The sequence below is a fragment of the Pseudonaja textilis genome, chromosome 13 (assembly GCF_049901715.1).
Source record: "Pseudonaja textilis isolate UNSWEBS1 chromosome 13, rPseTex1.2, whole genome shotgun sequence".
NCBI lineage: Eukaryota > Metazoa > Chordata > Lepidosauria > Squamata > Elapidae > Pseudonaja > Pseudonaja textilis.
Genome location: NC_142002.1, coordinates 6,544,612 through 6,616,700, shown reverse-complemented (window position 1 = coordinate 6,616,700; position 72,089 = coordinate 6,544,612). Strand labels below are relative to the sequence as shown.

The 72,089-nt window shown below is 41.2% G+C and overlaps 1 protein-coding gene across 2 annotated transcripts; it reads right to left on the bottom strand.

Annotated features, from left to right (window-relative positions):
- Positions 1 to 18,553: 18,553 nt before the first annotated feature.
- Positions 18,554 to 60,361, bottom strand: LRRC28 (leucine rich repeat containing 28). Of its 2 annotated transcripts, none has more exons than XM_026709350.2 (10): positions 60,231 to 60,361; positions 57,270 to 57,496; positions 54,097 to 54,137; positions 50,124 to 50,161; positions 48,580 to 48,717; positions 32,485 to 32,691; positions 28,417 to 28,519; positions 24,397 to 24,572; positions 23,580 to 23,739; positions 18,554 to 21,326 (listed from the first exon to the last, which is right to left on the bottom strand). In XM_026709350.2, the coding sequence occupies exons 2-10, from the start codon at positions 57,435 to 57,437 to the stop codon at positions 21,254 to 21,256; spliced, it is 1,104 nt and encodes a 367-aa protein (XP_026565135.1). In that variant the 5' UTR covers positions 57,438 to 57,496; positions 60,231 to 60,361; the 3' UTR covers positions 18,554 to 21,253. The 2 variants fall into 2 exon arrangements, with proteins under 2 accessions (XP_026565135.1, XP_026565137.1); XM_026709352.2 differs by having other exon boundaries at positions 60,158 to 60,318.
- Between the last annotated feature and the right edge of the window lie 11,728 nt (positions 60,362 to 72,089).

The window sequence follows — 72,089 nt, the reverse complement described above, 5'->3', positions numbered from 1 at the left end:
TTTTTTTGTCTGTAGCACCACAGAAAAACAACAACAACAACAAAAACAGCTCAGTCCCAAACTGGGAATGTTTTACTTAATACAATGCTAGGCTAATTGCAACGGTGGGAATACTGTGAAACTGATGCATAGGAGAAGAGTGCTCTCCCCATAGAGGCATTGAATACAAAGTGTACTGCATTGCCATTTTCCACTGGAAATGCATTTGGTTCTGTGCCTTTGGAGTGATTGCTATTGACGGCTCACTCACCACCCCCACCCAAATTGTACTCAATGCAGGATAATAAATAAATGAAGATTTTAAAAAAACCAGGATTGATATAGAACAGAGTAAAACTGCAAGATTAGGAAATAGGTAGACCTCAACGTACGACTATTAACTCTGGAGCTGGAGAAGACTCCTGATGGTCATTTACATTTTTTCTGTGAGACATTGAGGCCACTTGGAGGTTTATCTATGTCCTCAGGGTCACTGAGTGGTGCTCCTGGTTCCTGTAGACTACAGTTTTTTTTCCCTCTCTGGAAATCCTTTCCCACCCCATTCGAAGAGTGTCCATCCCAAATTGTATGGCTAAAAGTCTGTAGAGATTCTCAGTCATCCAGGTCATGGTTGCCCCCAAAAGTGCTTTTTCAGGAAGCAATTGGATGTTTTTGTTTTTCTTTGAAGACGTTTCGCTTCTAATCCAAGAAGCTTCTTCAGCATAGTGAAGAATGGAAGGATTTACGTTCCTTCCAGACAGCTGGTCATTTGCATCCTTTTAGAGGGTCATTGAAGATTTGGAGGTTTATGTGTGTCCTCGGGGTCACCTGAGTAGTGCAAATGGTTCTTGTAGTCTGCAAGAGACTTTTCCAGAAACTGGGCAGGTTCCATTACGGTCATAACTTGAGGATTACCTATAATACATTGGCCAGCTGTGCCTGGAGATGCTCCTTATGGGGAACCTGTCCCATATGGGCTTTATTTCTCATCGCTACTTTTTTCATGACTAAAAGGAGCTTTTGCCCAGCCACTTCTAACCCTATCCCAGAGCTAAGAATGGTTTAGGCCAGGGGTCCCCAAACTTGGCAACTTTAAGACTTGTGGACTTCAGCTCCCAGAATGAGAATTCTGGGAGTTGAAGTCCACAAGTCTTAAAGTTGCTAAGTTTGGAGACCTCTGGTTTAGGGTCTCCTGCTTGAGCAGGGAGTGGACTAGAAGACCTCCAAGGTCCCTTCCAACTCTGTTATTCTGGTAATGCAGCAATGCAGGTGACGTTCTCAGCAAGGTTTCTTAAGGTTTTACATTTATAGGTTTAACATCGAGGATTTGCTCTTCGATTTTAAACCTATAAACCCTCAGCCTTCAACTCTCTCCTGACTAGGAGAAAATGACAGAAAAGTCCTGTTTTATGCCTGTCAAGGCGAGTGGCAGAAGAAAAGAGGAAGGGCAGACAAAACTTGACCAAAAGGAGCGGCAGACGGGCTCTCTGCCATCCACCTCTCCGAAGGAAAACAAACAGCATAGCTAGATCAGGCTGAGGACGAGATTAAAAAGAGCCGGAATGTAGGTCACCCGCACGAACTATTGCAACACAGTCTGAGTTCTTTTTCTGGAAGCGCCATTCCCAGGGACTGCTCTCCGCTCCCCCTTTATTTCCAAGCAGGATGTAATCCTTTATCAGGGGCGAAAAAGAAAGGACAATTTATCTATATCCTGGGAAGAATTACGTTGGAAAAAGCGCCTGATTTTTTTTTTTGCAAGGCACTTTGTTTGTCAATCCCTCCCCCAAGTTGTTCTCCTCCTCCTCCTCCTCTTCTCCCTCTGCTAATCCTTCTCCTTTTCTTCTTATTCTCCTTTTCCCTTGCCTTCTTCTTCCTCCTCTTCCTCCTCTCCCTCCTCCTCCTTTTCCCCTTCCTTCTCCTTCACCCTCTTTTTCTTCTTCTTCTTTTTCTTCCTCCTCCTCCTCCTATTCTCCTTCTCCGTCCCCTTCCTCCTCCTCTCCTCCTTCTCATCTTCCCCTTTTTCCTCCTTTCCTCCTCCTTCTCCTTTTCCCCTTCCTTCTCTTCCTTTTTCTTCCTCCTCCTCCTTTTCTTCTTCTTTTCCTCCTCCTCCTCCTTCTCATCTCCCCTCCTTTCCTCCTCTCCTTTTCCCTTCCTTCTCCTCACCCTCTTTTCTTCTTCTTTTCTTCCTCCTCCTCTATTCTCCTTCTCACCTTCTCCTCCCTCCTCCTTCTCATCTTCCCCTTTTCCTCCTTTCCTCCTCCTCCTCCTTTTCCCCTTCCTTCTCCTTCGCCCTCTCCTTTTTCTTCTTCTTTTTCTCTCCTCCTCCTCCTCCTCCTATTCTCCTTCTCGGTCAACTTCCTCCTCCTCTCCTCCTTCTCATCTTCCCCTTCCCCTTTTTCCTCCTTTCCTCCGCCTCCTCCTGCCACCTCTCCTCCCCCCTTGGCATTTTAAAAATATATCCAAGCAAGTTGCATTGCACAAGGGTGGAGAGGTTTAAAGTGCCTCCTTTGATAGAGACAGCTGAGAGGAAAGTCCCACTTGTGTGCTTAAATGTTTGAACACTCTGTGAAAATAGCTGGAGCTGCTGGCACTTTCCATCCGTCATTCTTTTCATTAAAAGAGCCGGAGAATACACTGGGGAGCAGGGAGAGAAAGAGAGGAGCGGGAGTGCGGGAAAGAAAACTGGGCCATTGTACTGGAAAGGCAATTCCTCCTCTCTCTCTCCTGGTGTCAAGCCGCTTTCCGGTTGCATTCCATCTCAATGGTTTGCTTCCTGATCCAAGAAAGGCATGCGGGAAAAGACAAGGCAGAAGGGGAAAGGCGGCTGCCAGATGCAAAACAAAGCAAAATATGCTGCCAAACATCCACTGGCAGAGACCAACGTGGTTTTTTTTAAGAAGACAGTCCTCAGCTTACGACCCCCAAATGAGCCCACAAAATTCTGTCGCTAAGCTAGACATTGGCTAAGTGGATTTTGCCCCGTTGTACAACCTTCCTTGCCACAGTTGTTAAGTGGATCACTGCAGTTGTTAAATGTGTGGTATGGTTGTTAAGTGAATTACGGCAATGGTTAAGTTAGTGACCTGGTGGTTAAATGAACCCGGCTTCCCCATTGACTTGGCTTGTCGGAAGGTCGCAAAAAGGATCACGTGATGTTGTTAAGAGCCTCGGTGGCACAGTAGTTGGAGTACAGTACTGCAGGCTACTTCTGCTGCCTGCCAGCTGACTGCAATTTGGCAGTTTGAATCTCACCAGGCTCAAGGTTGACTAAGCTTTCCATCCTTCCGAGGTGGGTAAAATGAGGACCCAGATGGTTGGGGGCAATGGGCTGACTCTGTAAACCTCTTACAGAGGGCTGGAAAGCAAAGTGGTATGAAGTCAGCATACTAAGTCTGAGTGCTATTTTCCTTCCTTCCTTCCTTCCTTCCTTCCTTCCTTCCTTCCTTCCTTCCTTCCTTCCTTCCTTCCTTCCTTCCTTCCTTCCTCCCTCCCTCCTTCCTTCCTTCCTTCCTTCCACCTGCCCACCCATCCACAGTGGCACAGTGGTTAGAGTGCAGTACTGCAAGCTACTTCTGCTGATTGCCGGCTGTCAGCAATTTGCAATTCAAATCTCACCAGGCTCAGGATTGACTCAACCTCCCAACCTTCTGAGGTGGGTAAAATGAGGACCCAGATGGTTGGGGGCAGAGGCTGACTCTGTAAACCGCTTAGAGAGGGCTGGAAAGCACCATGAAGCAGCATATAAAAGTCTGAGTGCTATTTTCCTTCCTTCCTTCCTTCCTTCCTTCCTTCCTTCTTCCTTCCTTCCTTCCTTCCTTCCTTCCTGATCTTGATTGCTTCCTTCCAGATGGTTGCGAGGCTGACTTTCCTTCCTTCCTTCCTTCCTTCCTTCCTTCCTTCCTTCCTTCCTTCCTTCCTTCCTTTTTCCTTCCTTCCTGTTTCAACACAGAATTGCAAGCAAACTCTGCCCATAGTCAGGAATTCAATCGTGATTGGCTCAAGGTTGACTAAGCTTTCCATCCTTCCAAGATGGGTAAAATGAAGACCCAGATGGTTGGGGGCAATGGGCTGACTCTGTAAACCGCTTAGAGGGCGGTAAAAGCACTGGGAAGCGGTGTATAAATCTAAGCGTTATTGCTATTATTCTAGTACTATTAAGGTTAGAGACAGTTTGGGATAGTGGTTAGGGCATCAGGCTAGAATGTGGGAGAGTGTCAGATCTATTCCCACCCTTGACACAAAACCAGCTGGGTGACTTTGGGCCAATCTCTTTCTCTCTCTCTCTCAGCTCTACAAAGCAGGCAAGAGACGGCCACTCCTGAAAATGCTGCCTAGAAAGCTTCAGAGACTTGACGTATTGACAGCCAGTTTGGCCTAAGGGTGAAGGTGTTGGAGTTCGATTCCTGTGTTAGGGATAAAGCCAACTGAATGACCTTGAGCCAGTCATTCTCTCTCTCAGCCAAAGAAAGGAGGCAAGGATAAATCATTTCCTAAAATCTTGCCAAGAAAAGTGAAGGGACTAGTTCAGGCAGTGCCAGAAATCAAGACTGACAGGAGGAGGGAGGAGGAGGAGGAGGAGGAGGAGGAGGAGGAGGAGGAGGAGGAGGAGGAGGAGGAGGAGGAGGAGGAGGAGGAAGGAGAAGGAGGAGGAGAAGGAGAAGAAGAAGAAGAAGAAGAAGAAGAAGAAGAAGAAGAAGAAGAAGAAGAAGAAGAAGAAGAAGAAGAAGAAGAAGAAGAAGAAGAAGAAGAAGAAGAAGAAGAAGAAGAAGAAGATTATTTTCATATAATAAATAACTTTATGAAGGGATTGATAAGCAGAAAATAATTCAGGGCACCACTTTCAAATTCCCCAGTGTCTTGCCTGACCTCAGATTTGGTCCTGTTCTTTTCAGTTTTCAGAGAATTCTGCTGATGGGGAGGGAAGGAGAGAATCACAGCTCTTGTTACATATTTTTCTTCCAAAATTCCTTTGAGCTGGAAAGGTTAAAAACCTGAATGGTGAATGAATAAACAGATTATATCCTCCTTAAAGAAGAAATGACTTAACAGCTAAGAATCCTTTAATTAGAGATCATTTGACTAATTTATATCCACAATATCTGCCATATATGTAATATTAAAGAAACACGGGGCATCATAAGAAATAGGGTTTAATTCAGTGGCCTTTTAACTACAAAGATTCTTGCACAATTTCAATTTGTTTGCAGAATCAGTCTAAATATGAGTATTTTCAATGTGATTCAGCTGTTCTTTTCTGCCATGTTTTATATACCTAGCTATACTCAAATAACACTCAAAGTTTCTGCCCAAAAATGGCATTTAATCTAAATTCATAATAATACATTGGAAATAGAGAGAGAAAAAAGCTGCAACTGTTTTTCCATTACAAGTGACAAACTCCAAAATAGGTATGCTTGTGTTTGGAAACAGTAATTCTCTCTATAAACAGAAATGAAAGAGCCAGCGTTCATTTTAATACTCATGTACATATTTATAAATAAATAAAAAGTTTCCACAATTAATTTTAACAGCTTTATGCTGGGTGGCTTCTTTTGCACTGAAGAAACAGGCTAAAACATTATGTACAGTTGACAAAAAGGTCACCGTGATGAAGAAAGCAGAAAGAGAGAAAATGAAAAAAAAATAGAAACTTCTATTTAATTTACATAGCAATCAGACAATGAATAAAGTGGAGAACTTTTGTTCTATGTAAGAAATTTCCTAGCTACTAAAATGCTGAAAATGTCGTAACAATACATTGACGTGGAAGGTATGGGATCTGTTCTATCATTGGTTAAATAAGAGAAACAGAAATTCGAAGATTACAAGAGAAAGATTAATCTCATGATCGGGGTTGTTTATTGAAACTTATTCATCGTGATTAATTTTGATTAGTTTTACTAATTAATATGTATCAATGTTATGAGGGGAAAGCACTGTTATCATGAAATTATCATTAGAGAAGACTATTACTATGATTATGACGAATATTACTCTGAGAAATGTAACCAGGCAACACACTGTATGTATGGATTTTGAACACGTTGCTCTTTCTTTTTATTTATATATTAATTAAAAAAACTGAAAAAAACAATAAATTGAAGTGGAAAAGTCAGGTCGAAAGTAACGACACATTACATGCCATTTGTTAGGCATCTTTTACATTATGATAGAGTGCCAGGGACAGATGTTCAGAATCCAGTCTAATCCTTCTTTCTCTACCTACTTTCCCCCAAACATCCATCCAACAATCCATCCATCCATCCATCATCCACCCACCCACTGATCTATCCATCCATCCAATAATCCATTAGTTAACTTTTAGGAATAGACTTGAAGTAGAGCCAATAGCATCCTTGTTAGATAACTTTTGAAGTGTTTATTAGTTAAGACTTTGAAACAGGGATGGCGTGGAGCCAAAAGAGGACCCTTTAGATACACTTCAAAAAGTCTGTTAGACAATGTTTCTTTGTCCCACCTTGAAAAACTGTATAAAAGCTTGTTGAATATTTTGTTCTGGGTCCTGGCGTTCTTCTGGCTGGGACCCCTTTTATTGAAGTGTTTCAATATCAGTTGTCAACTCATAAAACATTTTGTATGCAAGTTTTATGGTTGTCAACAGAAGAGGGGAGAGTTTCAGAGAGCAGGCAGCAATGTGGAATCGAAAGTACATTCCATTCATATCTTCTTCAAAGACTGATTAGATGACTGAAGCTTCTGCCATGCAAAAATCTAATTGGGGAGCATGATTGATGACTCTTGGCTATGGACGTGTTTCGTTGGATGATACACCTAGAGGGGTGGGGGGGGGAAGCAGGATCAAGGTGACAATGAATTATATGTCTCAGAATCAGCTACGCCCAGGCTAATGCTGGCATGTTAACTTCTAATAAATCCTTTTCAAATTTTGGGAGTGTGGCTCGAGGTTCATGAGTTAATTGGTGTAACTCCTGGAATCCTGACAATCAGCTACTATTATGAGCCATGGTGGCCCAGTGGTTAGAGTGCAGTACTGCAGGCTACTTCTGCTGTCTTCCGGCTGCCTGCAATTTGGCAGTTCAAAACTCACCAGGCTCAAGGTTGACTCAGCTTTCCATCCTTCCAAGGTCAGTAAAATGAGGATCCAGATTGTTGGGGGAAAATATGCTGACTCTGTAAACCGCTTAGAAAGGTCTGTAAAGCATTGTATAAGTCTAAGTGCTATTGCTATTACTATTATGGTATAGCAAACAGATTTTCGTATTTCTTCATTGTTTAGCAATATTTTCACCCTGCCCCAATCCAAACATACAACTTGATTTAAAAAAAGAAACAAAATCAACCAAAATAGCAATAATTTAAAAACGTCAAGACACAATGAAAAACATCATCGGTACCATTAAAGCTAAAGTAAATCAAAGGTTAAAGGACTATTGAAGCACCTCGGCTTTGGCCTGTGCTGGTAGAATTGCCTATTCCTTTATTTCATAATCAGGGCTGACCTTTTGCACAGAGGAGAAGTAAGAAGAATGCAAAGGTGTTATTTGGCTGGTTCAATCTGGTGTTTGCAAACTGACTGTTAAATTCTTCGGCTTCCTCCCTGGAGGTGACAGAGGTCTAGATTGAATACAGAGCATATGATTGCCTGCAACAGAGCCCAGCAATTCCCCCTGGACACTTGGTGCTCACTCCTTAAATTCTCACTATCTGGATCAAATATACCTGTGACCAGTATTCATTTTTTTTTTACTACTGGTTCTGTGGGCATGGCTTGGTGGCCATGGCAGTGGAAGGATACTGTAAAAACCCCATTTCCACCCCACTCCAGGGGAAAGGATACGGTAAAATCTCCATTCCCTCCACACTCCTGGGGGAAGGTTATTGCAAAATCCCATTCTCTTCCCACTCCACTAACCTGCTTTCCAGCTCCGTTCTCCTGAGCAGGGCAACCAAAGGAGACCCAGCCGATCAGCTGGGATTCAGGAGACAGAGAATAGATGGGGGTGGATCCAGCTAGAGGTGATATTTGCCAGTTCTCCAAACTACTACCGGTTCTTGAGAACTGGTCAGAAGTGGCTGAATACCACCTCTGCCTGTGGCCTGTTAACACAGATACGTTGTTGTGGTCAGGAGAAAGGTTAGCTCGGTTTCTCACTAGGCTAGATTCAAGAGGAGAGTCAAGTTAAACAGGAGAAGAAACCAAAATCAGTTCTTGTCATTTGGTTGACACACTGACCTACAAAGTTCTTGCAAGATTTGCACAGCTTCTTTCCTTTTTGTGATTTTGAAAACTGAGGACCTGTGATCTGCACGAGCTAGAAAGAGGGCTGTGAAAATATCTACAGACCCCTCACATCCTGGACACATAAACTGTTCCAACTTCTTCCCTCAAGACGAGGCTATAGGGCATTGCACACCAAAACAACTAGACAGCTCCTCCCCCCAGGCCTTCATTCTGCTCGACAACTAGTTCCAACCACGCTGCCTTATATCCTAGATGTCAACCCACGTAGTAGGGCTGCATTACTATTATCTTTCCCATCTTTCCTATTATCTATTCCTTTAGCATCTTATAACTATGTTGTTTGTACCTTATGATTTATGTCGATTGCTTTTATTTAGTATCTTATGACTATCGGTGAATGTTGTATCTTATGACTTATGATGATTGTATTTTATGATTATGATCATGATTTATCACTTGTTGCTTCTATGTACACTGAGATCTTATGCACGGGAGACAAATTGTTTGTGTGTCCAATCACACTTGACCAATAAAGAATTGTATTTTCTATTCTATTCTATTCTATTCTATTCTATTCTATTCTATTCTATTCTTATTCTATTCTATTCTATTCTACTCTACTCTACTCTACTCTACCCTACCCTACCCTACCCTACCCTACCCTACCCTCCTGTATTTTATTCTTAGGATGGGGAAATGTTTTTTAAAAAAATCTTACATTAAAATGTAGATAGGTTGGGTGTTCTTTTTGCAGGTAGGTCTGCAAGTGACCCTCTGGCCATGGATTTTCCACCGACAGTTCAAGAAGGAATTAGAAATCAAGAAAGACCCCCCCAGGCACAACTCGAACAAGCCCTGGGATTGAATTTTCCATAAGACCAAGACATTTCCTGAAAATAAACATCTCCTTGCCAGGTTTTGGTCTGCTCTCATTCCCCCCCTCCCCAATCTGGTCCCTACTCATCAATTCCAAGACTCCCTCAGAAGTCCAAGGCATCCTCAGCTCATCACGAAGCAGCAATGCACAATTAAGTATCATCAGCATGCTGATGAAACCTCGTCTCAAACTGTTGGATGACCTCTCAATGGTAGTTTCATATGCATTTGGAATTACGTGTGGGAGAGAAATTGGAGAGCACGGGGGCTCAATCATTCTTCCCCGCCGTAGCCATTAACGGGAACTGCGTGCTCGAGGAGGAATGGAACCCCTGCAAAACAGCCTCCCTGACTCCCAACTCTATTACAGAAGGTGAACCTCCAAGTAGCTCACGCGTGAGAAGCAGAAGAGGGAAACCTCAGATACCGTGGACCTTTCCAGCTGCTAAGGTGAAATGCTATCTACCCACCTCTGAGTCTGCAGAAAACTGCGCCAGCATGAATCTGCCTGTCCCCTTTTCTCCTCCCTAGCTTTACTTCCATCACCTCTATTTCCAGTCACTGCAACCAGTTGAGTTCCTCCTTGGCAATGGGTTTCAAATCCGATAGATTTTTTGCATATCTTGAGACTGTTCTTGGATGGTTTCCAGACAAGAGGAAAGATGTCTATTTTAATCCGGGTACAACTAAAGGCCACTTAAACTTGTTAACTAACTTGTTGATGGCCTGGGAATGAGGTGAAGGCAACGTTAGCAGGGTGTGGCAGGGGGAAAAAAAGTGCTGGAACTATGGTACACATATGAAAAAGCCAATTATCAGAATAAGAGAGTTGGAAGGGACCTTGGAGGTCTTTTAGTCCAACCTCCTGCTCAAGCAGAAGACCCTATACCATTTCAGAAAAATGGCTGTCCAATTTCTTCTTAGAAACCTCCAGTGTTAGAGCACCCACAACTTCTGGAGACAAGGTGTTCCACTAGTTAATTGTTTTCACTGTCAGGAAATTTCTCCCTAATTGTAGGTTCAATCTCTCTTTGATAAGTTTCCATCCATTGCTTCTTGTTCTGCCTTTAGGTGCTTTGGAGAATAGTTTATCCCCCTCTTCTCTGTGGTAGCCCCTCAAATATTGGAATACTGCTATCATATCAGCCCTAGCTCTTCTTTTCATTAAACTAGACACACCCTATTCCTGAAATCAGAAATTAATTTTGGACAGGAGGTGTAAGGACAAGCTCTGTAGCCCTGGTAGGATCCCTGCTTCATATGCAGAAAGCCTCAGGCATGATTCTCCAACATTTTCTAGATTGCAAAAGACACGCCCTACCTGAAGCTCTTAAGAGATATGGGGTCATCACCCATGTTGACCGAGACTGCATAAATAATTGAATAAATGTCCTAAAATCCATTTTGAGGTACTGCCTTTGGTCGGTCAATTGAATGTTTTCAAAATACTTCCCTGGTGTCTGAAGATACAGAGGTCTTCATCAAGAAGATGCTTCACAAGCCAGAAAAATGGAAAGTGTGGTCAAGGAAGTGTTAGGTAGTGGTGGTAGGAAAATGTACTTGATGTTTAATGCCATGCACCAAGGTAGCCTTTGATGGATAACTGGAGTCTACAGAGATACACACTGGGTGCTTTCATGAATCAAAGTTAGGGTAGGCTGCACTAAATTCTTTCCTTCAGCATGAACAACAAGCAATAATTATCGGTTGCCCATTTGGGGGAATATAAAAACCAGCTCTGTCAATACGGCTCCTTTGCTTAGAAAAATATATTTGGTCAGTGAAAAACAACGGATAGACTACAAGTCAGCAGTATCAAGCTGATTGGCCCATAAAAATTGGAGATAACTTTCTAGATTGAAATAGTCTTCAATTTACAACATTTGTGGAACTGTTCAAAGTTATAATGGCACTGAAAAAAGTGACCATTTTTCACACTTACAACCACTGCAAAATCCCTGTGGTCACATGACCAAAATTCAGACACTTTGGCAACTGACATGTACTTATGACAGTTGCAATGTTCCAGGTGTCAACTCATAAAACATTTTGTATACACGTTTTATAGTTGTCAACAGAAAGAAGGATGGGGGGGGGTGGGAGTTTCAGAGAGCAGGCAGCAGTGTAGAGTCGAAAGTACATTCCATTCATATTTTCTTCAGGGACTGATTAGATGATTGAAGCTTCTGCCATGCAAAAATATAATTGGAGAGCATGTTTGATGACTCTTGGCTATGGACGTGTTTCGTTGGATGATACATCCAGAAGGGTGCGGGGAAAAGCAGGATCAAGGGTGATAGTGAATGACATATCTCAGAATTGGCTATGTCCAGGCTAATGCCGGCATGTTAACTTCTAATAAATCCTTTGAAATTTTGCGAGTGTGGCTCGAGGGTCATGATTTAATTGGAGTAACTGCCGGAATCATGACACCGGGGTTAGAGGATCACCTTTTGTTACGTTTTAACAAAAAAAAGTCAACGGGGAAGCCAGATTCACTTAACACTTGAATCCCTAACTGAACAATTGCACTTATTCATGTAACAACTGTGACAAAACCCATTTAACAACTGTCTTGCTTAGCAATGTTGGGTTTAACTGTGCTCTTAAGTTGAGGACTACCTGTACTGAAAGGTTAGCAGGTTTCTCAAAGCTACAACAGTGATTGCGAATGGACTTCAGCTCCAAACATCTTGAGACTTGGGGTTTTATCAGTTGCTGGGGAAAAGATCGTGATACCTGTAGCATCAGCCTCCAGTGGGATGAGAGAGCCTGCTCTTTATCTGGGCTGCCCCACTTACTCACATGCACCTGATTTTTAAGAGAGTTTATAAATGTTCCCCAGCAGTTCCCTTCATCCAGCCTCAGAACTGTCCCAAATAAAGCCAGCCACAAACAGGCCAAGATTAGTCCACAAGGCAATGGCCAATAGTCCATAAAACAATAGAAAGTTGCTCCAACAAGTAAGTCCACCAAACAAATTTAAAGCCACCAGGCAAAACTGAAAGTACATCCACAAGTGCTTCCTTGGCAAGAGAAGTTCAGAGTCTCCAAGGCACTAAGTCAAGCAGGACGCACAAGGAACAAACACGCGGCCATAAATCAAACACATTGTTCCCAGCAATGCCTCCCTCTGCCTGCCATGATAAATAGCTTTCTGGTGCATCCCATCAAGATGAGTGGGGTCTTCTTCTAAGTAATCTGCCAGATCTCCTTTGCTCTTGTCTTTTCTCTGCCGTGCATGCTCTCGGATCCACTACAGAAGGCAGCTCCCCCTCCTCCTCTTCACTGACCTGCAATGTGTCCCCAGCTCAAGCCCCCTTTCGGCCAGCAGTTCAGAGTCATTAAGTAAACTAGTTCCTGATGTGCCAGGAATGAGGTCATCCTCCCTCACACGGAGGAAGAGTCAGAATCGTCCTCCAAAGGAGACATCACATTACTAAACAAACAGGAAGCCCATCAATGGATGTAAAAGCTGAAGATTCCAGAGCAGGAAACAATGAAAAAGAAATCAACAGTCAATTGGAGGTTTCATGTCTCTGGGTAGTTCTTCAACCATGCTTGCTGTTCTCCAAAGTTGAGTGGCTGGAGGGCTGTTGTATTCATGGAAGGATGCGGTTGATTCATTGTGCTTCATTAGAAGGCAGTTGTAGGTTTTTGAAGGATTCAAGGAACAGGCTCAGTTCGCAGTACAACACACCGAATCGATTGAGCTGGACTGTTGCTTGGCTTTGCGTGAAAATGTGCCAGAGCAAACGATTCTTCTCGGCAGCTCCAAGGCTGGGAAATGTTATTTTCCACTGAAATTCCCTGAACTGAATTAATTTGCGACTTGGGAGACTCAAAGTAAAGCTTGCAAGAACTGATCAATCACAGCAAACAAAAACACCTTGGATAAGCTTAATTCCTTGGCAAACCCGCTATATCCAGGTCCTAAACATATCTACAGGGACTTTTCTTCGTGCAACACATTTTAGCCTTCAACCATGATTTATAAATCACAATGGCTGGATTAATACACATGTTATGTCAAAAAAAACACCAAACCATGCACAAAGTGGGCACCAAACCAGTAAGAAATCCCTACTGGGAAATACCGCTGAATGTGTTTCTTTCACTGGAGGAGGTACCGACTGCACGCACATTAATGCTTGCATGCAATTCCAATTAACATAGAACACAAAATTATAGGGCTAGAAGGGACCAAAGAGGTCTTCATTTAGAAGGTACCTCCAGAAAAACCACATGCACAGAGTTGGGCTTCGGGGGGTTCGCAGGGGTTCGGGAGAGCCTCTAGCTAAGATTCTGTGCAGTTTGGAGACCCCCAAATCCCACTCCTGGCTGGCCCCGCCCCGCCCCCCCCTCCCCTCCCAGGAGTCATCACGCAGCCTGTTTTGGATGCAGGTAAGTGCAGCACGCTTGCGGAGACTTGGGGAGGGCGAAAAATGGGCCTCCCAGAAGTTCGGGAAGGCTGGAAATGATCCCATTTCTGGCTTCCAGTGAGCCTCCGGAGCCCGGGGAGGCCGTTTTTGCCCCTCTGGAAGCTCAAGAAAAGCCTCTGGAGCTCGGGGAAGGCAAAAACGTCCCCCCACCATGGTGCAGGAGGCCGACTAGGCCACGCCCACCCAGCAACCAGGCAGAGAAACCTTTCTTAAAATTTTTGAAGCCCATCCCTGGACATGAATATTACAACTCTACATTTATATACCCTGGGTATAAATTCTATTGAATTATGGAGGCTTCTCCCCCCGCAACCAATCCTCATGGATGTTAAACCTTGATGGATTCTGTCACCTCATTTCAAAACGAGTATCCTTCTCAATAATTCCACTTAAGTTGTAGAATTTTGCTAGGGTTATATTACTCGTTATCAGTTTTTATTTAAAAGTTCACTGATTATTATACTAACTTCACAATGGTGGAGGACTCTATTAATTTCATTTGCAAATTCTATCATTGTGGTTATTCCTAAGTGGTCTTCTAAGATCTGCTGGGAAGTGAAAAAAAATATTTACTCCCTGTTTTGAAGAAAGTAACATCCAATTGTTATTAAATATCACTTCTTTTGTTCATGCATTTTAAGCATTCGGTATTCTTTTTCCTTGTCAGTATTTGATACAATAATGTCCAAAGGCTTTTGAGACATCGAAATCAGACTGTTTTCATCTTTGAACTTTGCTGAAACAACCAAACCAAGGAGCTGTGAATTTCACCTCTTGAAGCTATGGTATTCAAAGGTATCAGATCAGAGGTGGTATTCAGCCGGTTCTGACCAGTTTTGCAGAACCAGTAGCGGAAATTTTGAGAAGTTCAGAGAACCAGCAAATACCGCCTCTGACTGGCCCCGCCAACCCCATCTATTATCCGCCTCCTGAGTCCCAGCTGATCAGTTAAAAAATTTGAATCCCACCGCTATATCAGATGGATTTCACTAGCAAGAATGGAGAGAAACTCAATTCTTTAAAAAGATGGAGAGGAGGAAAAACAGAAGGAGAAATTGAGGCAGACTTTTTGTTGTTGTTGTATCCTTTATCTTGCTTAATTATTGATGCAAGAATGGGCTCTTGCATTCCGTTGAGAAACTGTCAAATCTACACAGGGTTAGAAAAAAAAATACCCCTGTTTGGCATCTACTGGGCACAGTCCTTTCTCCTTCCAGCCTGTTAGCACTTTTTTTTTGATCTAGCAAAGAATTCCAACTAGAGACCTGGCAAAGACCGGATCATGTGGTATCTCACTGTCTCTGAGATTCTCATTAAATCTTCCACCTCCTCATCTACAGGAAGAAACAGAGTCTGATTGTTGTTGCCTGGCTTTCTAGAGCTTGTCCTTCTATGCTGAGAGCCAAAGTGCATGCAAACCTCCAACTCAAGGCCCAAGCACTCGATTCAGCAAGAACTGGTAGGAACCAGCCAGAAGTGTCGACAGCTCGCACTAAATCAAAATGGCTAAGGAATGCCTCCTGTTCAAAAGAAGCTGGGGAACAAGAGAGGATAAAACAGGAGTATGAGATGACCGAAAATGTAATTCACTCAATACCAAAGGGCAAAAACAAAGAGACAACAAAAATTGAAAAGAACAATGAGAGTTTAAATTTCTTACCTTGGGTAGTCCGGATATTTCTTCTGTGACTTGTTCAACAAAATGTAAGCAAGCAAGCAAGTAATGTTTACTTAAATAGTAAGCAGTGAAGGTATATACAGTACATGCAGGATAGAAATCCAACTGAATTGATTTTCTGCCTTCCAGGATGCATTTATTTAATATGGCCAGCCTCCTATTATGTTAATCTTTAAAAAAATACCCATGTTGGCCTATTTTATTAAAGCTTCAAATCCAATTTTCCCTTCTTTGACTTTCACCAGCATCAACTTTGCAGTAGAAAAATGAACAATAGCACCATCAGTGCTGTCTCTCTGTCTATCTATCATGCCAGGGTGGCACAGTGGTTGGAATGCAGTATTGCAAGCTAACTCACTGCTCACTCCAGGAGTTCGATTCTTAGCGGCTCAAGGTTGACTCAGCCTTCCATTCTTCCGAGGTTGATAAAATGAGGACCCAGATGGTTGGGAGCAAGAGGCTGACTCTGTAAACTGCTTAGAGAGGGCTGGAAAGCACTGTGAAGCGGTATATAAGTCTAAGTGCTATTGCTATCTTATCAATATCTATCTCATCAATCTCTCTCTCTTCAATATCTATCTCCTTAATATCTATCTCATCAATACACAATCTCTCTCTCAATCTCAATATCTCCTTAATATCTATCTCTGTCTCTATCTCATCTCTTCATCCATCCATCCATCCATCCATCTTTTTTTCTATCTATATCAGTATCCCTTCTCTCTCAATACCTCCTTAATATCTACCATCTCTCTCAAAATATCTCTTCTCTCGATACCTCAATATCTACCTCATAGCATCTATCTATCTATCTATCTATCTATCTATCTATCTATCTATCTATCTATCTTCTATCTATGATTTCTTTCTATCTATATCAGTATCCCTTCTCTCAATACCTCAATATCTACCTCATCTCTCTCTCAAAATATCTCTTCTCTCAATATTTCATATCATCCATCTATCCATCCATCCTATCTACCATCTCATCAATATCTATTTAATCAATATTCCAGCTCTCTCTTATCAATATCTATCTTCCTTAATATCTCACCAATATATCTATCGATCACCATCGCTATCACTACAGTCATGGATGCCTCTTCCAGGATCAAGCAGCTTAATAACGTAGGAGTTATTACCACTGAACCACAGACGCAAATCACAAACCTCCAGGCCTGGAGTCATTTTCTACCCTTGCTGCTAGCTCAGCTTTTGGCTAAAATCTCATGCTGGAACAAAATCAAAATCAAAAGGAGGTCTTGCACCTTCATCTTGCCTGAAGGACAAGCCCAGCTCTGAATCATCCGAACCCCCTTAAGCTGCTTATGCCTTTCATTTCAACTTCAGAGGAGGTATTAAGCTCTAATGACTTTAATGAAACTTCTGAAAAGTCCTGGCTGCTGGCATTAATCATTGCTCACACCTTCATTGGTGTCATAAAGACACCAAGATTTTGAGAGCTTTTCATCATCCACGCTTTTAAGGACGATATCAAAAGGAGGAAGCGGGGCAAAAATTGGCATTCGCCTTTTTTTTGGAATGCCCTATAGTGTTTTTGGTTAGCTACACCAAGCTCCTTGTATTTCCTGCTTCTTCTTTTTAACCAATGTTGATTTGGAGGATAAACTTCAATTTAATTTGTTGGAAATGAAAACGGAAAACATTTAGCTAATTCCAAATTAAAGACTCACCTTCTGCGAAGAAAAAGAGGCTTGTTTCCTAAATTCTTTTGCACAGCTCTTCTCCAGCCACACATCCTCCAGATGTTGTAGACATCAAAAATCACGCTAAGTAGTCCAAGACTTCTGTGTCAGGTTTAAAAAAGATCAATTTATTATTTACTAAAAAAAATTTTTTTTTTGCAAATCGCCACCACAATGTTTCCCAAACTATTTATTCCAGCTAAAGCCTATCATCGATCAGGGGTCCACAATCCTGGGGCTATCGACCAATACCAGTCTGTGGCCAGTTAGGGCCTAGGCCACACAACGAGAGGTGAGCAGTGGGGGAGCAAGCAAGACTTCATCTGTGTTTCAAACCTCTAGCAGTGACAGCACCAACTCAGCTCCACCTGAGCTCATTAGACATTAGATTCTCATAGGAGAGCAAACCTTATTGTAAACTGCACGTGAAGAATCTAGGTTGCACGCTCTTCTCCCACCTCCGGGTCCGTGGAAAAATTGTCTTCCATGACACTGGTCTCTGATGCCCAAAAGGTTGGGGATCACTGACATCAATAGCATTCGCACTTAAGACTTATATACCACTTTATAGTGCTTTAAGTGGTTTATAGTGCTCTAAGTGGTTTTACAGAGTCAGCCTATTGCCCCCAACCATCTGCGTTCTCATTTTACCCACCTCAGAAGGATAGAAGGCTGAGTCAACCTTAAACCTGGTGAGATTTGAACTGCCAAATTGCAGGCAGCCGGCAGTCAGCAGAAGTAGCCTGCAGTACCGCACTCTAACCACTGCGCCTCCACGGCTCATAGATATAGATCAATAAGAAACATCCCACTGCAGACCCTGAAGCTTCACGCCTTAAATAGACGAGAACCACCAGCATTACGGATGCTACCAGCAGAAAACACTCATGTATAACACGAGGCAAACTACAGATTAGGAATATGCCCAGAAATTGATCTAGGAGGAAAGTACACAGGTAGTTCTCAGCTTACGACCACAATTGAGCCCAAAATAAATGTTAACAAATGAGAAATTTGTTAAGTGACTTTTACAACCCCATTTTACCACTGTTCTTGCCACAGTTGTTAAGCGAATCACTGCAGTTCTTAAATGAGTTACACGGTCGTTAAGTTGAATCTGGCTTCCCTGTTGTCACAAGGTTGCAAAAGGGGATCACGTAACCCCGGGACACTGCAACCGTCATAAATGTGGGTAGGTTGTCAAGCATCCGAATGTAGATCACGTGACCATGGGGACTGCTGTAACAGTCCTAAGTGTGAAAAATGGTCATAGGTCCCTTTTTTCAGTGCTGTTGTTTTTTCAAACGGTCACTAAATGAAATGTTGTAAGTCAAGGACTACCTGTAGTTTCTACTGACATGGACAGAGCCAAGGTTGAAAATTCCCCCTGCCGTATTGCTTGTGGCACTCTTCATGTAGCACCTATGATTTAGCATTAAGTACTGCTGCGATTAAAGGCCATCATAAATTTGCTTCAGCGTTTTTGAAAGACAGAATTGAGATGAACTTGATTTCAGCTTTACAGGAAGACAATTTATTGACCTTGTTGGGCATCTATTTTTTTTTTTTTTTTAGTGGCCTATCGGGCAGAAAGGAAAGAACAAGGATTAATAATTCAACACACACATACATAAAACACAACAGGTGATGGATCGGTTTGGTTTTATTCTGGGAAGGTTGCAATTACAGAGAGCTGTGATGGCAGCCAAACTAAACATTTGGGCTACTTTATCTTTAAAATTAGGGAAGCTGAGATGGATGGAATAACGGTGGGGTGGGGGGGAATGCAACCTTAGAGCTACTTAGGGTAATGACGCATTTGGTGATACGATGACCCAGGCCTGGAGTGGTAGGACGGCAACCTCAGCCCTCGCATTTCCTCCCCCAAAAGAGAGCAAGAATTGTGGGTTAAGAAACCATGATGCAAAGAGTGTCTGTGCACCGACTTTGCTAAAAAAAAAACAAAAAACGAAAGGAAAGGTGAAAAGGAGGATGATTATACAAGCTGTTGTTTCGTATTTCAGAAACCTCCAATCTGGGAAGCTTCCAGATATGAAAGTTTTGTTCCTTCCCTCGGAGGGCACCTGGATTGGGAAAGTTTGCCTAATTACTTTGCAGGGGTGGGTAGCTGGGGGTTCACAGAGGTTCGGGAGATCCTTCTAGCTAAGATTCTGTGCAGTTCGGAGAACCCTCAAATCCCACTCCTGCCTGGCCCCGCCCACCTCACCCTGCCCCTCCCAGGAGACCCCACATGACCCGTTTTGGATGAAGGTAAGTGCAGGGCACCCCCGGAGGCTCGGGGAGGACAAAAAAAACGGGCCTCCTGGAAATTTGGGAAGGCCAGGTTAGACCATAGAATTATAGTGTTGTTAATAGGGTAATTGGGACACGAGCGAGCACAGGGCGGAAATAGACAGCGATTAGGTGGGTGGAGCGAAGGGATAAATTACACTGAAAGGTGATTGATTTCAGTGCTGACCTTGTTCAGTTTAACTGTGATTACCGGTTACTGTACTAGGAACAATCAAAAGAAAAAAGAATACAAACCTATCTGATTGCAATTTCTTACCTAGGATTCACAGAACCACAGCTAAGAAGTGCAGGCAGATACTTGTATTTTTGCTGCACTTTAGAAAATTCAGGTGAAAGGATTCGTGTTTCCCTTTAGCTATTATGTTTAGGTGCTGCTTTACGCGGCACAGGTATGCTCTGTCTCAAAGACTTTATAGCTGTACTGTTCAGAATTCTACCAACCAATTGTTCATAATATGCATATTTTAGCCTGGATTTCATGGAACTGATTTTTAAGACATCTTTCAGGAGGGTGAAAGCATAAAAGGAAGGGGGCAATTCTTGCTGGCATCAAAAACACATATCTTCTCTCATTAACCCTTGCCATGTAGTTGATTCTGTTGCTAACCTTTCTCCACTATGCCACTTTTTAAAAAATATATAATTTTTCAAATTACGAGCTATTAACACATGAAGAATTCAATAGGTCAAAATTGCAAGCAGCTGTCCCTGATAAGGATGCGAACCACAAAAGTTTTGAAAAATATTTGTAAACTCTTTAGGAGTTGATCTCCCTCCTCTTCCCCACCCCTCCCCAAAGTGTTAAATGGCCGATTTCTGAGCTGTTTTAAGTATAAAGATTCTAAGAAGCAGCCTCCAGAGCAGAAATAGTTTGCAAGTTATTGAGCGCAACTTAAAACGCCACCATAATAATGTAGGGAAAATGAGTTTGTTTCAACTCCTTTTTTTGCAGCTTCTCCGATTTTAGATGGGAAAAAGAAAAGTTATGGAAACAGGGGCTCCAAAGAGCATACAATACAAAACTTTTACAGCGCGGTGCTCTCCTGATATGCTGGACTACAACTCCCACCATGCACAGCCCCCGTAGGCAATGAGTACGACCGGAAGGGGATTTAGTTCAACACGCACGGAGACCCTAGGCTTACAATAAAATATTAATAATACTGTATTCACAAAACTATTTATATTTAAAATATGGAGGGGAAGCCAAAGACAACTTGTAACTTACTCTAAGTCTACTGGCATTTTAAAAACCTCATTCAGTTCTTCGATATCAAAGGTGAAAAAAGTTTTATAAAGAGTCACCGACAAAGGAGAAATCCACTTTCTGTGGCTGCCAATGCTGCTTTCTTTGGGACTTCAACCACATATGAAAAATAGCCGAAAACACTTATCTTTACCTACCCAACTGCGTCCAATTAGGTTCAACAGAGAAGTTTTTCTGCAAGTACATCTTTAAGTCCCTATCAAGACATCAGATGATGGGGGCGGCGGGAAGAAAGAAAATGTGCATTAGGCCCTTAATGGGAAGTAGGGAAAAACCTCACTAGCATGAATAAATGGTTATTTGAAACAGTTGCTTCTCAAGAGAGCAGTAACAGGAAACCAAGCAGGGAAATAATTGAAAAAGCTACGAGGACTGCAAAGGTATCGTTAAAAAAAAATCCCACACTAACTGATATTGCCCATACAGCCCAAGCGATGTATAAAATGCAACTTGAGCCACGTGTACGAGTTTTTAAAGGGTCTGGCAGGGTCTTCGCTCTCGTGTTTGCTTGCTTGATCCTCTGCCCTGGGGAGGTGTTAGATATTTTCTAAAGCTGGACAACCACGAATGTTTTCACGAGAGTTTCTGCCTTTTGTCCAGATTTGATAGGAGCCAGGTGGAGGTGGTTCTCCGTGTTTCCAGCCGGGACATGTTGCCTCCCGCTGCTTTGGCACATACACTCACAAATTCCAGCCCGATCAGGAGCCACAGTCTAATGCTGCTGCTTTGAAGCTGGCACAGCTCCTGAATAGCTTTAAGTATTTATCAGCTCAATAGGTCAAAGGTCTTCAGACATTGGGTGGAGCAGCAATATGCCACAAAACTCACTCTTGTTCTCCTGGAAGACAAACAAAAAACAAAAAAACCCCATGAATAAAAAAGAGAGCAAAAAGGCAACGGCTGTCTTCTCAAATTAAAATGCTGGCTCTAAGACAGAGGATACAACTTTTGGATGATTGAGCCTGTCGGAAATTGTAAATTAAGTATGTATAAATATTTGAGCTTGCAAAAATAGCAAGAGGTTTACTTCCTCGGTCAACATACCGAAAGGTGTAGCTACTTATTAGTGCAGATTTGAACCTAGCAAGAAAACATTTGGAAGATTTCTCTAATTTCTTAAAGGAAGAACATTAAAAAAAAATCTTACAATGCTCCCACAAATCTTCCATATTTGCTACTAAATAATCTATGCGCTCTATGTTGCAACTTCTTCCACGTGGTGATGGAAAAGGGAATATGAATTTTTAGACAAAGATGTTTGTTTTAAAAAGGGAAAAAGGAAAGATTTGAATTGTTTTAATAAGTAATCTAAAATTATATCCCCATCAGTAAAAGCAACATCATTGATAGCTTACAAAGCAAACATAAAACTGGAATTACTGAATTAAAAATAATCAGCAATTAAAATCCTATTTATATTGTCATTTAGTGGCGTATGGAAAAGCCAACAATCACCGCACACAAGACAGAATCTTAAGAATACAACCACGCTGAAGACAAAGTTACCCAACTATTTGCTTGCCAAATAATTTTAAATGCTTGGGCAAATATTGCTTGCACCAGTGCCAAAAGGCAAACATCTAAAGAGGCATTCCTTTTACCTTAGTAACCTCTCTGCCTTTGACTCATAAATTCAAAGTTCTGCCTTCATGGAAAGCTCACTGAAATTATTGGAAAATATTGTACACTACAGATAGGCTCTGGGTGCTTTTTGATTCAAAAGTGTTATCCTTCCAAGAAGCATAGTCAGAATAAGTTTTATCAACCAATCCTATCGTGGAAGTAGGTTTCCACATTCTTAGCTAAAGTAATATATTATAGTAAGGTATGTTCCCTGTAGCTTATTCAGGATATAGGGGAAGTAGTTGAATACAGTCTTTGGTGATTTATATGGGAATTTACTGTTGGGAAAAAAATTAAGACACTGGAAACATGGAGGCTGATTGGAAGGGTGGTTTAATGGGGAAGCAGAACCACCAAGCCCATGTCTGACTCTGGGTATAACTGACCCCATGGAGTGGAGAGTGAGAGAGATTTATACTCTGTCTTGGGCCTTGAATTTGCTTCCTGTTTCTGTAGCAAAGAAATGTATCCTGATTGGTTATCAGACTCCCATGAGGTCATGTAGGGGTAACTTTGTAGGTTGTCTTGAGTCCCAAGCTTGGTTGAATCTTGTTGGGTGATGTAATGAAGGAGCTTTGGGCAATTCCTATGATGGCCTTTGTCCTTGTTTGGATCTGAGTGAGGGCTAATCTCCCCATCCTGGAGCTGAAGGTCTTTTGTGTTGTAGATAAGATGTCTTTCTGGGGCTATTAACAAAGGTGGGGGTTGCTTTCCAAAAACATGTTTCTCCTTTTTTCATCCAGGGAAGTGTAATATTCTGCCTTTTTAAAATATTTCCTAGGATATTTCCTTTTTCTAGGAGAAGGGTAGGTGCTAACTTTCTACAGTCTATAGATCCTTTGGAACTACTACTTGTTTCAAGAGTCAGGCTTTCCTGTGAAGGTAGCTGAGGCAGCTCCTTACACCAAGTCTGATCACCACAAAACAGCAGGGACTGCAACTTTCAGCTTCTCAAAAACATCAACCTTCTTTGAGAAGGCAGTCCAGGTTTTTTTGTGCTTGGAGATTTGGGTGATGGGGAGTGAATGCAGTGTATTCAAAGTTCTAGGTTGCCTGGGGAATTCTGGGAGTAGAAGACCACAGTTGCCAAGTTGGGAGACCCCTGCTCTAGAAATCTGGAGGCTAAGTTTTGCGTGCCTTTATTCTCCTCCCAGCTTTGCCTTCTGGTTCTCTCCCTATTCTGTAGGAAGAGAGAATCTTCCCCGTAGCTCATTCTCTGCTACTTAATTTTTTCAGGCAAAGAAAAATACAATTGGATATCCAGTGTGAAATGCTGCAATTTGGAATATGGGCCTTATGGAAAACCCACCTCCTAATTGAGTTGTAATAACACCCCGATACATACGCACTTCTCAATTTGTAAGGAAAATTGTCAGCAGACTCCCCAAAGCCTTTGCAAACGCCTTCTCTTCTAGCTGAAGCCCCCGCGTGCAGCCTGAAACCACTGTGTAATTTACTCTGTAATTACCCCTGATGTAATCCAGCCATCGGTGTCTCTCTCAAGGGGAAGAGCTTTGGGTAGACAATAGTGAACATGGGCTGACTGCAACGGTGGCAGTGTCCCAGAGGGCAGTGCAGCAAATCCAGAAGGCTTCTAGGTAATGAGATCGGAGTCATGAACTTCAAATCTAGAGAGGATTGGGAGAGGAAAGAAAGGAGGGCATCAGAAACGATTCCAAAAACCTTGGAGTGTCCTGTGATCAACTTTTCTGACCTTCTGACAAGCAGAGTCAATGGGGAAGAGCTGCCAGGCCGATATCTTCCAAACATCCTGCTGTAGCAGCAATTACTTGGCAAAAAGTCAGAAACAGATCTTCACTCTAATGAATTGAATTCGTTGTCTCCTGCAAACACCACTCCCCTTTCGCTCCGCTTTGTTCGCTATGGGAGGGGTCATTCCCCGTCCACCCGAGCCTTTACTCCCGAGTTGACCCTTGTTCCTTAACTCCAGGCAGCTCTGTGGTGTGCACACTGGGAACAGGCTCCAGCCGTTCTTCTGCCCCACTGATCTCTAACTCCGAAGGCAGCTGGTAATTGTCAGATGGCTCCGGCCCCATCTCTGCCTCTGACGCAGAGCCCTTGTCAGAGCCTTCCTCAGATTCCAGGACCGGCCCATGTTCCTCCCCCACCGTCTCAATGTCTGAGTCTGCCGCCAGCTCCACTGGCCGCTGGCAGGCCACAACAAAAACGGGGCAAAACTCAATTAAGAACTGTCTCGCTTAGCGACATAAATTCTGGGCTCAATTGTGGTCGTAGGTTGAGACAACCGATCGTCACCCAGCTACCTTTTAGAGACTGGCAGTATAGGTTATACAGGGTCCTCATGGCCGCCTCCTGCAAGGGGAGCACACGATCCAATTCCGTCCCTATTAACTTCACCTCTGCTGGGAGGAACACCGTCAACTGTCCCGATGAAAAGGAAAGAAGCTGCAATTCTGTTTTCTGAATGGGAGAGCCGCAGCTGGAGAGACATTTGAAGAAAGGGGGAAAAATGGATAGGGTGAGCGATGGAAAGCCGGGGGCGATCTGTGATCTAAAGCAACACTATGACATTAACATCACTGAGCCGTGGTGGCGCAGTGGTTAGGGTGCGGTCCTGTGAAGTGGGATATAAATGTAAGTGCTATAGCTATTGCTACCCACAGAACCAGTGACGTTTGCTTGGAGAGCGGTGTGCTTAGAGAGGGCTCTAAAGCACTATGAAGGCTAAGTGCTACTGCTATTATGCTGTCCTCTCGGATCACTCTGCGGAAGAGGAACCGATGGGGGCACCGATGACATCAAAGGACACTCAAAATATGCAATCAAAACTGGACAGTCTCACAGATCGTTCTCCATGGAAGCCAAGCGGAGAAGAAAAGGCAGGTCTGCATTCAACGCATTTCTTGTAAACAATTAACTTGCTGGCCCTTTATGAAAAGAGGGACAGGGAGGGTGCCCCATCCAAAGACAAGTACTCTTCGACTTACAACAGTTCATTTAGTGACCGTTTGAAGTTACAAGGGCACTGAAAAATGGGATTTAAGACCGTTTCTCACGTGACTGCTGCAGCACCCCCATGGTCATGGGATCAAAATTCAGACACTCGGCAACTGGTTCATTTGAATGGAGGACATTGCGTTTATTTTCATGGTGCACCAAAAACCAAAGGACTGTCGCTTGTTTCAATGTTGTTGTTTCCACTGGAATGTAATCCTTTTCCATTCAACAATTCCAAGAACATGCAATCTTTCAGCTGGCAGAAGCCAGGACCCATTTATCTTTCATGGATCCACTCCTAGCCTGTTTGTCCCAGCCAGGGCTAAGGATTTAACTTCTGCGGCTGGTGTTTATGAATATTCAGCTCCTGGAGATAAAAATCTCCCTTTGTCCGATGTGAGCAGGACTCGTTGATCTATTTACAGAATCACCTGACAGAAGGCAATTCAGACCTCAGGGGATTATACCAGCAGTTTCCATGTCATCTCATATGCACGCTTTCAAGTTTTGCCAGCAGTGCCTAAAGCACACAGAAGGATGCTTTTCAAATTATGAATCAATCCAAATTAAACAGAGGCATGTTATTCTGTTTGCTGAGGGAATACATTTTGCTACAAAATTGCCATCTTAATATGAAAAGCAATCAAGAGGTATCCAATGCACCTTTTCGGAGGCAGAAAGAAAGCTGGAACCGTCCTCCAGATGTGCTAAACTGTCTTCCCCATTGCAGAATGCCACTGGGAACGTTGGGAACTGTATTCTAAAAGATCCGGAAAGTGTGAAGTTCTTGGTGCTGAGCTTGGTTGTTTGCCATCAGAGTCACCTTAAATGCTCAAATGAAAATAGCAACAGCACTTAAGACTTACATACCGCTTCACAGTGCTTTACAGCCCTCTCTAGGCAGTTTTACAGAATCAGCAACTTGCCTCCAACAATCTGGATCCTCATTTTACCGACCTTGGAAGGATGGAAGGCTGAGTCAACCTTGCTCAAATGAAAAAGCAAAATAGCACTTAGCTCTAAACAGCATTTAGACTTATATACAGCTTCACTGTGCTGTCATGCCCCTGTTGGAGACTGATTCTGAGGGAGAGGAGGAACAGCCGACAGGAAGTGGAAGTGTGGCTCTGGAGGTTGTGGAGGAGGCTGGGGAAGGGCAGAGGCCGGCTGGGCAGTCAGAGGAAGACCCAGGCCCATCCCCTCTCCATCCTAGGGCACATAGGGAGGAGAGGATAAGGGAGAGACGTGAATGGCATGGTCTACGGGGGAGGAAAGGGCCTTGATCCTCTTTATGGGCTGCAGCTGTGAGAACTGGTTAAAAGGACAGACATGCTTATGGGCCAGTGCTGGAAACAAAGCGTGGAAATATTTTTAGTCTGTCGTTCCTCTCTGAGTTTGGCATCCTCCCAGTGTGTGTTCCGATATCTGTGGACATCTTTAAGCCCTTACCTTGCCTGGTTCCCTTAATTGCTTCAGTGTGGTTTGTGTTGTTTTTACTCTTTATAATTTATAGGCATTTTTAGTTTAAACAGCATTTCCTCCTTTTCGTATTTGTTTGTGGGGGAGTTGTCTCCAGTCAAGGATATTTGGAGCTTTGAAGAAAAGTGAAGGAATAAAAGGGGCTTCACCTCTGTTTTTTTTGACTGTGTTTATTTTATATCCCACCTTGGGTCATCTTCACACGTGCTTTTACAGCCCTCTCTAAGCAACAATCTGGGTCCTCACTTTACTAACCTCGGAAGGATGGAAGACTGAGTCTACTTTGAGCCGGTCAGGATCGAACTGCCAAACTGCAGGCAGCTGGCAGTCAGCAGAAGTAGCCTGCAGTACTGCATTTTAACCACTGCGCTACCATGGCTCATGAGCAACCAACCAGTGTTTCTCTCTGTTCAGAATGTGAACTCTGCAGTCTTCCAAAGTGAAGTCAAAGAGGCCATCTGGGTTAAGACTGAACAGTCCCCCCTCGCTCGACAGAGAAGAAGGATGCAATAGCACCTATCTCCTGTTGACAACGCAGTCCTTTCAGCAGTCCCAAAAAGGTTCCATACCTGTTCCTACACTAATTCAGGTGAATCTGGAGGATACAGATAAACCCCCCAAGTGGCCTCAATGACTTTCAAAGAACTAGTGACCAGATGACTGCAAAGAATATAAATCCTTCCGCACCAGTAAGTTAGAGATGAAGAAGCTTCTTGGATGAGAAGCCAAACATTTTCAAAGAAAAACAAAACAAAACAAGAAAGTCCAGTTGCCTTTTGGAAAAAACAAAAACAAAACACCTTTGGGACAACCAGGATCTGAATGATTGAGAATCTCCACAGACTGAAGGGGTAAGCCACTTGTATACTGTATAAAAAGAGAGCAAAGCCCACCCTCTTCCAGCACTGAAGATGTTACTTAGGGTTGGGTTCTACCGGTTCTATGTCTGCTGTTGTTTTGGCCCACCCACCCTCCTGGACTCTTACCTGACCTTTATTTACCTGCTTTTTCAACCTCAGTTGCTTTGCGCGGCATAGCTGCGATTGAAAAAGCAGGAAAAAAGTGCTTTTTCAAATGCTGTACACCCGTGCTCAGCGCTGCTTAGCTGTCCAGGCTGCAAGCTGATGATGTTTCACACGCGCACAGCATGCAAAATGTAAATCACCGAACCGGTAGTTACACCGGTCAGATCCCATCCCTGATGTTACTTAGTTGGATAATGAAATTTCTGCAAGCAGATAGCCAAGCTCAGAGAGTACCCAGAATCCCAAAATCATCCTCTTCCTTTCCACAAATCCCATTCCCTTCTAGCACTGATGATGTTACTTAGTTGGGTGATAAAACACTTTCAAGTAGACAGCTATGCTCAGGGAGCACCAAGGACTCTGTCGTTCAACCTTGAGCTACAGAGATTTCTCTTCTATTGGATCTGGAAGGTGCCATTTTAGGGACTTATCAATATCATACATGACCTTTACACATCTATAGTACTATATGTTGCAAAGCACACACGTAAATAATGTTACCACAAAATATGTATGGAAAAATGTCAATACTTCTATTTTACTCATAGTAAGTCTCAAGTTCAACATTTCCCCCTGAATTGTTCTTAGAAGATCAAGAAACAGCACAGGAGGCAGGGCTATATAAGCATTTAATAGGGAGAAAATTAATGTAAGAGATTTAATACAATGGAGCAGCCATTACAGGGAAATTCCTTTAAAGCATAGGATTGTCATTCAACAGATTAAATAATAATCCAACATAAAGTTTATGAAAAAGATTTACAAGATAAAAGGATCCATGGCAATTTATATTATAGGCTTAATTTAAATTTGAGTACCTACCCATTACAACCAATGACTTTGTTATAAAGGTAAGAAGGGAGACCTTTAAGGTGAGCGTTGTTATCCACATAAACATACTGCAGTTCCCGGGAACGACCTAAATCTGGATTTAAGAAACATTAAAAAGAAAATTAGTAATTACCTTCCTGACAGACACGTTTAAACAGACACACATACACACACCTTCCTGGTGTGTCAGGGAACATGCCTACCACCTGAGCACACTAGAAAAACCCTTTTATTATATAAATGGAAACCGTATAATACCCAGACAGGTTCTGCAATGAAAATTATCCCCTAATTTCCACGTTTCTGTCTGGGAATATATGCAAATAGCTTCTTTCGCAAGAAATAACAGAAGTCTCATTAAATGGCTGGGAAAAGAACAATGCAGAGTTCCAATTTTCTTATGTGATTTTTTTTTTTTTTTCAAGAAGGCTGCCAAGACTAAGAGGGCTGTTTCATTCCAAGAAAAACAATGACATAACTAAGAATAAAAGAACACTCCTCTGCATTTCTCGTTGTGTGTTTGTGCGTGCATGAACCTGTGAATGAGACGAAACAATTTGATTTACAACGTTGTTTTTTTTCTTAGCTCCAGGAGATGCAGTTTGCTTCACTGAGACCAGCCAAAAAAGTACAGACAGTCCTCCACTTACGACCACAAGGGAGTCCAAAATTTCCGTGGCTAAGTTGTTAAATGAAGTTTGCCCCATTTTGGCCATTCTTCCCATGGTTGTTAAGTGAATCACCACAGCTGTTAAGTTAATGACACGGTTGTTAAGTGAAACAGATGGGAAATCAAAAGCCTTGGAAGTTCATCAGAACTTAATTTGCAAAGTTGCGATGTACCTCCCTAACTGAAGCTGCGTTTTTATTTCTTTCTAAGCTAGTATTTTAGGGTTGGCATAAATTTAATTTTGCCATTAAAACTTTCAAGTGTTACAAGATTTCTAAAAATGTTCCCTAAGCTGTGAAACGGTAGCCTAAACCCATTTTAAAAATAAACAACAAATAGCTGGGTTTTTCCCCCCCCCGATGGTCCTTCTTTCAGTCTTTCAGCCGCTGAGAATCATAGTATACTGTACGTATCTGTAGTATCAACACATCCATTGTGTCTTCGCTTGTTCCTTTCTCATGAAAACTCCCCCATGACTTAAAAGCTGAGCCAAGAGAAGCCGAGCCAAATCACAAAAAGACTACCTCAATGTTAGAAATGTTCAATCTCAGCAGTGCTCTTGTGGCTCTTCTCCTTAAAGCTTTAAACTTCTGCAACGAAGATGATAAAAGATCGGGAAAATGCACTGTAGGACGAATGGTTGAGGGAGCTAGGTAGGTCTAGCTCAGTGATGGCGAACCTTTGGCATGTGTACCAGAGGTGGCACGTAGAGCCCTCTCAGTGGGCACGCACACCATCACCAGCTGCTCTTCTGGTTTCTGGCACGTTGGCAGGCTGGTCTTTGCGGGTGCCAGAGCACCAGAAAACAACCAGAAAAACAGCCAGAAAACACACTGTTCTCGGGCCGTTTTCAGGCCGTTTTTCGGGCCATTTTCAGGCTGCTTTTCAGGCCATTTTTGGCATGAAAAATGGCCCAGAAAACAGCCCAAAAATGATCAAAAACCAGTCCATTTTCCAGGCAGTTTTCAGGCTATTTTCCGGGCCGTTTGCAGACCATTTTTGGTGTGAAGAATGGCCTGAAAACAGCCTGGAAAATGGACTGGTTTTTGGTCATTTCTGGGCCGTTTTCTGGGCTATTTTTGTTTTCATGCCCAAAACAGCCTTAAAAATGCCCCCCAAAATGGCCTGAGAACAGTGTGTTTTGGGGCCATTTTTCTGGAGCTCTGGCGCCCGCAAAGACCAGCTGGCCGGCGTTCCAGAAACCAGGAGAGCAGCTGGTGATGGTGTGCATGCCCACTGAGAGGGCTCTATGGGCTACCTCTGGCACACATGCCATAGGTTCGCCATCACTGGTCTAGCCTATCAAACAGAAGAATTAGAGAGGACAGGATAACTGTCTTCCAATACTTGAGGGCAGAGAAGAGATGGACCCAGCCTCCAAAGCACCAGAGGGCAGGACAAGAAGTCGTGAGTGGAAGAATATGCAAGAGAGATCAACCTAGAAGCAAGGAGAAATTTTTTGATCATGAGGATAGTTAATCAATGGCATAGCTTGCCTCCTGGAGTTTGTGGGTGCTCCACCACTACAGGTTTTCAAGAAGAGATTTGTCTGGGATAGTATACTCCCTTAAGCAGGGAGTTGACCTTTTAGGTCCCTTCCAGCCCTGTGATTGTATAATCATGTGAGAAACACTAAAAAAAAAAAACCCTTTTCCTAAACATGTTCCTTTCAGACTTTGTAGAAGAAGGAAGGTAGCATCTGAAGTCACAAAAGGAAGTTTGCATGTGGCTTTTTTTAAAAAAAAAAAAAGCAGTACAAGTTTGTCTACAACATTTCCGTTTTTCTCCTCTTAGTGTGGGAGATCAAAGACTTTCTACTTGGACAAACTCCATGAATCCTAAACAAACCCCAATTCAACTATACTTTAAAAAAAAATTGTCCTGAAGGCATCTGCATTCCACGTGGCCGAACATGGAACAAATGGTCTTATGTGTCTGCTTGGCTTTTTAAAATTTTTTAACCTACTGTGAAAGTAGAAAATCTATGTGTCCAGAGACAGTAAAGGAAGCGAAGTTAACAAATGCAAAGGTTCGTTTTATGTGTGCATGGTTTTTTTTTTTAAAAAGGAAGAGAATTAATATACACTCATCCTCAAAACATATGGGCTGGCATAGCAATATCTTAAACTAGGGTGGGCGACTGCAAAAGCTGCAGGTGGTCCTTAGCACATTTGCAGTCACAGAGCTTTCCAAGAACACGCTGCTAAAATTTGGCAGCAAACTGGCCAGATTCTTGATGCTGTGATTCTGGTTTTTCTGTTTTGCTTTGCTTTTCCTCCAAAATGAGGGCGAAAGTTAAGGGAGGCATATTGTAGGAAAAAGCACTCAAATTCCCACCTTAAAGTGACCATTAGGACTTACAGAAATGATGCTGCCCAATTCTGTTATACACTGAATTTCAGCAGAATTTCTTGAGCTGCCTGTGTGTGTGTGTGTGTGTGTGTGAAGAGGTGAAAATAGAAACACTTTCTTCATATAAGCTTTCCTCTTCCTTATCATCTTTAACTTCTGGGAAGCAGGCCACACAAATTCAGCTTTATTTAACAGAATAACAGAGCTGGACGGGACCTTGGAGGTCTTCTAGTCCAACCCCCTGCTCAAGCAGGAGACCTTATACCATTTCTAGTGTTGGAGCATTCTAGTGTTGGAGCATTCACAACTTCTGGAGGCAAGTAGTTCCACTGGCTGATTGTTCTCACTGTTAGGAAATTTCTCCTTAGTTCTAGGTTGGAATTTCATCCTGTGATTTCAGATCCTTCAAGTGTCATAAAACCACCTGGTTGTGGGAAAAATCTACAGTCCCTAATCTTTAGAAAATTCCTATTTGTTAAACCCTGCTGTATTGAATATAAAGTACCGGTTAGATTCTCACAGCTTGCTATGCCACAGACACCAGTTTATCAGTAATATTCGTTGGGTTTATTTGCATAAAGTGAGAAGCTAAGAACCGATATTGCTTATCATTGGTGTAAGGATGTAGGAGGCACCCTGAAAGGCTGAAAACCACATCTCAAAAGTGGCATTCTCAGTGAAACTGGCAAACGGTGAACTTGGGTTAAGCTAACAGCTCATTAAAAATCAGCTAATGGAGAGTAATTTTTCTGGTTTTTTTCCCCTGTTTTGTTTAACCTGATCTGAGGATTCAGCCATAGAGTGCGGGTTGTATCCTCAACATTAGCCCATCGAATTGTTGGGTTCATATAAGGAAACTTTGGTTTAGCATAATGCATAAACCCAAACTATGTAAAACTGGAAGACTTTGATTAGTTATCTATCAGATACTTTTTGTTTTCTAATATGAAAATGATCTCATTAGTCCCCTTTCGTAGCTAGTCCCTCTGCCCATATATTTTACAACTCAATTCCCCAACAGCCAAAGCAGCACTCACCAAGAGGCAAGAATGCAAGCTGGTTTCCCGCCATGGACAACTCATTGAGGCTGGGAAGCTGGCAAAGATGGCGAGGGACATACCAGAGATGATTCTGGTCAGCAGTGAGGTACTGAAGAGAGAGGCACATGTGCAGCTTTTCAGGCAAGGTTATCAAATGATTGGTTGAGATGTCCAGCGTCTGTAGCTCTTTAAGGTCTCCAAGCTCTGCAAACACAATGACAAAAGCAACCAAAAGACATTACATTTAATATTTTATGACAAACGCTTTAAGGAAAATCCAGAATAAGGGAGTTGGAAGGCACCTTGGAGGTCTTCTAGTCCACCCCCCTGCTCAAGCAGGAGACCCTATACCATTCCAGACAAGTGGCTGTCCAGTCTCTTCTTAAACACCTCCAGTGATGGAGCATCCACAACATCTGAAGGCAAGCCATTCCATTTTCATTATCAGGAAATTTCTCCTTAGTTGTGGGTTACTTCTCTCCCTCATTAGTTTCCATTCATTGCTTCTCGTCCTGCCTTTAAGTACTTTGGAGAATGGGTTGACCCCTCTTCCTTGTGGCAGCCCCTCAAATATTGTAATCCAAATTCAATTCAAAATCCAAGTCAAAGTTTTAAAAATACCATATCTATCTATCTATCTATCTATCTATCTATCTATCTATCTATCTATCTATCTATCTATCTATCTATCTATCTATCTAATAGGAGTTGCAGCAGCATCCTTTGAATGTATCACCAAACACCACAGGAGGATTTGCTGTTGCTAAGGCACACATTGTGATTGACCTATGTTATTATTACTACGAAACGTCTGAATTATCTGACGTGACCTGCATAAATCAGGAATCTGGTAGCATCTTTTCAAGCTACCAAATTTTATTAAAAAGGCTAAACTTTTGTGAGCATGAAAGCTTCGCATTTTAATAAAATGTAATACTATCAGATTTCTCCTGGTTTTTGGATATTATAGTTTAATATGACTCTCCTCCTACAAGGTCCACACAAGCTGGTAAGACTTTTTATTCATGGATAGCCTTTATGAAACTATTGGGATTCTGAGCCATGGTGGTGCAGTAGTAAGAGTGCAGTACTGCAAGCTACTTCTGCTGCCTGCCGGCTGCCTGCAATTTGACAGTTCGAATCTCACCAGGCTCAAGGTTGGCTCAGCCTTCCATCCTTCCGAGATTGGTAAAATGAGGACTCAAATTTTGGGGGGCAATGGGCTGACTCTAAACCGCCTAGAGACGGATGTAAAGCACTGTGAAGCGGTATATAAGTCGAAGTGCTATTGCTATTATATTCTTCTGAAGTACAAATGTAGTATAGCACATTTAACAAAGATTCTTTTCCAATTTTCTTTGCAATTGCAAGTAGAAGATGCTGTACTCGCAGCCATGCCAAATGATTTTATGATCGCTGTCCCTAACAAATAAGCAAGCAATTCTCTTAATTTGAAGCCCCATTAGACACAATGGGGAAAAAAGATAGGCGTAGGGAAAAGCCACATATCCCTAAATGGGAAACACTCGAAAAACAATATGAAAAAAAAAAATAGTTTCCTGCAAGGTTTGCCATAAAGATCATAGCCATCACATCTTAATTGAAACCGGACAGTTTTTGCATTGGCTGTGTTATGGTGACAGGGAAGCTCCAGGACCCGAAAGTTCTAAAATGAAATCCCCAGAAGAAGAAAAAAAAAAATGAGGGCCCATTTTAACCGGATGCAATAATATTTCAAGACACAGAAGCAATAAAAACAGCAGCATTCCTGTTATGATAATTAGAAGATAGGAACAGATCTGGGACCGTTCTGCAGGTGCTGGAGGAGGAACGGGGAAGGGAGAGGAAGGGGGAAATGACAGCTCATTATGAGGCTGGTAGGCAATACAGGATAATGGAAGGGAACCAGGTGGGATACGCTGGGAAGGTTTACATAATCGAAAAGCAGGAGAAAAACAAAGGTTTATGTGTAAAGTTTTTAAACAAATTTAATCAAGTGGGCTGGGGGACAACTCATCAATTCTAGTGAAGGCAGCTTCCTGGTTCTCCTTTTTCCATTCTTTTTGGAATTAACTTAATTTCTTTAATTAACTTAATGTTAAATTCTAACTCAAGAGCAGGTGTGAGACGCAGATAAAAAGATACTTTAAATGAGTACAGGTAAGTTCCCCACTTGCAGCCAGAGTTGAGCCCAACATTTTTGTTGCTAAGCAACGCAGTTAAGTGAGTTTTGCCCCCGGTTTACGACCTATCTTGCCACAGCTGTTAAGTGAATCACTGCATGGTGCTAAGTCAGTAACACAGCTGTTAAAGTGAATTTGGCTTCCCCACTGTCTTTGATTGTCAGAAAGTTGCAAAAGTGGATCCCGCGACCCTGGGAACACAGCAATCGTCATATAAATATGAATCAGATGCCAAACACCTGAATTTTAATCACATGACCATGGAGATAGTACCACAGTGATGTGAAAAATAGTCACAAATTAAGAATGAGCTGCAGTGGTGCAGTGGTTAGAGTGCACTACTGCAGGCTACTTCTGTTGACTGCCAGCTGCTTGCAATTTGGCAGTTTGAATCTCACCAGGCTTAAGGTTGACTCACCCTTCTATCCTTCTGAGGTGGGTAAAATGAGGACCCAGATTGTTGGGGGCAAGAGGCTGACTCTGTAAACTGCTTAGAGAGGGCTGGAAAGCACTGTGAAGTGGTATATAAGTCTGCTATTGCTTGGGAAGGAAGGAAGGAAGGCAGGCATAGTGGCAGAGTGGTTAGAATGCAGTGTTTCAAGGTAATTCTGCCCACTGCCAGGAGTTCAATGCCAGGAGTTTGGTGCCACATCAAAATGGTGTCAAATGGTGTCATCTGTGACGTGATCAAGAAGGAAGATGCCCGATATGCAACGGAGCATTCACATTTCCATGGCATGGAGATGGTGTTTGGTCCCTGTTGTTGCTGCCCAGCATTCGGTGCCATACAGTGCAACAGGGCAGATGGTTGCCTCGTAAATCTTAAGATTTAAGACAGGTTGGCATTTGCCTGTCACATTAGCTGCTAAAATGTTTTAAGAAACCATCATTAGCTGCTAAAATGTTTTAAGAAAAAGGCAGATGAGCATTGAGTCTTCTGACTCAAATCAGATCAGGTCTTTATTACGGAGATAGATCAGCCTTCTGAGTCATCCCAAAGTCTGTCCAGCAGCACAAGACCATGAAGAGTGCAGCCTACATAATACCCAAACCTCAGACGGACAAGCAAAAGACTCAGCTATTTTTAGACACAGCACCTTGGTTGCAAGGCTATTTTTAGTGGCAGGGACCGCCCAGTTCAAATCCTTCAAAGCTGCCAGTTGGCAAACTGGCAAAGATCCAGAAGTAGTGCAGGCCAAGATATAGGTTTCCCCCCCTCCCAACTCTTAGGGAGGGGGCCGATATTCTTCATCTTTGTTGTCCAGCCAGAAGAATCCTCCTTCAAATTATCACCACTCCTTCTTATCCTTGGAATACCAAATTCTGGACATACATATATCAAAGACAAACAACAGTGCAATCCGTCCTCAGGTTATTACACCAGAGAGACAAGGGCTGAACTGCTCTTAAACCAACCTGTCATCCAGGACAAGTGGAATTATAGACTACTTCTAACTCTGCACCTCCGTGGAGCACGATTGGCCAGAACTGGTAGCACAGTCAGAATCCTTGCCAGGTAGGCTGTTGTAGACTTACAACAGTTCATTTAATGACCATCTGAAGTTACAACGACACTGAAAAAAAGGGACTTACAACCGTTTTTCACACTTATGACTGTTGCAGCATCCCCAGGGTCACATGGTCCAAATTCAAACCCTTGGCAACTCACTCATATTTATGACAATTGGAAAGTAATGTTTACATCTCAAGACTTCCGGAGATATTAAACTAGTGTTATGCAGTGTCAACATACCGTTATACAGAGAAGAGAACATACAGTATATAAACTCATTATCAACCAGGTTGACCTTAAGGGGGAGATGTGATAGTTATGAGTGGACTCTGGACTCCCCTCTCAAAATACAGAGCTGATTGGGGAATTCTGGGTGTTGAATTCTAGTACTTTTTGAGCAGTGGTTTTTAAACTAGAGATAATTACCCCCAAAGGATAATATTTTTTTGGAGGGGGGGCGGTAACTAAATGACATTATTTGAGACCACAAGGGTTCATTGGGTCAATCGTTTATAAACTCCTGTTCTGGAAGAATCGCAACGAAATCGCGGCGGCACCTCCTGAGGCATGCAGCGGGTAGCGCTTAACGGTTGAGCATTCGGCACTGCCACCCTTTTGGCATTATTGCCACCATTTATAGGTGGCGATGGAGAGCTGCCAATTGGGCTGGCGGTCACTGGTCGGCTTAAACTTGTTTTGGTCACTTCAGGCACTTTGGTTTTTTTGATCTGTGACCTTCTGAGTAGATTCCTTCTTTTTCTTATCCTCTTTTTTTTTCTTTTCTTGTCTTCCATTAATTGTTCTTCCTTTTCTCCTTCTCTCTTGGAACTGCCTTCTTCCAAAATTTCTCCCTCATCGGTTTGCATGGGAATAGAATCTGTGGAAAATTCTGCTGAAATATGAAATTCTTGACAGCTTCTTAGGGCTATTAAAGCCCAGTAGGACCTGTCCCGCTACATTCAGTGCAAAAGTCAAATTATTGCATTAAAATCCCGTTGAAGTCCTTAGGAAGCTTGCAGCAATTAAAAAAATATATCAAATGTTTTCATTCTGCTTCTAAGATACTTCCATCATCATTTGTCTCAGAATGCCTTTTACTGAATGAGGATGCAGGATCGCTGGGAGCCAACATGCTTAATAACAAAATACGCTTTGCTGTGGTCAAGATCAAAGAAAAAAGTTACTGGGGATTAGCGTTGGAGTTTATGCAGAAAGCGCTTCAAAGTGAATATTCGTTCTGTTATAAACACTAACTTTCACTAGTGCCTTAGGAAATTATGACTAATCAGGGGGAAGAGATTATGATAACAAAACATGACAATGTCTTTGCTGTTCTGATAATTAAGTTGTCATAGTGTGTGTTATTGGTGCTACTGGTGATTTGCACTGCTATGCCAAACAGTGCTCTATTAGTCTCACCTCATTTTAAAGAGATCGTGACCATCTTCAATCATCCAGATTCCCCATGTTCATTTACACAACTGGTCATAATTCACAAGAATCAATCCATTAAACTAACTGGAAACTTCTGGCTAGGTTTACAAGCCAGGCAATGTCATCATTTGTTTATTATTATTAAGTTTATCTGCCACCCATCTTGCTGTGGGGCTATAATATGCTTTATATTGTTAAGATTTCATGCATGCTACACTTTTTCAAGTCAAGTTTCATCAAGGCAGCTTGGTGACCCTTAAGTGTATTGTCAGGAGTTGTCAAATCCCACACTTGTACCATCCATTAAGAAGAATAAATAAATAACTGTTGTGAGTTTGCTTGTGTCTTTTGATACGAGGTAGGGAAGAATTCACATTATTTACTGTACTATTAAATGGAGCTGAAAGGCAAAATTGTTTTCCCACTTATGGTTGAAAACACTGGTGAAGAAGAAAAAGAAGTTTCTCTGTTATGTAGCGTAAGAGAGTAAGCTTGAAAACTGCATTTTTAAAATCCCATTTTATCACGGGTTGCTCCATCAAGCTTCTGAAAGGTACCACTGAATCAAGGGTGTATCGAAAAGAAAGCCAGTTTACTTGTTTTTGGAATAACAGGCAAATTGATAACATTACTTAATGGATCCATGCAGCTAAAGAACTCTTTGGCTTTCTAAGGGCGTTTGAGGATTTTTCCAAGCAATCTTGTAAGGCAATTCTGCCGTGTATATTGCCAGTCTGTGGAACGCAGAGGTGCACGAAGGGAGGCTCAGCCAACCTCATTGTACACATGTTGTACTCTGGCAATAAAGGTAATAATAATGATGATGAAGGCATTGGAACAGACTACCCCTGGACAACCTCTCTTTCCTCACTGATCCCAGTAATCTACTTGGCTTACTGAGGAACTATGGAAACTAGAACAGATGAAAAGACGCCTAGAGCAATGCTGGAAGAAAACCAGGAGTGAGCTCAACTAATCACATTCCTACATTTGAGAGTGCCCCAAAGTTGCTTTTTCAGGAGGCAACTGGACTTTGTTTTTTTTTCTTTTGAAGGCATTTCACTTCTCATCCAAGAAGCTTCTTCAGCTCTGACAGGATAGTCAGGACCTTTGGGACAACCATGACCTGGATGACTGAGAATCTCTACAGATTTAGAGCTATACAATTTGGGATGAATGCCTAAGGAATGATGTGGGAGCAGGAATGGATTTCCAGAGGGGGGAAAATTGCAGACTACAGGAACCAGGAGCACCACTCAGGTGGCCTTGAGGACACAGATAAACCTCCAAGTGGCCTCAATGACTAAAAGAAAGCAAATGACCAGCTGTCTGCAAGGAATATAAATCCTTCCACTCCCCACCATCCAGTCAGAGCTGAAGTAGCTTCTTGGATGAGAAGTGAAACATCTTCAAAAGAAAAAACAAGAAAGTCCAGTTGCCTCCTGAAAAAGCACTTTTGGAACAACCATGAACTGGATGACTGAGAATCTCTACAGACTTTGAGAGTGCATTAAGGTAATAAGGGAGACAAAGTCTTTTTGACTTCTCTATCTTTACTGCCTCTGTGAACGTCTGGAAGATCTGTTCATAAATACCTGTCCCCCTTTTAGGAGACAATCCTTTTGCAGGCTACTGTAACACATATGTGGGTTCATTGTCAGACATTGCCTGCCTTTGGATAAAGTCTGGTAAGGGACAATGTCTTCCAAGACATCCAAGAATTCCTTTGAGCTTGAGAACGGGGCTACTAGACTTCTCTATGTCTATGGAGATTCTCAGCCATCCAAGGTTCTGGTTGTCCAAAGGTGCTTTTTCAAGAGGCAACTGGCCTTTCTGGGTTTTCTTTGAAGACATTTTGCTTCTCACCCAAAAAAGCTTCTTCAGTTCTTCTTCAGACATCTCTATGATTTGACCTCTGCTACTTGTAAAATTGATGCCTCAACAGGGTAATCCATACCACTAGGAAAAAGCACATATGAGTGGATTCAGAAGTGACAACATGCTTTGTTAAGAGAAGAGGGGATGCACCGTCTTCGCAAGCCCTTTCTTGATCTGGCCATCTTAGCTACCAGTTCATTTCAAGCCAGTCTGGTTGCAGGACAGGCTGACTCAGTCCAGAAATAGCTTTGATTTCCAGGTGGATGACCGCTGTCAGATCTGGATAGACAGTGCAACCCTACAGCTCAGCAACTTTCAATGCGATATAATATGATATTCTCCTGCATTGCCTGCAAGAGCCCCTGTTTTGCAGTCTTTCTCCTCTCTTAAGTGGGCAGTTGCAATTGGTATTCCCAAGGAGAGAGTGAGGATGCCCATGACTGCTTCAATGCAGAGTTCTATAGGGTTTTGACCTCTTCCCTCAGGCTGTTGAATATCTGCGTGAAGGTTTGTAGGTTATCAAAGACGTTCAGCGGTGATATCAGCAGTGGGCTGATGATACACAATGCACATCACCACCATCAGATTAGACCGGAAAGGATAGTTGACTTCGGTATTGGAGGCTTTATGTCTTGGCATGGATGGGTTAAAACTGAGATGGTTCCATTGTTGTTAACAACTGCTTTCCTCTTTTAACCATTGCAATTTAAAATTTTACAAATTAATAACTGATTTTATATGTTACCTTTCTTATGGTATTATTGTGCAACACATCCCCTTTTTGTGGCTGACCCTAACTCCTCCAACAAGATATTCCAATTCAGGCTTATCTTGATTCAGATTGCAGACTCCATGCTAAGCCATCTCTGAAATCTGTGTCTGGTTCACGCCCTACATTTTATCCCAACTCCAACAAACCATACTGTTGTCTTGCATTCCTTATTCGCTGTGTTAAAATGTATCCCAAGCAATGGCGTCTATGTTTGAACACGACAGTAATTAAGTTTGTAAACAATTATGTTGCTGGTAAATTACATTTTACAGCTAATCTAGCCATAAAAGCCAACAGCCCATTGATAAAGCTAATGCTTGAAAGGAAAATTGAAAAGGCACACATAGCTTTACACATCCGCAAGAGATTGAAAAACTTTACAGCTTCGCTTGATTAACATTTCCCAAGGGATGTAGGAGTATGCGACCGACCAATGCAACTTTTCCAGAATTCAAATATTTTTGTAAAAGTAGATTAAGATCCCCTTGGTAGGATAAAGTAGGATTAAGTTCCCAATCTTACCTTATTTAGCTTGTTCATCACCTACATTTCCCCTCCCCAACCTCTTGATGAATCCCTCTCTGAAATGGGTTCAAATGGGTACAGGATATATCACTCTTAACATACTCTAAACTAAACTGTATTGCAGGTTTTTTCTTATGCGTGTCTGTATATCACGCAGATTGACATTGTAGATCAACTATATACATAAATTATGCATTCTCCTAATTCATATTATTTATTGTTGCATTTGAATAAATTACCAAATGGAATATTTTCAGTATCAGACTAATTGTAATATGTTGGATGATGGCTGCATAGATCTACATTCCTTAAGAATCACAGAAGGAAAAGAATAAGAAAATTATTAGAAAAGTGGACAAATAAATTAACTCTCCCTTTATGTCTTTTTTTTAACTGAAGGAAATAATTTGCTATTTTGAATGGGAAAGCAGCCACAGAAATGTTAATTCCCATTGGACAAGAAACATTATACTCAAAATCGATCTTAGGAATAATGTCACCCACACATTATTTTGCAGAAAACAGGTTTGTATACTGAAAGCTGCCTGATATCTGTCAGAAAAACCAGTGGATCCTTTTGTCATAAACTTACAATGACCATATCAAGAAAATAGTTTCTCAGCAAGGCATCTAAATTGCATTTTGGACCAGCTGTTATTATAGTACTGTACTATACAAGACAAGAAGCAATGGATGGAAACTAATCAAATAGAGAAGCAATCTAGAACTAAGTAGTAATTTCCTAACAGTGAGAACAATCAACCAATGGAATAATTTGCCTTCAGAAGTTGTGGGTGCTTCATCACTGGAGGTTTTCAAAAAGAGACTGGACAGCCATTTGTTTGAAATGGTATAGGGCTTCCTGCTTGAGCAAGGGGCTGGACTAGAAGACCTCCAAGGTCCCTTTCAATTCTGTTATTCTATTTCTGTATAGAAAGCTGAAAACGGACAAACACCACAACATAACAGCACCCAGCTGACCTTCTCCATGAAAACCCTAGGAGTGAACTTGACAGACCCTACAGCCAAAACATTCATGGAATGAATAAGTCTACACAACGTAGAGTATACTTTTTATGTGGCCAATAGCATTCAGAGATTTGCAGCATCGAAAGCCAAGCAGGGAAGGCAAACTAATCAAAGCAAATTTTTTTCAAAAATAAAACAAGAGAGAAGCAGCAACTTCCTGCAGATGTTTTTATTGTTCCAGCCCAATAGTAGCAAAGCAGTCTCTTTCACTCAAGCCCTTTTCGAACCGTGTTGGTTTGCAAAGAGTGAATATGCAGCCAGGAAGGGCTGGTTCTTTGAAAGCAACTGCTCTCGTGTTTAAAACAACCTGCTTTATTTTCCTGTTAACACCACAGGGAAGCAACTGTGTTCTCTTCGCTGATGATGTAAAGCTATTCAACACCACTGACAATACCGCTACCCTTCAAAAAGACCTCGACTATGTATCAGAATGGTCAAACAAATGGCAACTTCAAATCTCAACAAATAAATGCTCTGTCTTACATATTGGCAAAAAAAATCAGAACATAAAATACAGGCTGAATAGTCAAGACCTTGTTGATGATTCAAACTCTGTCAAGGATCTTGGAGTACTCCTCTCAAATGACCTAAGTGCTAGAGCCCACTGTAAGGACATAGCCAAAAAGGCATTAAGAGTTGTTAACCTAATCCTGCGTAGCTTTTTCTCTGGTAATATCACACTACTAACTAGAGCATACAAAACATTTGCTAGATCAATACTCAAATACAGCTCATTAGTCTGGAACCCGTATTACGTATCCGATATTAACACAGTGGAGAAAGTCCAGAAATATTTCACAAGAAGAGTTTTCCGCTCCTCTACTCATTGCAGAATACCTTATGCCACCAGACTTAAAATTCTAGACCTAGAAAACCTAGAACTACAACCGCCTTAAGTCCAATCTAAGTATAGTATATAAATTCATACATTGCAATGTCCTACCTGTCAATGAATACTTCAGCTTCAACCATAACAACACAAGAGCACACAATAGATACAAACTCAAGATAAATCGCACCAAACTTGATTGCAGGAAATACGACTTCAGCAACAGAGAGGTCAATGTCTGGAATACTCTACCTGACTCTGTGGTTTCTTCCCCAAACCCCAAAAACTTTAACCTTAGACTGTCTACTATTGACTTCACCCCTTTCCTAAGAGGTCTGTAGGAGGCGTGCATAAGCGCACCAATGTGCCTACAGTCCCTGTCCTATTGTTTCTTTTTATTTTCTTATATGTATCCATTTCATGTATTCATAACTATGTTTATACTTATACCTGTTATCTTATAATCGCTTGACAAATAAATAAATAAAATAAAGTGCTGCAAGTTCATTCACTTTTAAGTCTGGTCCTCTTGGAAATGTGTCTGACATCCCAAACTTGTCCTATTGCGTACGGTTTGTATGCTTGTTACTAAATTAGTAAAGCAGAATGCCTACTAAGAAACAGAAAAAAATGGTGTTTCCGGGCTACGTTTTGTCTTATAAGTTAGACTCCTTGCAAGAAACAATCCTTGATTGTTGCATGGGATTATGCTGGAAGATCACGATACAAAACAACATTATCAAAAGGCTAATAGCTAAATATTACTCTCTCAAGGCCTACCCATATCACAGTACCAAAACCATACATTTGACTTTGGGATACCATATCATTTCACTGTCAAATGCTACAACAGGAGTATAAAAAGGTACATTGTGCTGTTTGAAAAGCAGTGGAAAGTTTAGTAGCTGAGCCCAAAAAGGAAAAACGTTGTTGGGCACTAGGTTCTCACCCTTCTTTCCCCCTCCCCTTTAGTTGTAAAAAGGGACAGTGTAGTGGATCAGTAGTTAAAATGCTGGGCTTTTTGGCTGGAAAGCTGGAAGCTTGGGTTCAAGACCCTGAGTGCCACATGATGGGGTGAGTTCCCATCCTTGCTCTAGCTCCTGCCAACCTAGCAGTTCGAAAGCATGCAAATGGGAGTAGATAAATAGGTATCACTTTGGTGGGAAAGTAACAGCGTTCCATGCATCACATAATTGTGGAAATGTCTTTGGACAGGGTTGTCTTTAATGGGCTTGGAACAGAGATTGAGCACCAATCCCTAAAATCGGCAATAACTGGCAGAGTAAAATCCTCAGAAAACTCCTTTACCTTTTTTTTTGTAAACTCCTCAAACCAAAAAAATTCTATTACCATTTCAATATTAATTTAACAGTTTTATTTCCATGTGGCCTAGCAAAGATCTTTTGAAACTGAAGTAATTCTGTATCCATATAATCTGTGACAACTCCAGAAAAGATTCCCAATGAGGCTGCTTACTATCCGTTTCTGCATATGAAGCAAATCTTGAGATTCTGGACAATATTAAGTTTAGCTGCAAATTGGTTGTTAATGCAAATCCACATGGAATTTTTTTTACACAAATAAAATTGAGAACTGATAAAAGTAACTTGCTGGGATAGATCTGTGAACCTTTATCACTTTTGGATATGCATTATTATAAAAAAAAAATCTGCCGTATAAGGATTAGAACTTTTATTTATGGTTCGTTGCTAAACTCAAGTTCCAAAATGATCAGAAAAAAGACACTTTAATATTTAATGTGAAAAATATTAAGATATTTTTCTTTCATGGCCCATTAAATATTTAACGGGCCATGAAAGAAAAATATCTTAATGTCCCGCTGAATGATCATAAAGATACTAAAATGAGACCAAACCAAGTTAGTCTGGAAAACTTTATTAATTTTCCTCACTAACTCCTGCAAGGCATTTCCTGTATATATTTAGCAATTTGTTTAAATGAATTATCAATAAATTTATACATTGTTAATAGACTGCTTTCACAGTAAAAAAAGAAGGAAGCCTAATATACTAAGAGAATTCTATGTTTAAGCATGGGATGGTAAAAACGATCCTACATACAACATATTTAAGCACCTAGGATGCCAACTATGACTTAGGACATGCAAGAACAGATTGTCCTTGGTTGATTTTTGTCTGACAAAATTAAACTTGGAATGTGGAAAACAACTGATTACAGTTCCTTCATCTACCAAATTCAGAATATCCAGAAGGTAACACGGAAAACCAACTATTACATCAACATGGTTCTTTGCAGGATCAGACACTGGGGCTATGACCTAATATTCTTAGCTAACTTTAGGCTGCAATATAGATGATATTTTGAGAAGAAATTTATTGTGGTAGTCATTGCCAAAGCTGTTTAATTCATTTACCATGAAAGCTGGCAAAACATGAAGCTTTTCAATTACAAAATCAATAATTAATGTCAAATGCTTGCTGAGTAAACTTAGCTTGCTTTAATTAAATATTACACGATGCTACAACTTATACACTTTATAAGCTGCAAATGTCAAATCCAAAATAATAATAATAATCCAGAATCTTCAAATCTTGTCAGATGTTTAAAAAATTATCTGCTATGTGTTCAATAGATCAAAATGCCAAAAGTTAGTTCCAGACATTTTTATTAAAAAAAAAAATTTCTCGTAGAAAAATAAAACTCCAACTCCAATGGGGCCCCAACTTCTGTAACAATGGAGCTTAAAACATCAACAGAAGGCTATAACATAATCAGCTGCCACTTTTACATGTTTTAAAACTGTACTGATTAGAATCTGAGCTTTGACAGAATGATACCAGCAATACTACAGTGGCTGTCATTACATTTATCTGAGAGAACATTCATGTTGAAAGCATGTCAAAATGTGGTGGGAGAGATCAAAATCAATATACGACTGCTCTCCTAATAAAACAGCTTCTCTTATATAAAAGCCCTTTAATCATCTCTCTTTATATAATTGCACGATTTATCTACCTTTTCAGATGATAATATAAAGGTCAAGGTTTCCCTGACCAGTTGTGTCCGACTCCAGGGTACAGTGCTCATCTCAATTTCTTGGCCGAAGGAAGCAACGTTGCCTGAAGACATTTCCGTGGCCAGCATGTCTGTACACCTAAGTTGCATGGAATGCTGCTATCTTCCCATCAAAGTGGTACCTGTTTATCTACTCATAGGTGCTGGGGCAGGAATGGGGGCTCACCCTGCTGCATGGCACTTGTCTCTCAAATCCGGGCTGTCAGCTTTCCAGCTGACAAGCTGAGCATCTTTAACCACCAAGCCACCGCACCCAATAATATACCCAACAATAAATAATACAACTATATTAATAATCACATTGATGTGGTTATTAATTTCAGTCAACCCAAAGGTCCTTAAAGTAGGGGCCCTGCTCTTCTCAAAGGGAACTTGTTCCATTGGAGAGGTGCTACCTCAGCAAAATGCTTTGGAGGTTCTATCTCACTACCTTTTCTATGCACATGTGGTAAGTAGAGACTTATTTGTGAAAGGCAATCGCTTAGATATTCTGGCCCTGAACCATGGAAGGGTTCTTCATGAATTGTTCTTAGAAATCCTCTGGCAAACAGTGTAGCTCCTGCAGCAATTGTGTACTCTGGTAGTACCATGTCTGGGAATACCTGGGAAGGTATTTAAAATGGATGCAATTTAAATTCTAAAAATATACTCCCTCCCCCCCCATGAAATCACATTCTTGCTCAAGGCAATGGTGACAAAACTGCAGTGATAAGCTGCATCCAGCTCTTTGCTAGATCGGAATGTGTGGTTATTTACTCACAATTATGAGAATCACAGCATTTCCTTAAAAGGGATTTATAAGTGGAGATTTGCAACCATGAAACCTGCTAGGGAAGTAAGTGCTGGCAAAGCAATACCAGAAAGGACTCTTCAGAAGACTCAGGGAAACAGATTTAGAGGCCAATTTCCTAACTGAGATGAATTATTACAAGCAGCAGAGGATGAATACATAAACATTTTGGGGAAAGAAAAAGTTACGGGACCTTAAGCAATCTGATTTTAAATCAGCAATTCAACATTGACAGATATTTTAATGGTTAAAACCAGTGATATTTTTTAAAGAGTCAGAAATATCACATACCTAAAGATTTTAATACATAGGAAGAAAAGGTTTAATGTCCCATATTTTTTATAAATGGAGGATAAAATAAGCAAGCATCTTTTAAACCGAAAGGTATAAAAACCCTAAGTAAAGCATAACAGACAAATAGTCATTCTGTAATATAACCTTTTTGAAAGCTCTCATATAAAAACCCTTCACTACCTTAAAAAAAAGTTAAGTTTTGCTTGAAAAAAAATCTTCATATAAACTGCCGGAATCCAGCATGAATTCTAAGAAACTTAATTATATCCAGGTACCTACTTTGGAATTAAATATTTTGAAAACATGTTGGACAATTTTCAGTCAGAAGAAGTTTCTGACTTTATGAAATGCCCACCATTTGACATTTTCAATTACAGTTACTGTCCATTTGAATTTCTATATTTGGAAAATGTTAGTAGAAGTAGTGTGTTAGGATTCAGCATTCACTATAAAGTTCTTGCTACATTACAAAAGAAAAAAATAACTTTGTGCTTAAGGTTGCACTGTATTCTGAAATAAAAATGACTAAGAATGACTCCAAGTAATCGTAATTAGACTGTGCTGCTTTTATTGTACTTCCAGCTAAACAACATTAATGTGTGGTGATTAAATTATACCATCCCAAATTAATACCTTAAAATATAGTACTTGTGGCACAATATTTCAGATTATCGGATACATGGGAAATGAGGTAGAATGTAATAAGGGTTTCAGTAATTCTTCTGATAAGTAATCTGCCTCCAGCAAACTTAATGCATTTTAATACTGTAACTAAGCATTTAATTTTAAGTCAGCATGATAAATACAATTATTTCATTTATTTTATTTCACTTATTTTATTCACAAACATTTCACTAAATTACACTATTTTATCCCTCATCTTAATCATATGTTGTTTCCAATTTTCTAAAGTTATTTCTATTACTAATATAACAATACAAACTTATGTACCTTTACAGAATCCCTTTTTCAGTTAGATTTTCACCCATTATCTCTAAATAGGTCCTGTTTCTCTAACTGAATTAGGAAGGAACGGGAACATTTTAATTAGTTAATGTTTTATAAAATATAAGTGAAGGGGGAGAAATTAACTATGGAAAGCTTATAATTGTTCCCATAGAAGTATGATATTTAATTGAAAAGTAATGTTAAAGAGGTTAAGACTTTAATGAATATTAATATTAATGATAGAATTGAATTGGAATGGAATGTTGTTTTAATTATATATATTTTTTTCTTTTTTTAAGAATACAGTGTGTATTTTAAGAACGTACCAAGCAGAATCCGAATGGAAGTTATGTATTATATTGAACGTTTAGGGAACAACTTTAGGGAAAAGATATAAAGGCGTTATACTCCAATCAGTAACCACAGGAGAAATTTTGTTTAATGAGAAAAGATAATTGATAATTGAAAGAGGACAGACAAAAAATATAAATACAATGATTTGAATTGAGATGAGATAATTAAAATAAAATTGAGAAAATTAAAAGAGGGGAGAAGCTATGCAGAAAATGTAAAATAGTAATAAGATATGGAATAGAATATAAAAATGAGCATGAACCTGAATTTGTGTCTGTACGAAGAAATGTAACCCGGGATTATGCTGCTTTCAAAAAAGATGTTTTATTTGTATTTTTTTTCTCTTTGTGAAAACTCAAATAAAATTTAAAAAAAAATGAATACAATTAATGGAAAGAGTAAACTAAGAACAGTTGACTAATATTATTTAACACAATTCAAGTATTATATAACGGGTAAAAAATTGTATACAGGAGCATGCCTTACCTGCTGGCAAATATTTTAGCTGATTATTAGCTAATCGAAGGTGGCGTAGAGACCGCAAACGCCCAATCTCTGGGCATACAATTTCAAGAGCATTGTCACTCAAGTCCAGAAACTGCAGTTTAACCAAAGAACCAATTGCTTTAAGAAAAAAAGGTAATATATTTAACTTAGAATGAGACATCTGTTAATAATAGCTTATTTCTAAAACACAAGATATCTTGCTGTAGATTAGCACATTTATTTGCACAGCCTTTCGTGCAAAGTTTATTTCAGCAGTTATATGCAAAAAATGCTGAGGGAACAAAATTATATTCCCTCTAGAGCAGGGGTAGTCAACCTTTTTATACCTACCGCCCACTTTTGTAGTAAAGTTTTCTCTAGCCGCCCACTGGTTCCACAGTAATGGTGATTCATAAAGTAGGGGACCAAACCCCTACTGCCCACCATGAAAGCTGGAGCACCCACTAATGGGCGGTAGGGACCAGGTTGACTACCACTGCTCTAGAGTCTAGAATATCATATCACTGGACATTAGGAAGTTAGGTGAGCCCAGGTATGGTGGTTGCTGGTATTCTCAGTTGCCATAAGACAGTATTTCTCTACCTTGCAACTTTAAGATGTGTGGGAGGGCTGGCTAGGGAATTCTGGGATTTTAAGTCCATATAGTTTAATATTACGAAGTCTGAGAAACATTGCCATAGTCATAGTACGTGGTCTGTCCTTGTCTTTGGTTATTTTTTTTATTGGTTGTATTGTTTTAAAGAGAATCAGATTTGTAAGGTGGGCAATCATATAAATTGATCATATACACAAATGTCTATGGAGTTTCTCAGTCCTCCAGGTCACAGTTGTCGCAAAGGTGTTTTTTCAAGAGGCAACTGGGCTTTTTGGTTTTTCTTTGAAGATGTTTCACTTCTCATCCAAGAAGCTTCTTCAGCTCTGACTGGAGAAGTGAAACATCCTCAAAGAAAAACCAAAAAGTCTAGTTGCTTTTTGAAAAAGCACCTTTGGGGCAATTAAACATTTTTTTTAAAAAAATCAACTATAATCATTTGAGTTTTCATTAGTGTTCAAGAGGTTGAATTTATGACCAGAATGTAAGAATTCTCCAGTTATAATTCTCAATGGGTTTCTGCAATTATTTAATCTATTTGCATAAATCGTCCTGCACTCTGTAGAATCCCTACACACCGAAAGCAATAAAAGAGAAAGTAAAGAAGAAGATCCCTGTAGAAGCCATGCTAGAAAATCAAAACTACTGCAGCTCAGCCAAAATGTTTCCTTGCTATTACTGGCATATTTCCTTCTTTAAACAGGGAATATTTTTTAAAAATCTCCTAGGGATTATATTTATAAAAGGCAATTGCATGGTGTATGACTGTTGAATAGATAAATTAAGAATAAATGCTTTATAAATGATGAATAAGATTAAAAGTCATATGTCGAGCTGAAGCTGAATAGTACTTAATGGCATTTTGGCTGTCCCAGTACTCTAACAAAGTCAATGGAGCAAAAAATAATCCAGATATTATTAGGGCACCCACCTTCAGGTACAATAACAATATTATTTGAATGCAGATATCTGGGGAAAGAACAGAACATATGGTTATTTTCAGGAGTGAGCAAATAAAGCTTTATTTATTTAAAGAATTTAAATAGCTGTTTATCTTACATAATGATCCTAGATGGCATACAACAGCCAAAAATCCTCAGAACTTCACACCCATGACTCCATCTTGCCAGTTTGAGCTGAAGTCTGCTGTCCCTCATCCCTAACCTCACAGTTTCTAGGCACTAAGAAAAGATCTTGAGAAGATTCCTGAATTGGCCTAGAGAGGATCTATGATCATCAGGCACCAGACCAATCAAACTATTGTGCATCTAATCTACCCTGTTTCTCCAACAATACGGCCTCCCCCAGTAGGAAGTCCCAGCATGTTTTATAGGCATGAAATGAAATTAAGCCCCTCCACCCAAATTAAGGCCGATATTAAAACATGTGAAATGGGGGGGAATGGTGCGGGGGGCTTGCCGTTGGGAAGTACTTTTGTTGCACACCCGGATATGGTGCTGCCTGCGTTGACCCCGATACGAAGTGCCCCACCAATGCCGAGGTCAACATCCAAGCCGTTGCCGCCCGCCCGAAGATGCAAGGGGTGGGGAATTAAGTCACCCCCAAAAAGACGGCCTAGCCATTTTTTCGGGGCTCAAAAAAAATAAAAAATAAGACCCAGCCTTATTATATGAGAAACACGGTACATAATGAATGACTGAAGGAACTAGATAAGTCTAGCTTATTGAAACTAAGAACTATAGGTGACATGGTAACAGTTTTTCATTACTTGAGGGGATATCACAAAGAAGAGAAGGTTGACCTACTCTCCAAAGCACCTGAAGACAGGACAAGCAGCAATGGATGAAAGATTATCAGGGAGATCCAACTTGGAACTAAGCAGAAATGTCCCGACATTGAGAACAATGTCCCTTCCAACCCTAGTATTCTATGTTAAATGTTCTATTATTTGTAAAAAACAATAAAGACCGGATATAAACAAACAAATGCTTATGAAATAAATAATTATCAGCCAGATACTTTGAACCCAACATCTACCAAATATGATTTCCTATGCGTGTTGAGAACAGACACAAAACAGGAGAAAAAGAGAAAGTGATAGATGTAAAATTAAATAAGTAAATTTCACCTATTTCTCTTAGGCTTGTTATTTGCTTTGACTTATAGTTTTGAATGTATCACTGTATTCAAGTTGAACGCCACTTTAAAATGAGATTGTACCACAGCGGAAACATGCATGCTACTTGTTTCTTTTATTCTCTTGTTGTCAATAAAGGAAGGTTACAATTAGTCAGTCATGTCAAATAGCTATTGCACGGTCAAAATGAGATAATCTTAAGTACACACAATTGTGGCTTACTCTCTGACTGAAACCAGGCCAAGGTCAACATATTTCCTATCTGAGCTAAGACCTCTTTCTTGTGAATTAGACAGGTTGAAATTGCTTTAGAGAGCTTCCTGCAGAGGGGAAAACTACTGGAATTCTCTTTCAGAAATCACGGAGAAAGTCTTATTATTGCCTGTATTTTAAAAGTATCATTTACCTCCCCCCACCAAGGAAATCAGAAACATATATTTTGTCAAAATTCTTCCAATGTTTTTGTGCTGATTTCAACCTTCACACAGTTTCAATAGCAACATGAAACAAATTGCAGGTGGCAATTTTAATCAAACAAAAATTGAGAATGATACTATTTAAAGTAATAATAATTTACATTTAAAAATAATAATTTTACCTTGTTTACTGACAAGCCCAAGCACATTCAGATTAAGAACTACTTTAAGTACCACCAAAGGCCGGGGTGTGTTCCATTTCATCACACAATCTGTTTTTTTAAAAAAAAGTCTTCTTGCTTCCATTTCCTCCCTATTAGCATTAAAGTATCTCTGGTGCCTGGAACTATTTATGAGGTGCTTTGGATCCTGACTTATATTTATGTTCAAGAAACAGTCTTCTTTCATGCAATATTAGCTAGAATTGTTTAAGGACCATCCCACACAAACAATTTTAATAGGGCTCCACTAATTCCAGGCTCTGGATTTTTTTATGGCATTCATTTCAATGCTGGGAGTAACGAAGACACAGAAGCACCATTATGGCTGCATTGTTTGAGGTTGAGATGATCTATTCATTATGCATGCAAAGTTGACAAGTTTGTTATGCAGCATTTAAAAAAGTAGAACTGTCACTCAAATATGGACTGCTGTATTAGCGTTTCCATGCTGGAGAGGGTTCCAATGCCATGGTTTTTAAGGCTAGGTTAAAATATAACTGGGGAAACAATTTCTCATCAAATTTCCTAAAGAAGCTTGAAGTGACAAGTTGAAATCTTTTGAGTCCACCGCAACACAGAGCTGCAGCTAGAAGAATTTTTTTATCTTATTAGCAGCAGTTTGCTCCACTGCACCTCAACTTAATGTTTTATAATCTGATAAAACATTAACAAGATTAAAATATACCCAAATTGAAATCCCAACCTTCTAACAACAGAGTAACTTAGATGGGGTTAGGTGGGGGTGGGGAAGGATTAAAGAGCATAATATAATTTGGACAAGAAAGCGTTAGTATGTGCTCAACAAGCTTGCTGGCTTTTCAGGGCTCCTAGAAATAACCTCTTTCAAAAATTAAGAAGATTCTCGTGGCTTAATCAGATTATGTTTGAAACTGCATGGTGCCAAAAACATGCAACTCTCATGAAAGCTGTACTTAAAGTTCATTAAAAGAGAATTCCCACTAGATAAGATGAGGCAAGATTATTCCTTAAAGAAGCTGCAGACTGCAATGACCTTCAAAAATTAATAACTGCACTGCTGACACTCAAATTATAAATAAGAGACAGCTTGCCGTGAGTTGCTAAGATGATGATGATTTAAGTGGAGGTTTAGACCATATTTCTTAGTGATATGGGATCAGCATGCATAGAACAGTGTCCCTATATAATATACATTAATAATTTAGCCCACATCCTTTGACCATGGAGAGGCTATAAAATATGACCTGGTTACAGATGTGCTCCTCTAATTATTTTAAGCCACTAATGCTTACAGGAACTGTTGCCATGATACTGTAGCTGAAAATTATTCCAGGGGTTGTGAGAACAATGCAAACCTTTTCAAAGCGGCACTTTGGAAAAATGAAGCATCCTTAAATTCTCCAGAAATTTTTGGCACTATAATGAGGCCTTTCTCTTGCTTGTGTGTGTGTGTCGAGACAACATTGCCACAGGATTGCTGATGAAATATATTAACACGAATGAAGGCGAATACACGTGTCCCTGGATAATGTTACTGGATCCAATCTGGGCTGGTTAGGCTAGAGGGAAATTCCCTGAAGATGGGCTCCAGCACACGTCCCAAAGTTTGAAGACAAAGCTTCTAGTCCCGGTGACCAACCCAGATTGGATTCTGCAAATATATTAACTGTCAGATGAAAAAAATGGAGTTATACAAGATACAAGGTTCTTGCATTCCTAACCAAAGCATACAATCTCACATTCTTGATCAAAGGAACTAATGATGAAATAGTTATTAAAGGTATTAGAATGCTATGTTTTAAGATTACAAAGTACAATGCCGCTCTAAACGCTTATAGCAGATAAGAATTAGATTGTTACAAACTGTATTATTGTTAGAAAGTATATTCACAAGGTTCCTGAGTAAATAACCAAGCTAGTGTAGATAAAATGTAGCCACTCAGCAAGAACTGAGCATGATGATATTTTCTAGCAATTTTTCACAGAATAATATCTATAGGTTCACAGGCATTATTACTCTATAGCCTGAGGATGGTAGTATAAGAACAAAATTAGATCAGGTCTAATTTTGATCAGGAAAAAAGAGCTCTAATATACTGTTTCTATCCACGTAAGATATTTTCCAGTAAGTCAAGCCACCTTTATATATCTCAGCATAATTACTATCAACAACAAAAATAATATACTTACAGTTCCACAAGATTTGGAAGTTTTTGGGCAAGGTTTTCTGGCTAAAAAAAAGAATACAGATCAAGTTATAGTTTCATCTCAACAACAATTTGTTTCTTCTTTCAAGGTATGACCAGGTTGAAGCTTTGGGTACCAGACTCCTAAAGCTGTACACCAAACTATTATACCTGTTCCTCTACCTGATTTGGCAATTACTGCATTTAGCCTTGCCTAAACAGCAACCCCAGACTTTCCCTGAGTAGGAGTGCGTCAAGTCAGCAAGGAGTGTTAGTAGCAGAAAGCAAATAATCTTCCAATGTAAAACTGGGAATTCCAGAAGAGTGGAGGAGTTGGTTCACATTAAAAAAAACACAAAATATTAATTAATGTAGTCCAAAATCTTAAGAGTCCAATTCAATTACTAGTGATAAGGTTAGTAATATCAACTGTGTTTTCAAGCTATCCTTACACTACAAAACAACATAATTAAATTATATTGATTACTTCAATCATGGTATTTTAATTACTTGATCAAAAACACAAGCTCAGGATGAATTTGTTTTGAAATAAACTTTTTAGTGTATGCTGCTATATCTTTATTAGTGTGTGTAAAATAATCTAACTTTGCCACAGTACACAATAAACCACTTATCTTAATGTATATGCCGTATAAGCTGGAAGTCCCCTGAACTTGAAAGATTGCTAAAGTAATGTTTAAACTAACAGCCATTCTTACAGCATCCACGTCACAATATTCTAAATAGGTCTGTTCAGAAAATGACTATCCAGTCCAGTGATTCTCAGCCTTTTATTCACCATGCACCCCCTTTAAATACCTTCTGTGGCCACGGATCATGACCCCACAAGACGTAACTCAAGATTTAAATCATAACATTTTTTTTCAACTCCTCATAGACCCCATGAGAACATTGCGATCCCCCTCAGGGATCTGCGGACCACCGGTTAATAATCACTAATTTTGAAGAATTTATGAGATAAGGATTAAAGAAAGAGTAGAGTTTAAAGCATAGGTTGCAACTTTTTGTTCAGTGCTGTACTGTTTACAGGAGGTGGGGAGGTGCTTCTCGGAAAATGAGTTTCTGAAGAAACTTATGAAATATAAAAAGTGTGCAGTCTAGTTCTATATGACAATAGCCAGCGACTACAGATGGTTAAATAACTTGGAAGGGTAGGATACTACTGGCAAATTATTTCTATTCGTAATGCAAGCAATCACCTCAGAATCTTCTTTCAGCTAAGCACATATGCAGAACGGTACATAGCCACATCTCTTTTTTGCAGTTAAGAAATTTAGAAATTCTGAGTTTGGTTTCCACCTACTGGGGGAATTAATGCTCAACACGCTGAAGTTGGGCAGCAGTTTCTAACTGAATACTAATGAACGGCCAAGTTTTCACTGATTTGATAAGGTAGGCAGCATAGCACCTGTTAAAAAAAAAAAAGACTAACGTTTCTCTCCTTTATTTCCATTCTCAAATTAGAATGCCGTCCTCAAAAGTCTTTGTTGAAGACCCTCTACATCCCATAACACCTGCTTGTCAGATCCAATCTTGCAGAGTTGGGGATTCCTTTGAGGAAATAATTTCATCTAACTGGACCCTGGAAGATCACCTTCTCCATAACAGTGCCTACCCTCTAGAACAGGGGTGTCAAACTTGATTTCATTGAGGGCCGCATCAGGGTTGTGTTTGAACTCGGTGTGTGTGTGTGTGTGGCCAGAGTGGGAGCGGCCAGCTCGACGTCACTTGTGTTGGGGCACCTATAGTGGCCCGAGCACTCTGCCAGAGAAAACTGGCTCCCAAGGTCTGTTTTCGGCTGCAACAGCCTCCTGCAACCCTCTGCCAGCGAAAAGGGAGCTCCGGAGGGCCACAGCCCTTCTGAGCTCTGTTTCTGCTGGTAGAAGTACCGCAGGCCAGATCTAAGCACTCTGCAGGTCGGATCTGGCCCCCGGGCCTTGAATTTGACACCCCCGCTCTAGAAGAAGGCTTGCCTCAAAATCTGGATGGACCTCACTCTGCAGCGACTGTATTTAGAACAGCAGTGAAGTTCTGCTTTTTCCTGAGGCTTTTGGCGAGGTAGAGTGAGACCCTTTGCTTCATTGCACTTGTATTCTTTAATTTTTTTAATCTTATGCTGTAGTGTAGGTAGTGGTGTCCAACCTGGAGACCGCATTTAGCCCTGCACTGCTAGTAATATCACTGCCCAAGATCATAAACTTTTTAACATTATGTGATTATATATACATTAAATATATTATATTGTCAGGCGAAAGAACTTTTCCCATTCACTCAACTAGAATGCACTTCTGAAAACGTATCCAAACGTATCACAAAGGAATTCTTTATTGAGATGAGACAATTCCTGTAGGAGTTCAAAGCAGCGTCTGAGGCCTCTCAGGCATACAGGGATACATAAGGGAGTTTAGAACCTCTCCCCTTATCTCCATGTGTATTTAGTGAAACAAAAGCCAGTATGTTAATTCCTCCCCATCCCTCTTGTTAGAACGAACTATTCAAGAGATTCCCAAAGTCCAATCTCACTGTGGAATTTTTATGACCTTCTCATCTCCTGGTTGTGCCTCTCAGAGGTGATAGTTCTGGCCATCTGGCTTTTCTCCCTCCATTGTATCATGTGTGAGTTATACAAATTCGATATAAGATTAAATATATTCAGGTTACATCAAGAAAGGATTTCTTTATCAGCCTCCCCCCCCCCTTTTCTTCTTCCACTGAAGAAATGACAGATACACGGATCTGACATATATATTTTATATGCAGCTTAAGGCAATTTCTCTTTACTCTTTACCCATGCCTTACAGCATTTGGTTCTTGACTTGGCCTATCTGAACAGGTTAACATAGATTGTCCCAAAGGTGCTTTTTCAAGAGGCAACTGGACTTTTTGATTTTTCTTTGAAGATGTTTCACTTCTCATCCAAGAAGCTTCTTTGCTTCTTGGATGAGAAGCAAAATGTCTTCAAAGAAAAACCAGAAAGTCCAGTTGTCTCTTGAAAAAGACCTTTGGGACAACCATGACCTGGATGACTGAGAATAGTCATTTAGCTAACCTAGATCCTTTTTTTGCCCAATGTAAGAAAAAGCTTATACTTCAAAACATAAATTCTATTCAACACAACAACACATCTTTTGCTTATTATACAATGAAACGACATACCAAGGTAGTTAAGGAATTTCTTTTCATATATAATCTCTCCAAGTACTGCAGACCTTCATCCTTCAGCAATTCTAAAGGAAAATGATGAAGATTTCGATAGTTCAAGAATAAATTCTTGTGCCTTTCTAGCTTTGCCTCTGATATCGTTTTACAAAGTTCTGATGCCATGGCAGATATTGGTCCAGCCACCTTATTAGATCTCTATTCATGGCAAAAATGGATCATTTCTGAAAGAAAAAACAGAAGAAAAGGATCATCAATAATTTTTTTTAATGATTTCCAAAAGCAGTTTTTCAGAAGCATCAATATTTTTAAAATCTATGCAACTTTGTCACAAAGCAAAAGCAAAACACAGCACACTCTTTAACAGTAGAAAACAAACAACAAAGCGGCTTAGTAAAACCAATTATTTAAACAAACAAAGTTTCAGACAGAAAAATTAACATAGTAGCAAGATTTAGGGCAACTGACTTGACAGATCCTAATACTGTACTAAAATCTATACAAAAAAAAGCAGGAAAACATTTGTCAACTTAGGTGTCTTTAACTTATTATACCTTACAATCCAACATTAGCATAACTACTATGTATATGAAAATAATGCCCACATAGAAGTGAGAGGTTTTAAAGATATGAAGGCTGTTTCAAAACCTGCTTTACTTCCAGACCAGGTTATGTTACCAGCTTTCCTTTCTATTTCGGACTATTAAAAGCCAAAAGCAGAATTCAAAGAATTCAGAATTCAAAGAGGCTGATCACAGTTTAAAACAGGGGCCGGCAACCTTAAACACTCAAAAAGCCACAAAGGTCCTAACCGGAAGCCCCCCTTCAATGCTGGAGACAATCAGACTCTATGGCGGTCCTCCCACAATAGAGTCTCCTCCTACCATGGTGTCCTTTTTCCTCTATCTATCCTAACCAAAAGCCCTAACAATTGTGGAGCCGACCTGCAACAGGGAGCTGCAGCAGAGGGATGAAAGAGCCACATGCGGTTCCAGAGCTGGAGGTTGCTGACTCCTGGTTTAAAACAAAAACAACTCCCCAAAGCCCACTCCCCCCCGAAAGCTTGCACAATGTAACACCAACTGCTTAGCAGCATTCATGCCGCCCTCCCCCCAAATCCTGTCTTTGGGACATCCACCAGTTGTTCACCCACCTTTGCCCCAAACCAGTGATTGAGGAGCCCATATAATATATTAAACTATGCCTCACTGCAACATGCTTTATCCCACACACTACAACTGAGAGTGCATAAATGAGGACTTGAAATTTTGCTGTCTTACAGGATATTGTACCAGTGCCATCATCATGTTCGCTCCACACAATTGGCAAGAAGAATAGAACAGAGCTGGAAGGGACCTTGGAGGTCTTCTAGTCCAGCCAAGAAAAGCTCAGTCTGGCGTGGGATTCCAGAAATAGCAGCCAGAACCATCAGCTAAGCCTCCCACATCAAGTCTGTAGCGATTCCCAGTCATCCAGGTCATGGTTGTCCCAAAGGTGCTTTTTAGTTTACTTTATTGTCATTGTACCTCATACAACGAAATCAAACACCATCTTTGGTGCACATCATGACATGAAAATAAACACAAACACACATTCTTCACCCTCCACACATTGAACCGAAAACCCCCGTCACCACACCAACTCTGCACTATACAGCAGAATTCAAGAGAGCTACTGCTCTGGGATAGCAGCTGTTTTTCAGCCTATTTGTCCTAATTTAGGGAGCACTTCTTTTAAATCAGCTTGATTAGAGTCCCCTGCTATGATATGCACAGCATCAGGATGCTTATTCTGCTGATTACTAACAATGTTATACAAGAATCCCAAAGCTATGGTAGTATTGGCATCAGGTGGGGCATAGACTGCGGTAATCAAAACCACACTGAATTTCCGCGGAAGATATATGGGTCTACATTTAAGAGTCATATACTCCAGATCCATGGAGCAGTGGAGCTTTCAGGAGGCAACTAGACTTTCTTGTATTTCTTTGAAGATGTTTTGCTTCTCATCCGAAGAGGCTTCTGCAGCTCTAACTGGATGGTGGGGAATGAAAGGATTTCACCCTTCAAATGGTGTGGGAATACGAACGGATTTCCAGAAAATTAGCAAATCCTTCTATTCTCTACCACCCAGTCAGAGCTGAAAAAGCTTCTTCGATGAGAAGTAAAACATCTTCAAACAAAAAAAAACAGAAAGTCCAGTTGCCTCTTGAAAAAAAGCACCTTTGGGACAACCAGGACCTGGATGACTGAAAATCGCTAGAGACTTTTAGCTTGCAATTTGAGATGAACATCCTTTGAATGGTGTGGGAATAGGAATGGATTTCCGGGGGGGCAGGGGCGGGGGAAATTGCAGACTACAGGACCCTGAGGACACAGATAAACTTCCAAGTGCTTCAGGGACAGCTGGTCATTTCAAGGATGCAAATGACCAGCTGTCTGCAAGGAATATGAATCCTTCCATTCCCCATCATCCTGTCAGAGCTGAAGAAGCTTCTTGGATGAGAAGTGAAACGTCTTCAAAAAAAAAAAGAAGAAAAAAACAAGAAAGTCCAGCTGCCTCCTGAAAAAAAAAGCCCCTTAAATTGTGCTTTCGTTTAAAGGTGATCCGGCTTGCCTCCATTCTGAGCAAGTGGAAAGTGGGCGGACTTCAACTCCCAGAATTCCTCAGCCAGAACAGGGAATGGGTGGAATTGAATGGCTGGCTGGGGAATTCTGGGAGTTGAAGTCCACACACCTACCACTTGCTGCCGACTGCAACGGGGGCATCACAGACCCCAAATACATCGGGGGATCCCCCCACCCCGCTATCCCCATCCAAGAGGGGACAGCCAGGAAGTTGCTCATCATCCCTCCCAGCCCGGTTTCCACGACAACGGGGCCCACCGGTGGAAGGAGAAACCGAAGGACGGCAGCTTTTCCCCCGTGGGAGAAGCCGCCTCGGGGCCAGCTAGCTCACCGGCGGTTCCCGGCCGGAGGAGGAGGAGGAGGAGAAATCTCCTCCCTCTGCGCGAAAGCACCGGCTCGTCCAAAGAAAACACCTCCTCGGGCCGTCCGAGCGTCAACTTCCGATTCCGCGCGGGAGGAAGTGACGTTCTGGAAGGCGCGACTGGGGCCCGCGGGGAGTGGGTGGAGCCTCGCGAGACTTTCGCTTTCTTTCCTCGTTTCCTGCCCGCTTTGCTTGTGGCATGAAGGGAGGGTGGCCTGGATGGGAGACCGCGAGGGAATCTTCATGGGAGGGTTAGATTGGGGTGGGGGATATCCTCTTCCAAGAAAACAATAAAATTACCAAGGAAGGAAGGGGGAAGAAAAGAAAGATGGAAAGGAAGGAAGAAGGAAGGACAGATGGAAAGAAAGAGAGGAGAAAGGAAGGAGGAAGGAAGGAAAGTTGGAAAGGAAGGGAGAGGAGAGAGAAAGAAAGCAAGGAAGGAAATGTGGAAAGAAAGGCAGAAGAGAGAAAAAGGAAGGAAGGAAAGTTGGAAAGGAAGGGAGAGGAGAAAGAAAGGAAAGGAAGGAAAGATGGAAAGAAAGGGAGAGGAGAAGGGAAAGGAAGGAAGAAAGAAGGAAAGTTGGAAAGGAAGGGAGAGGAGAGAGAAAGAAAGGAAGGAAATATGGAAAGAAAGGCAGAAGAGAGAGAAAAAGGAAGTAAGGAAAGCTGGAAAGGAAGGGAGAAGAGAGAGAAAGAAAGGAAGGAAGGGTTGTGAAATCACTAAAAGTTCCAGATTAGCTCCAGTGTGCACTTTTTCTCTAACCAAACCTTGGTTGAGCTGCTGAGTTTTGAATCCCTCCAAGGGAAAAGGGAAATGGGGGTTGGACTAGTTGACCTTCCAATTCTGTTATTCTATTCTATCTAAATTCTGGGTTTTCTGGATGCCAAAAGAAAACTGCTCGCACTGAGCAGTTTAGCTTAACTGGCTGCAAACTATACAAAGTGTACTATGCAAACTTATTTTTATGTTTTTGCTATAAGGTTTTTTGGATAAGTTTTTGTTCTGGGCTCAGTTTGTTAAAATCCAACTCAGATTGTTTGAAAGAGCAACAACTCCTTTCCTTCTTTTTGTCTGTTGCCAGTAGATCGATAACGTAAATAAAAACAGTCACTAAACAAATTGTTGTTAATCAAGGACTACCCATACTCCCTCTTAGCTTAATGTAGTACAGGTAATCTTCGATTTACAACAGTTCATTCAGTCACCATTCAAAGTTACAACAACACAGAGCAACTATTTCGCTTAGCAACAGAAATTTTGGACTCGGTTGTAGTTGTAACTTGAGTACCTGTTCAATAATAATTTGGAATAGCAGGTTGTGATACCACCTTGTTTAGTTTAGTTTATTGTCATTGCACCTCATACAACGAAATCAAACACCATCTTCAGTGTACATCATGACATGAAAATAAACACAAACACACCAGCTTCACCTCCACACATTGAACCGAAAACCCCCAGCACCGCACTAACACTCCACTCTACAGCAGAATTCAAAAGAGCTACTGCCCTGGGATAGAAGCGGTTTTTCAGCCTATTTGTCCTTGTTTTTATTATTCTGTACTGTCTGCCAGATGGTAATAGTTCAAAAAAGGGGGTTCCCAGGATGAGGTGGATCTTTGAGAATGTTTTGAACTTACTTAAGGCAGCAGGAGCTATAAAGCTCTTCCAAAGAGGGGAGGGGGCAACCAATGATCTGGGCAATGACGTCAACCCTTTGGAGTGCTTTCCTATCTGCCACTGTGCAATTGGCAGACCATACAGAGGTGCAGTATGTTAAAATGCTCTCTATGGTGCAGCAGTAGAAGGTCACCAGCAGTTTCTCATTCAGTTGTTGTTTTCTGAGAAGTCTCAGGTAGTACAATCTCTGCTGGGCCCTTTTGACCAGGGCTGCAATGTGAGCACCCCAGGTCGGGTCGTCTTTTATGGTAACACCCAGAAACTTAAAACTGGCCTCTTGCTCTACTCAGTCTCCATTGATAAGCAAGGGCTGGAGGTCTGATCTGTTCCTTCTATAATCTACTATAAGCTCCTTGGTCTTATTGGTGTTGAGGACCAAGTTATTGTCTCCACACCGTGAAAGCAACCAGTCAACCTCATCTTGGTAGGCAGACTCATCCCCCTCGGAGATGAGTCCCACCACTGCTGTATCATCTGCAAATTTAGCAATAGTGTTACTAGTGTGAGTGGGAATGCAGTCATGCACATAGAGTATATTTGTAACATGTAACAAAATACAGGAAAAAGCCACAATCATATCTGTTTGTCAGACCCAGATAATAAATTATACAAGAGTGAATGAGATTAGGAACAGCAAACTATCAATTCTGATATTCTCTGATTCCAGGATTTATATTGGTACTTTGAGTGTTAGTTGACAATAGCCAGAAGATGGCACTCTTGTACATTTAATGGTATTCGTTACTTGGCACTCACTTTAAAACATAGGATGGCCAACCCAATTAACTTTGAAGAACAATTGTACATACAGTAATATGACTGTCTTAATTATTGCTGCTTTAAATAGTAATAGTATTAGAGGCTGCTATATATTTTCATTACTTCCATAGTGTTTGCTTTTTCTTTGTATGTGGTGTGGTGAGAAATTGGGAAGTCAAGGCATTGTCCGTGGGTCAAATTATCATTTGAGGCTCAAGGCTAATTTGTTAGGCTTTTGTTTGAAAAAAATACCTTGATCTTTGCACCTGCCCATATATGACCCTAGCTATCTGTTAGCCATTATACACAATTAAATACGATTTTTTTTCTCTTAACAAGAACGCAGACTGAACTGCTTTTGAACAAAAATGTACAATGCAAAAGGATGTAAGCAGAAAGAAAATGTGTCTACAGTATTTGTACAGACCAGCCAGCCAGTTGGTCTTCAAGTCTCTACTGCACATGTGCAGGGGGTGGGGTGCATGTGGGAAGGCAGAGCGCATACATGGGAGATGCATGTCCATGCCCAGGGGAAAGGCAGAGCGCATACATGGGAGATGCATGTCCATGCCCAGGGGAGCAGGGTGTATACACAGGGGATGCATGCATGGGAAATGCATGCATGGGAAATGTGGTGCATGCACAGGGATCCGTGTGTATTGCATTTTGGTGCATACACACTTTGGGCATTCTGTGCTGAAAAGGTTAGCCATGACTGGTATAGACAAACATACTACATCTATTTCTGATAGTATAGAACAGTGGTGGCTAACCGTTTTGGGCTCCTGTGCCAAAAATTGTCCATGCACTTGTATGCACGTGCTCATGTACCAGCACCCAGAAGGCAATGTGTGTGGCCCACCGCTCCCTGCGCATGCATGCACGATTCCCCCCTGCTGCCCTCTTACCTGCACTACGCCTCCCAGCTGATTTTCAGCCCATTTGAGGTCTTTTTCAGCCTCCCAGAAGATCGAGGGAAGCTTCTGCAGCCTTTGTAGGCCGAAAAATGGACTCATTTTGTCACTTCCGGAATTTCCGGAAATACAGGAAATGACAAAACAGGCCTGGTTTTTGGCCTACAAAGGCTGCAGAGGCTTCCCTTGAGCCTCTGGGAGGCCAAAAAAGGTCCCAGCTGGGTGGCACACGTATGCGTAGTGAGGTAAGTTTACCTGGGGCTTGCGTGCCTGCACAAATGGCTCATGCCATAGGCTCAGCATCATGGGTATGGAACACAAAATATAGAATCCTGGGGTTAGAAGGGACCTTGGAGTTCTTCTAGTCAACCGCCCTGCTCAAGACAGGAGACCTTATACCATCCCAGTCAAATAACTCCAATTATTTTTTGAAAACCTCCAGTAATGGAGCACCCACAATTCCTACAGGTAAGCTGTTTCACTGATTAATTGTTCTCAATGCCAGGAAATTTCTCCTTAGTTCTAGGTTGGACCTCTCCTTGATGAGTTTCCAACCCATTAGCTCTTGTCCTGCCCTCAAGTGCTTTGGAGAATAGGTTGACCCCATTTTCTTTGTGACAGCTCCTCACGTATTGGAAGATTGCTCTCACGCACACCTTAGTGCTTAGACTTCTCAGTTCTTTCAACCATTCATCACACAATTTAATCTCCAGACTCTTTATAATCTGTGTTGCTATTCTAGGATCTCGGCATATAAATAGCTATTTATACCCTAATGGGCCACCAGGAACAGTATATACTGTGTAAAATATATTTAGACTTAGAACTTACTATAACTTTATTGTCACTTTGAATGTATACTCATCAGCGTACATTAAAATGAAATTTCATTGCATACAGCTCTCACAGGGCCTTCGCCTCTGATATACACTGCATAAACATGACAAGATTAAACACACACACACGTATACATGTACATGGCAAGAGAAACTAATCTTGCAAGTTTGCCAGATGGATGGCCTAGGGAACAAAGCCGTTACAGAGTCTGGAAGTCCTGCTAGAAATACTTTGAAACCTCCCATCCTACTGCTCCTACTTCGAAACCTCTCCTACTGCTCTATTACTTATTCTCAAGCTAGAAAACTGGGCAATATATTAATTATATAGACATACTGCCCCCCCCCCCCAATGTCTAGGTTGGGTATCAGAAGCTGCACGGGGAAAATAGGGCAATACCATAGGCCCATAGCAACAATGCCCCCTGCAACTCAATTGGGTTCAAGAATATTTAATAATAATAGATTATATAATAATAAGTTGAAATGATCTTAATGGTACATGGGAATAATCTTGGGAGACAGGAGGAAGACTAGGCGGCAAGTTGATAACAGGCAACTGAGCATATAGAAGAAATGGAACATCTTTAGAAGAAACCCTCCCTAGTTCCTTGGACTGTAAAATGAGGTGGGGTGGGGGAGAAATGTCCTTTCTGCCTTGCAAGATTCTGTTAATGTAACCTTATTATAAAAATAGCGCCTTTACTTCTGGATGTACTTCTTGTCTCACAAGGCGTGATAGTATGTATGATGTGATGGTATGTATGGTATGCTAGACCAATTTGCTCTAGTGGTTAATGACTTCAGAGAGTAATTAGGACTGCAGAAAAAAACAATTGCTACCAACCTGCCTTCCATGGAGGACCTGCATATTGCATGAGTCAAAAAGAGGGCTGTGAAAATATTTACAGACCCCTCACAACCTGGACATAAACTGTTTCAACTCCTTCCCTCAAAACGATGCTATAGAGCGCTGCACACCAGAACAACTAGACACAAGGACAGTTTTTTCCCAAACGCCATCACTCTGCTAAACAAATAATTTCCACAACACTGTCAAGCTATTTACAAAGTCTGCATTATTATTAATCTTCTCATCGCTCCTTATCACCCCTCCCCTCCCACTTGTGACTGTATGAGTGTAACTTTGTCGCTTGTATCCTTACAATTTATATTGACTGTTTTCTAGTATGATCTGATTGCCTATTGTACCCTATGACTATTATTAAGTGTTGAACCTTATGATTCTTGATGAACGTATTTTTTCTTTTATGTTCACTGAGAGCATTTGCACCAAGACAAATTCCTTGTGTGTCCAATTACACGTGGCCAATAAATAATTCTACATTCTAATGATAATAATGATAATGTTGACAATGATAATAATAAAACAGAGAGACTTTGCAGAGAAGCATGTATCTCCTGTTTTGCTTTTCCTTTAAAGCTTCTTCTGAAAAAAAAAAAAAAATGGCCCACAGGCAGTGTTTTTTCATTGATTTCATTTTTTTCTGAGTCCGATTTGAACAGGTGCACCATGAATGGCAAAATGAGACAGCTAGAAAAAAAAAACACGATTTGCAGACCTGGAGGCGAAAACTTGAAACCATTTTTCTTGTTTCTTTTTTTAAAATCATCTCCCTACATGGAGTTCGTTTGCTTTTGATTTAAGAAATAAAAAAACACCTTCAACTCCTGGTTACACTTTCTTAATGTAAGCTGAATATGCCCGGATCTCGGACTTCTGAAGGTTCAAGAAAACTCATGACAATTTGCAAGTCAGTTTTTGAACCAGATTCTCTTCTGAAGCATTTTCCACTATTGGAAGCTGACGGTGCTGCCTGAGAATTTTTCTACACCATCCAGTCAGCGCTGTTTTTTTTTTTTTCAACAGCCGCTTTGAGCTCCTCTCCCTCCCGAGTGCCCTCTGTGACCTGCCAATTCCAAAGAATTAAAGCTCAGCTGCAGGAAAGTGGCTCGGTTCAGGCTTGTCCAAGGGTGGCCTTGCGGGAGAGCCATGCTAATTTGTCACACCTTTAGATCAGACAGCAGACCATATGACCTTGGGAGGGGTGCCAGATTCTCCACTTCTGCCATTTTAGCTTTCTGGGAAGAGAAGAAGGCTGAAGAGATGGGTGGGCTTTTCCAATAGTGAGAATAAAAGTACGTAGAAAAGTCTCCTCCCTCCTCCCCCCTCCTCCCCCTCCTTTCACCCCTTCCCTCTTCTCCCCACTCTCCCTCCTCACCCCCTCTTCTTCTTCCTCCCTTCCTCTTCTTTCCCTCCCCCTTCTCCCCTCCCCCTCTTCCTCTTCTCTTCCTCTCCCTCCTCCTCCTATCACCTTTTCTTCTCCTTCCTCCTCCTCTCACCTCTCCTCCCCCTTCTTTCTCCCCCCCCGCCGTCTCCCTCCTCCTCCTCCTATCTTTTCTTCTCACCTCTTCCCGCTCCCTCCTCCTCCCCGTCCTCTTCTTTTTCCTCTTCCTCTCTATCCCCTCTTCCTCTTCTTTCTCCTCTCCCATATGTCCCTCCTCCTCCCCGTCCTCTTTCTCCCCTCCCCTCTTCCTATCACCTTTTCTTTTTCTTTCTCCTTCCTCCTCTTCCCCTCTCCCTCCCCCTCTTCTTACTTTTCCTCCCCGCTTTCCCTCCTCACTCCAGAGTATTCATATTCTCTCTGTTTCTCTCTCTTTCTGTATCTATCTATCTATCTATCTATCTATCTATCTATCTATCTATCTATCTATCTAGTGAGACCGAAAACAAGCAAAATTACTAAAGAGGTGTCTATAAACATATCAAAATGAAAAAACTTCATATACCTTAGAGATAAAAAAAAAAAACATTAGGGAGCTGAAAATATGCAGTGCTTAAAAAATCTGATCTAAGGAAATGCAAGGACGCTAATCACGATTCCTGCTTTTCAGAATACTAAAAAAATAAGAGAAAGAAAAAATGCTAGTATTTTGTTCCAATCAAAGCAATGGCTCATTAAAAGTAAATAATATTAGGTCAGTTGGATTGACTCCATAAAGAGCATGTTGTTATATAAATTTATCTTAATAGTATTTTTATCAGCCAGAGGACTGATAAGATTAAAACTGCAGCTACCATTAAAAACCCAGCTTAGAAAATAGGCTTGGGAGTGGACAAATGTCTCTAGTATCTAATAGCTATTGTTCCCCTTAGTAGTATTTCTACAAGATGCCCATCTATTGAGAATTAAAGCTGTTTATCTGTTTTTTTTCCTGTTAAAAGGATTTTTTGCTATTTCTTTTTCCTCATTATCTGCATCTTTCATGGCAAACAACCTGCATCCCTGTTCGATGTTCTCAGCTGAGACCAACCAATTCATTTTCCGGTCTTCTTCTCTGAAGAGCTGTGGCCATAATGAAGTTGACTTGACACAAAGGAGCTTTATGGCTGTTACGCAGCTGCTACTCTTCTCCTTAATTATTCCATACTATGGTGAAATAATTAGGACAGCATTATTATTTTTTAATGGCTCTAGGGTTGGAGATAACCAGCAATAGTTCTTCTCCATCCTCCAGTTGGACAAGCCTTTTAATCGCAGATTCAGGCTTGTTTCTCACAGAATAAGGCCGGGTCTTATTTTTTTTTGACCCCTGAAAAAACGGCTAGGCTAGGCCTCTTTTTGGGGGTGACTTAATTTCCTCCCCCACCTAGAGCGGCCTATACGCATGTACCTCGCCGTGAGGCTGCTTCTATCGGCCGACAAAAGCTCCGCAAAGGCAGAGTCCCCAGCTGCTTCAGGGCGTGGCGTGGCTGCCCGTGTCCCCTCGTCTTTAGGCCGCTTCTACTGGCCGATCGAAGTGGCTGGTGACTGCACTTGGGGAGCTTCCATCACCCGAAAGAGACTGCCTAAAGGCAAAGGGACACGGGTAGCCACGCCACGTTCTGTAAGCAGCTGGGAACTCTGCCTTCAGGGAGCTTCTATCGGCTATCGAGGTATTCTAGCCTGGGCTACCTAAAGGCAAGTTTTCTCCCCATCCCCCTGCCCTTCCCCCGCCCATTTCTCTTCACCTCGTGTAGTTCTAACGAACGATGTGAGAAACGGCGGGGAAAAGCATGGTTTAAATAGGCCTAAATTTTGGGGGCGGGGCTTAATTTCACCTTATGCCTAGAAATCATGCTGGGCCTTCCTACTGGTGGAGGCCGTATTGTTGGAGAAACAAGGTAGTATCCTATGACTATCACAATGTATCTTATGATTCATGATGTATGTATTTTTATGATGACTATGATCATGATTTATCACTTATATCTTTTATGTACATCGAAAGTTTATGCATTGAAGACAAATTTCTTGTGTGTCCAATCACTTGGCCAATAAAGAATTCTATTCTATTCTATTCTATTCTATTCTATTCTATTCTATTCTATTCTATTCTATTCTATTCTATTCTATCCTATTCTTTCTATTCTGTTCTGTTCTGTTCTGCTCTGCTCTGCTCTGCTCTGTTCCTATTCTATTCTATTCTATTCTATTCTATTCTATTCTATTCTAGTTGTGAGTGTAAGGCAAGGACATAATGTGTTTGAAACGGTAGAAAGGGTACTCTTTGATTAAGAATCACTTATCACCTTTCTAGGGATGTGGTGGCTCAGTGGCTAAAACTCTGAGCTTGTCGATCAGAAAGGTCAGCAGTTTGGCGGTTCGAATCCCTAGCACTGCATAATGGAGTGAGCTTCCATTACTTGTCCCAGATTCTGCCAACCAGGCAGTTTGAAAGCATGTAAAAATGCAAGTAGAAAAATAAGGATTACCTTTGGTGGAAAGGTAACAGCATTCCGTGTGCCTTTGGCATTTAATCATGCTGGCCACATGACCCCGGAGACGTCTTTGGACAGCGCCGGCTCTTCGGCTTTGAAATAGAGATGAGCACTGCCCCTTAGAGCCAAAAACAACTAGCACGTATGTGCGAGGGGAGCCTTTATCTTTACCTATTACCTTTCTGTGTATTTCCAACCCATAACTTTCTTCTTGGTCCACCACTGGACTGGCCAGAGAAGAGAGAACACAGCCTTCTTGTCTCTAATCAGAGAAACCTAGAGAAACCCCAGGAATGCGGCCATGTGTCAGATAAAGAATCAGCCTGGAATCGCCTGTGTTGACAGGGCTGCCAGCTCAAAGAAAACACATTTTCAACATGGCTAGTAGCCAAAAACACTAGCTGTGCCAAAGGCTAAACACAGAGTGTCTGCCTCCTTTCAAAATAATCCTGCCACCAGCCCAAGGCTTACCATTCTTCAGTTTTCAAGGAACACAGTGTGCAGATTTTCTCGTCAGAGGAGAGAAATTCCAGAGGAGCAACTGCACAAACTAATCCTCCTTTCCTTACTTGGGAAAGTGACTTAACACTGTTGATCCATCAAGCTCATTAAATGAGACTTCCTCAAATGGGTGATCTCCTCTGTCCCCAAACAAAGGCTTCAGATATGTGCTTGACCACATTGGCTGAAGTCAGTGAGTGTTAAAAGTTCCAAACATTCTGAAGGACGTGAGTTTGATGAAGTTGGTTTACTGGGTGATGGTGCCAACAGTTTAATCTGGGACCTTCTTGAAAAGGCAACTGCAGTTTTGGGCTGCTTCAGATAATGAGGTAATCAGAGTTGGAAGGGACTTTGTAGGTCACCCCCCACCCAAGCAGAAGACCCTACACCATTTCTGACAGATGCTAGTCCAATCTCTTCTTGAAAGCCTCAAGTGATGAAGCTCCCATAGCTTCTGAGGGGAAACTGTTCCATCGGTTGATTGTTCTCACTGTGAGAAAATTTGTCCTTATTTCCAGGTTGAATCTCTTCTTGATCAGTTTCCATCCATTTTTCCTTGTCTGGCCTTCAGGTACCTTAGAAAATAACCTACCCCCTCCTCTCTGTGGCAGCCCCTCAAATATTGAAAGACTGCTATCATGTCTCCCCTGGTCCATCTCTTCACTAGACTAGCCATGCCCAGTTCCTGTAACCGTTCTTCATATGTTTTAGTCTCCAGTCCCCTAATCATATTGGTTGCTCTTCTCTGCACTTTTTCTAGAGTCTCACAGTCTTTTTTATAGTTCGGTGACAAAAACTGGATGCAGTACTCTAGGTGTGGTCTTACTAAGGCTTTATAGAGTGGTATTAGTACCTCACTTGATATTGATTGTATCCCTCTGTTAATGCAATTTAGGATTGCATTGGCTTTTTTGGCTGCTGCTGCTGCATACTGCTGGCTTATAATTAGCTGGTTGTCCACTAAGAGTCTAAGATCCCTTTCACAGTTACTGCTATTAAGCCTGGTTTCACCCAGTCTATATGTGTACTTTTGGTTTTTCTTGCTTAAGTGCAGGACTTTACTTCTCTACATTGAATTTCATTTTGTTAAATATGGCTCAGCGTTCTAGTCTGTCAAGATCCATCTGGATCCCATCTGCTAAGGTGTTGGCTGTTCCTGCCAGCTTAGTATCATCTGCAAATTTGGTAAGTTCCCCTTCTATTCCCTCAGCTATGTCATTAATGAAGATATTGAAGAGTCCTGGGCCTAAGACGGAACCTAGATGCTCTTTTCCAAATTGCAGGAAGTAATAATTCCATCATATTTTGCATTGACTAGGCCCCCAGTTGAATATCAAATCCAATTCATGGAATTGCACATCAGCAAAATTGGAACTCATTCAAGGCAAGACAACAGGGATGAGCAGAGGAGAAGAAACTAAATCTTACAAGGAGAGACAGAAGGAAGAAGACAGCGAAGCAGGGATAGGATCATGCCTTTCCAATATGTGGAAATTCTGTTCTCTATCATTCCAGAGTTCAGGAAATAGAATAACCATCTTAATTTACAGAAAGGTAGATTCCAGCTGAATGACAGAAAACCTCGGGGATGATAAGAGAAGTTCAGTGATTCTTTGTTGGATGGGTTCAAAGGGGAGCTGGAGACAGCCAGTTGGATTCCTCTGTTGGGTCTGACTTAATTTAGATTCCTTCACTGAATCTGACTTCTGTCTCAAGGCCTCTAAAGGGTGCAGCATGAAAGTTCGCTACTTATTTAAACAATTTTAATAAAGAACAAGTAGTGAATATTTCCAGACGTTGTGGGTGCTTCATCACTGGAGGTTTTTAAGAAGAGGCTGGACAGTCACTTGTCTGAAATGGTATAAGGGTCTCCTGCTTGAGCAAGGGGCTGGACTAGAAGACCTCCAAGGTCCCTTCCAGCTCTATTCTGAATCTAAAGATTTCCTCACTCCAAAACAGAATCTTACGGTCTTCTGGAACTGCATAATGGGAGTTTGCAGTATCGTATGAAAATGGAGGGCTTGGGTTTGCTTAGTCTTGATCGAAATGGTATACGATTTCGTGCTTGATCCAGGAGGGGTTTGACTAGAAGTCCTCCAGGGCCCCTTCCAATAATTCTATTACTCTGTTAAAATCCAAACAAAATTAGTATCTCATAGAACAGAGTGGTTGAAGGGCACCATTGGAGTTGTCCACAGGAACAATGAAACTCATGGCTATCATTTGTTCATTCCTGGTGTGTTCTGGGTGATAAAAGATTTCCTACACTTCCATTTGGAGACTTTCTTGCTCAACCTAAGCTATCCGGGAGAAAGTTTGCTGTTCCCTCCCCACCCCACTAACCTGCTTTCCAGC

Coding starts and splice junctions, on each gene's coding strand:
- LRRC28 (XM_026709350.2), bottom strand. CDS start 57,437: ATGGCATCAGAACTTTGTAAAACGATATCAGAGGCAAAGCTAGAAAGG. Junction 28,520..32,484: donor GCTTGCATTCTTGCCTCTTG/GTGAGTGCTGCT, acceptor TCTTAAATCCAG/ATTTAGGTCGTTCCCGGGAA. Junction 23,740..24,396: donor ATACTGCCAGTCTCTAAAAG/GTAGCTGGGTGA, acceptor AATCCTCTCTAG/ATTTGAAGTTCATGACTCCG.